Source organism: Lontra canadensis, unplaced genomic scaffold (genome assembly GCF_010015895.1).
Source record: "Lontra canadensis isolate GAN:19392208 unplaced genomic scaffold, GSC_riverotter_1.0 scaffold25, whole genome shotgun sequence".
Taxonomy (NCBI): domain Eukaryota; kingdom Metazoa; phylum Chordata; class Mammalia; order Carnivora; family Mustelidae; genus Lontra; species Lontra canadensis.
In genome coordinates this window covers 17,639,921-17,711,088 of record NW_022631019.1, presented here as the reverse complement: position 1 = coordinate 17,711,088, position 71,168 = coordinate 17,639,921, and the positions used below count along the sequence as shown (strand labels likewise).

Sequence of the window (71,168 nt, the reverse complement as noted above, 5' to 3'; positions counted from 1 at the left end):
CGAGTTCCCCTCTCTAAAGGAATATTAAATTGGGCGGGATTCCCGCGAACTCTGACCCCGCGCCTTCGCAGACTAGGACCAGGAGGGAGAACGGGGGAGGAGGAGTCGGCGCTGCTCTCTCAAGAAAAGCCGCTGAACGCCGTTTCCTGTCCTCCCTCATACGCTCTCCTGGGGCGGTACCCCAAAACCGTACTCTCCAGGATCCTCCCGCCGCCAGTCACCTCAGGGCTTCCCTCCGGCCTCCCCCCAGGGACTTCCTCCTCGCGGCCCAACTAGGCCCCAGGACCGGGCGGCGCGCGCAGCTCGGCCTGCAGGCCCCACAAGGCAGGCGGGCGGCGGGGTACCGCTCCGGCCCATTCCCGCCGCCATTTTCCGGCGACCGTCGCTGCCGCGTAGGGGGGACGATCCCGGAGGAGGAGACTGCGCAGGGGCGCACCGGTCTCCGCCGCAGGGCAGGGGGGAGCGTCCGCTGGCACGGAAGATCATCAGGATATTAGAAGCCTCCCCTCGCTGACCACACCGTCCCGAGTTTAAGCCCCCTGCTGGGCCTCATCGATGAACCCCTCACCTTACCCCAGATCCCCGCGCTTCTACTTACGCGGAAGAATCCCGCGTCCATCTTGCTGCCTCGCTCGGAGATCGCTCCCTATCCCAAGATACACCGCGCCGCCGCGACGGAGGGCGGGACCGGCAGGGAAAGCCGAGCGCCGGGACGCTACGCGCGCCGCTCCACCCGCCCCTTCAGCCGACACGAGGCCGCGCCTGCTCAGTGGGGTGAGCGCCCGCCACGCGTGCGCACGCTCGCCCAAGGGGGCGGGCTGCTGCCGTCTCCGAGGCTCCCAAGTAGCCAGTGCGGGAGGAGAGTCTCTCGATCGCAGCCAATGAAAACAAGAGAGAGTGTCGTCGGGTCGCCCCGCCCTGCGAATCCTTTTGTGGCGCTGGATCAGCCTTGTTCGCGCAGCGTGACTTGACCCATCCTTCGACCCGTAGTGGAGGAGGCCTCCCGCCCTGGGGGTTCCATGGAGCGATTGAAGAGAAAGGCTGTTACCTCAGAGTGACGCGGGCGAGGCGGCTCGCGCGCGGAAGGGAGCCTGCCGGCCTCTCGTGTCGTCGTAAAAGTTGTGGCTGTGTTGCTTTTACGAGTTATTAAGCTCGACTCTAAAGCAGTGGAGCTGTATAGTATGAATGAAGTCTGCCCCGTGGCCGTTTCCTGGGCATGCCCCCATCTTCACCGTGCTCATTCGTAGGGGGAGGAAGCTGAAAATGCCAGGGAGAGGAGCTTCAGCATCGGCCGCGGGGCAGGAAGCGGGCGAGAGAGCGGTGGCCCTGAGCCTGGGCGTGGGCCTGGTGGGCCGTCCTGCAGCCTCGGCGCCCTGCTCTGGCCCGTCGGGCCTCCAAATCGCATGCAGGGCGCCACATTGCCGCCCAGCGCCCGAAGGCTGGTGTCCCTCTGGCCATATTCCATAAAGTTACCCGCCCCCACCCCCCCGCACACGCAGGCACTCCCGCTCGCTCCTCCCTCCCTTCAGGCACCCCACTCCATCCTGTGTATTTGTTCATCCCCGCGGCTCTAAGTACCAGTTCTGTGCTGACAGCTTCATGGACCTCTAGCTCAGACTTCTCTCCCCACCTTTAAACTCGTACAGGCAGCGTCCTGCTGGACATTCTCACTTGGACTGACATCACGAATTTAACCAGTCCAGGGACTGAACTGATTTCCTACCCTTCTCTCCCTCCCTCCCGCACACCCCAGAATACCCATCTGCTCCTCCCAGTCTGCTGCCTAAGTTGATGGCTACTTCTTTTCCTTTGTTTAGGACACAAGCCTTGATGTCATTCTCATCTTTTCTTTCCCTTCCATCCCACTTCCAGACTACCAGGAAACCCACACAGCCGTCATCGTTTGCCTCAATTTCTGCACCGGCTTCCTAACTGGTCTCCCTGCTGCCGCCCTTGCTACTCAGTATCTGTTCTAAATGCAGCAGACTGACTCTATTAGAAAACCTTAGACATGTCACTCCTAAGCTCAAAACCCAAATCCCTCTTTTTTCCCCACAACAAAGGCTAAAATTCTACCTGATGCTCCTCTGCTTCTTTCATTTCCTTCTTAGCACCCTAACACTCCTCACTGCTTGGACTTCCTAAGCTTGCTCTTGCCTGAAGACCTTTGCCCTGGTTTTAACTTCTGCCTAGAATGCTCTACCCCCAGATACCTACCTGGCAAATTTCAAGGTTTTGCTTAAGTATCACCAAGTCAATGGGGTCTACTCTGCCTGTTCCACTGGAAATGCTTATATACCCTCTCTGTACTCCTGATGCCTCTTAATCTACTTTTTTGTTTCATACTATTTACCACTCTGTAATACTTACATATTTTTAATGTTTTTTTTTTAAAGATTTTATTTATTTGACAGAGAGAGATCACAAGTAGGCAGAGAGGCAGGCAGAGAGAGAGGGGGGGAAGCAAGCTCCCTGCTGAGCAGAGAGCCCCATGCGGGTCTCGATCCCAGGACCCTGACATTGTGACCCTAGCCAAAGGCAGAGGCTTAACCCACTGAGCCACCCAGGCGCCCCTTTAATGTTTGTTTCTTATATGTACCCCACACTACAATGTAAACTCCTTCAAGTCAGGGCATTTGTCTTTTTTGCTCACTGATATGTCTCTAGCAGCACAAACAGTGTCTGGCACATAGTAGAGGCTCAAGAAATTTGTTGAATGAACAGCTTTGTCAGGGGGTCAAAGATGGGGAAGTGACTGGCTTCCACAGAACACGCGAGTTGACCAGATGGAACTATGAAATCACAATGCCCCACATCTCACTGATGTTTCTCACTGGTTCTGATCAGTCATTGTGTTTTTTTATCTTTTCTTTGCTGTCTCTACCCTTTTGCTGCCAATCCCATAAATGTTGGCTTTCCTTGCAGTTCTGTCATTGACCCCTTTTACTTTTCACTCAAAAAAGATGACCTATCTGTCCTTTCTTGCTTTCAATGACCAGTTCATCTCCCAAAGCTATTTATCGCAGACACAGCTCTGCCCCAGAACTTTATGTGCAACTTCTTATTACAGTCACTTGGGATGTCCTGTAGACACCTCACACTCAACATGTCCCAAACTGAATTTATCTTCTTTCACTTGCCTCAACCCTCTATGGTTCCCATTCTCAATAAATGAGCCTACCTTTCTCCCTGTCATCATTCTTCTGTCTTCTTCATACTTTACAAAACCACCAGATCTCGCCTTTCATTTCTGTTGCCTGCCTTCTAGCCCCATTGTCTCTTTAATTTAATTTGGATTGCCATCTGGGTCATTGCAGCGACAACCTATTAACCATTTCCCCTTCCTTCAGGGTTGATGTCTCAACCCTATATCAAGAGTAATTTTCTTTTTTTAAAAAAAGGTTTTATTTATTTGAGAGAGGGAGAGCATGAGCACAAGCAGCAGGAGGGGCAGAGGGAAGGAGATAGCATACTCCCCACGGAGGGTAGAGCCGCGCTCTCACTCAGGGCTCCATCCCAGGACCCTGAGATCATGCCCTGAGCCAAACTCAGATGCTTAACTGACTGAGCCATCCAGGCGCCCCTCAAGAGTTATTTTCTAAGATAATAATCTTGATCCTTTTGATCCCCAACTTAAAACCTTTCTGTGGCTCCCCATTGTCCTCTAGATAAAGCCTAAGCTAGTTACTGTGGTTTAAAAATCCCTTATGATTTGTTTACCCCTCCCTCTTTCAGACTTTTCACAAGGACCAATCCTCTTTGTGCACACATCATCCACTTCTAAGCCGCAGCCACACTGAAGTACAGATGTGATCTAGTTAAGAACAGGTTAGGTTTCAAAGTCACTTTCTTGTCTGTATGTTGGTAAACCTAAAGTTACGGAGAGGTGACTCAAATATCAATTCCCGAAACAAGCCCTTTTCTGACCAGTCTTCTGAAAACAACAGGACACTCTCCCCACACTCTATCATACCTTGCTTTATTTTTTCTTCACAGCACTCGATCGTAGTTGACATTTTATCTAGTTTGCTTACATGCTTATTATTTTTGCCCCCATTAAAAATAACAATGAAACTTTATGAATTTCTTATTCACCATTAAAGTCTTAGTGTCTAGAACGGTATCTGGCACATTCTTGGAGCTCAATAAATATTTGTTGAATGAGTGTATGAGTAAAAGGATCAGTCACCAAAGGCATTTCTATTAATGAGTGAGTCTGTTCTTTGAAATAGTATAACCATTTATTCTATCAGGAAGTATCCACATTGAAAAATCTGCTGAGCAGATAAGCCTTCTCCCTATACGTGTAGGGGAGGATCCTTGGTAGTGAAGGTATTTGCTTCTCCTGCTCATTTTGACACTGTGTAGATCAAAATGGGTCTTAAAGCCAAGGAGCCATCCCCAGTGAGCCACTGGTGGCTCTTTGCTAGATCTGGTCTTTAAGTCCTCAAGTAAGTCCTGAGGCTCAAAAAGCTAACGGGCAGCCAACCTTGTTGCTGATCCTTTAGGCAGAGATTCTAAGATTTCTCCATGTGATCAACTGCTTTTCCTCATTGCTTGTTGATTACTGTTGATGGAGGACGTGTTCCACCTGCTGCAACTATCCTCTGTCCTTTAGAGTCACGGTGACTGAACACAACTATCCCTTAGGCACGTGCACTTTTTGTAATTCTCTCACTCCTTACAGCTTTTGTTCTCATCCCCACTTCCATCTCTGTCTTCTGCTTCTTTCCTTCAGCTCTGCTTTTGTGTTGCCTAGATAAAACAGAATAACAGTCTTCGTAAAATATCTCAAAAACCCAGCACAAATTTACCGAGCAAGCTACGGACTAAAATAATCCCGTAACGGAAATGAAAATGCCTGATGGACAAAAGCTGCTGCATTTTGCTCTGGAAAGGGTCTTTGAACACATCGGTGAGCGTGTTTGTTATCTGTTGCTGAATAACCCCCCCAAATTTCGCAACTGGAAACAATAAACATGAGTCATCACCCACTCTTTCTGTGCCTCAGCAATCTGGAATGGCTTCTTTGGATAGTTCTGGTTCAAGGTCTTTCAAGAGAATGTACTCAAGATACTGGCCTAGATTATAGTCACCTGGGCCTGGAAGGACCTTCCAAGAAGGTCCACTCACATGGCTGTTGGCATAAGGCCTCAGGTTCTTGCCACACTGGCCCCTCCGTAGGCTGCTTGGGAGTCTTCATGGCGTGGCAGGTGGCTTCCCCCAGAGCGAATGATCCAAAAGAGAGCAAGACAGAAGCCACGGTTTCTTTCAAGACCTAACTTAAGAAGTCATATACCATAGTCTCCACACTATCCTATTAGTTACACAGGTTACCCGTATTCAGTGTTGGAGGGGACTGCACGAGGGTGTGAATACTACTAGGTGAGAACCATTGGGGGCCACCTTGGAGGCTGGTTACCAGCATAAGTATTTGTAAGTTGAAAATATAAGGGTGCCTGGCTGGCTCAGTCAGGAGAGCATGTGACTCTTGATCTCCGGCCCGTATTGGGTGCAGAGATTACTTAAAATAAATAAATTAAATTAAAAAGAAAACAAAAGATGTAACTATAAGAGTTTGTATTTTTTCAGATTTAGAAGAGACCGTGTTCTTTCTCTCTCCTCAGAACCTTTGCACATATTCTGTCCACTTGATCTAGAACCTCTGTTCCTTTCCTTCCAGCCTTTGCTTTCCCTTCCCCATCTAGTCTTGCTACTTTTAATCCTTTTAACTAACCAGCTCTGATTCTTCCTTGAGGGTTTAGTTTACATGTTACCTCTTCTGGGAAGCATTTCTGGTTAGTGGGACTTAATACTTACCATCTGAGTATCTTTTAGGGGACTCCTGAGCCCCCCAAACCCCTAGGCCCTGATATTTGCAAACAGGTTCCTTGTATTCTACTTATTAGCATATGTCCACTATATTCTAATTATGTACATGCTCATCTCCCCTCCTGTGCCCCTTCCCCCACCCCAACACACACAACTTTTTGAAGGAGGAACTATGTCTCCTCTCTTTATCATCAGCACCCAAACCAGAGTTTGGCAAATGATAAGTTCCAAGTAAATGTGCAACATACACACACTTTGGCCAAGGGCACAGCAGCTGAGTGTTAACAATATTCTGCCAAAGCTGAAGATTTCCATCATAGAATAAACTTTTGGATACAAGAATAAACTTTTACCATGCTTTCTCTCTCTCTCTCTCTCTCTCTCGCTCTCTCCCTCTCAAATAAATAAATAAAATCTTTAAAAAAATTTTATAAGGGAGCCTATGGCTCAGTGGGTTAAGCCTCTGCCTTCGGCTCAGGTCATGATCTCAGGGTCCTGGGATCAAGCCCTGCATTGGGCTCTCTGCTCGGTCGGGAGCTGCTTCCCCCTCTCTCTCTACCTGCCTCTCTGCCTACTTGTGAGCTCACTCTCTCTCTCTCTCTCTCTGTCAAATAAATAAACAAAATCTTTAAAAAATTTAATAGTCAAATTGTTAGTAAATTAAGTCTGGTATTATAGTACAGGGATACCAGCTTCTTGGCAGTGCTGTGTTCCCGCATTCACCATACCGCACATTTTTATTTTACGGTAGCTAATATTTGCAATGCACTTTTATTTACTGCTTTTCCACTCTATAGAAATCAGATTCACTATGAGGTCAACAATAGGAAGGCCAGAAATCTCTTGGCAATAAAGGAAAATAAAAGCTTAGTTGAATTGATCACTAAAGAAAGAGCTGTCAAACTCAAAGAATTCTAGCTGTTTTTGCATATACAAATATCACATGTGTAAGACAGGGGAGCCGCAATCTGGGATTTCCTGACGCTCCCCTTCCCAGTCTTATAGCAAGATTCACTAGATGGCGATCAATCCTTTCAGAAGGAAGTAAAAAATGACAAAGACACTACAGTGGTTTGGTTGTTTTTTACTGAGCCCTGACTCTGTGCTCACTACAAGGGTTCCTAGATAGAGTAAGGGATACAGGGATGTTTAAGACAGTCCTCAGGGAGCTTATAATATGGTCAGAAAGATAATAGCCACAGGCAAATATAACAACAGAAAAATGTACCTGCCTGTTTTGCTTTTCATCCTGTAGAAAGTTCCCCCGCAGATGTAACATTCAGGCATTGTGTTGGCATATTTTTAGAGGAGCTGGAAGAACAACAGAGATACCCATCAAAGGGGGAATGAGGAAACATAATTGGCAGAACAATCTTTTTCTATTCCTATCTGCATTCCCTTGTACTTAAGTGACAGTATCTTATGTAGGACCTCATAATACTAGTATTTACCATATCAGAGAATATATTATGCCAACCTTTATATTAGTGCTTTAAACACATTAGATAATTCAGTCTTCACAAAAAAAACTAGTGTTACAGGATCTTTTGCTCTGTTGGTGCCTGCAGTTTTTGGTAATGCCACTTGGAAGAAAGAATGAAGAGGTAGACCAAACAGCCTGGTGGGCAGCAAAGCAAGGTTTAATGAACGTTAGCAAAGTAATGGTACAAAGCTGTGGGGGGGTAGGAGGGTACCTGGGAGATTTGGCACTGGAGTTTCTAAGTGTAGGGGTTTTTAATGGGCTCGTTGACAGAATGTTTTAATATGATTAACCCTCCCTGTCATCCAATCAGGTTTTTGTCACCTATCTACCTTATGGGAAAGGGTGGAGGGCTCCTTCCAGGGTGGCATAAAATCCTTTTAAGGGTGGTTCCTTCCTTCCTTCCTTCCTTCCTTCCTTCCTTCCTTCCTTCCTTCCTCTTTTCTTTCTTTCTTTTTTTTAAGATTTTATTTATTTTTTGTCAGAGAGAGAGAGAGAGAGAGAGCGTGAGAGTGAGCACAGGCAGATAGAGTTTCAGGCAGAGGCAGAGCGAGAAGCAGGCTCCCTGCTGAGCAAGGAGCCCGATGTGGGACTCGATCCCAGGACTCTGGGATCATGACCTGAGCCAGAGGCAGCCGCTTAACCAACTGAGCCACCCAGGCGTCCCCCTTTCTTTCTGAGCCACCCAGGCGTCCCCCTTCCTTCCTTCCTTCCTTCCTTTCTTTCTTTCTTTCTTTCTTTCTTTCTTTCTTTCTTTCTTTTCTTTCTTTCTTTTTTTAAGATTTTATTTATTTATTTGACAGAGAGACACAGTGAGAGAGGGAACACAAGCAGGGGCAGTAGGAGAGGGAGAAGCAGGCTTCCCGCTAAGCAGAGAGGCGGATGCGGGGCTCAGATGCAGGGCTTGAGCCCAGGATGCTGGGAACATGACCTGAGCCAAAGGCGCTTAACAACTGAGCCACCCAGGAGCCCCAAGTGTTGTTTCCTCTTAGGGTGGGGGCCTCTTGTCCCTGCCTGCCTGCCTTCCAGCTATCCTTCAGCACTAGTAGGTTCTTAGAGACTGAATTGCGTCCCCACAGGTTGAAGTCCTAACTAACCCCAGTACATTATAATGTGAGTGTATTTGGAGAGGGAGGCTTTAGAAAGGTAATTAAGTTAAAGCGAAGTCATTAAGTGGCCCTAAGTCCAGTATGACTGTGTCCTCATAAGAGGACATGAGGACCCAGACACACACCCAGAAGGCCACGTCAAGATGTGGGGAGAAGATGGCCATGTGCAAGTAAAGGAGAGAAGCTTCAGAATAAACCCTCCCTGCTCACACCTTGGTATTGTACTTCTAGCCTCATGAATGGTGGGGAAATAAATTTCTGTAGTTTGAATCACCCAGTCAGTGGTAGTCTGTTACAGCAGGTCTTGAAAATTAATACATCATTATTATCCCAATTTTTTAAATGAGCAAAATGAGGCCCAGGAAAGACAAGTTAGTTTCCTAAAATCATACAGCCAGCTACAACAGAACTCCCTTTCAGGCTTTGGTCTATCTGCTGAGGGTTGAGACCACAACATTATAAATGACTTGACATTTATGTAGGTGTTAAGCAAACAGCCAGAGGAGGGAATGTAGACAGATCTTATCCTATTGGTGAAAGAGCAAATAAGACTTCCTTATTCTGGGGCGCCTGGGTGGCTCAGTGGGTTAAAGCCTCTGCCTTTGGCTCAGGTCATGATCCCAGGGTCCTGGGATGGAGCCCCGCATTGGGCTCTCTGCTCAGCGGGGAGCCTGCTTCCCTCTCTGCCTTCCTCTCTGCCTACTTGTGATCTCTCTCTCTGTCAAAGAAATAAATAAAATCTTAAAAAAAAAAAAAAAAAAGGACTTCCTTATTCTGGTCAGCAAATGCCTTCCAGTCTGTGACCAAACACAGGTGAAACACAGGTGAAAGAAAGGGACAGCCAGAGGGGCTTGGGTGAGTTTTCTTTAACTGGGGCCCAGGACCATTTTGGCAACAGTAGCCATAAGTCATTCGTGATTCAAATCATTCTTGACTTCATTTAAAAATAAGCAACAATTTTTGTTATTCTAAATGATCTTTTTTGTCTATCTTCCACACCCAAATTCCCTAGCTGGGCAGGGTCCTTATGACCTTGTCTTGTAAAACTAGAGACATTGTCTACCTGGCTAGAGACCAGATGGGAACCAGTCAGCAAACATAAAATTTGGTTCACATACTTTCCTTTTGTGGCCCCGTGGAGTTACGGAGGGACTGTCGCTCAGTAGCCTGTGAGCACGAGAAAAAGATCCTTAGGTGAGTTGTAAAGTATGTGAATATATGAATTGTGACTTGTCACCAGCAGACCCTCACCCCAAGGAATTCTGAAGAGAGTTCTGTAGGCTGAAAGGAAATTATAACATTTAGATATTTGGATCTATAGGACAAAAGAAAGAACACTGGGAATGGTACATAAGTGATAAATATTTAAAAAGCCAACTTTTAGTTCTTTTCCTAAATCTTTAAATGTCAATTGACTTTTTTTTTTTTTTAAGATTTACTTATTTATTCTGGGTGGGGGGAGAGATCAGGGGGAGGGCACAGAGGGAGAAGGAGAGAGAGAATCTCAACCAGACTGCCCACTGAGCACAGAGCCCCATGTGGGGCTCATCTCATGACCCCAAGGTCATGACCTGAGCCAGACTCAATCAAGAGTAGGACACTCAACGCAGTGAGCCGCCCAGGCACCTCAATGTCAGTTGACTTTAGAGCAAAAATAATAACAATGTCATTTGGGGTCTTTTTAACATATGTAGATGTAATATATGTGCTAACTATATGGCACAAAGGACAGTAACAGTGTACATGGAATTGTGCCCTTGAGGATCAATGTCAATCTTCTCCAAATGGAAGTTATTTTAAATTCCAGTAGAGTTAACATACCGTGTTATATTAGCTTTAGGCATACAATATAGTCATTCAACCATTCTGTACATTTCTCAGTGCTCATCATGATAAGTGTTCTGGATCCCCTTCAAATATTTCACTCATCCCCCACCTGCCTCCCCTCTGGTAACTGCCAGTGTGCTCTTTATAGTTGAGAGTCTGTTTTTCAGGGGCACCTGGATGGCACAGTTGGTTAAACATCTGGGTCATGATCTTGGGGTCCTGGGATGGAGCCCTGCTTTGGCTCTGTGCTCAGCAGGGAGACTGCTTGAGATTCTCTCTCCCTCTACCCCTCTTCCACTTGCGCACGCACGTGTGCACGCGATCTCTCTCTCTCTTTCACCCACTCAAACAAATAAATAAAATCATTTAAAAAGAGTCTGTTTTTCAGATTGTTTCTCTTTTTCTTTGTTCATTTGTTATGTTTCTTATATCCCACATATAAGTGAAATCATACGGTGTCTATCTTTCTCTGACTCTTCACTTAAGCATTATACCCTCTAGTGCCCAATGATGGCATCGTGCTGCACTCTAGCCCTTTGCCCCAATTTAAGTTTAGAAATTACTAGCTTCAGTAATAACTGAATTGCTGGTTTTCTCAACAACTGTTCAAAATGTTAATAAAAGTTTTGTTGCGTGGTAAAAACAACCACCACCCACCCAAGCGGGAAGGTTGCCGTTTGTTGCAAATGGCAAGATGTATTTTTATCTACTTGAGATTTATTTTCATTTTCCATTAAATTCCAATAAAAATTCAAAAGGAATTTTTGAGGAACTTGCAGTCTGATGCCATAATTTTTATATAGACAAATATCCAAAAATAGCCAAGATACTCCTAAGGAGAAATTTAGGATAGGAGGCCTGGCCCCACTGCATTAATTAAGAAAATGTGGTATCTGTGCAGCAATTGATAAACTCATCAAAGAAGTACAACACCGTAGAAAAAGACCCACGTGTATCTGAAAACTTGGTATAAGATAGAGGTGGCATTGCAGATCCTGGGGAGTGGCGCTGAGACAATTCGTCATGCATCTGGGGGAAAAAGAAATTGGAGCCATACCTCACTCTACCCACAAGTCCATTTCCAATGATGAAACCCTTGCAAGTGAAAGGTGAAACTTGAAAGAAAGAGAGAGAAAGAAAGAAAGGGAAAGGGAAGGAAAGGAAAGGAAGAAGGAAGGAAAAGGAAGGAAAGAAAAGGAAAGAAAGGAAGAAAGAAAGAAAGATGAAAGAAAGCAAGCTTTAAGAGAGTATCTTCAAGGCCTAGGGATGAGGAAGACTTCCTTAGACAAGATATAAAGTGCTAACCATAAAAGAAAAAAAATTGTTAATTTGACTATGTTAAATTAAAAGTGTTTGCTCCTCAAAAGATACCACAGAGAGAGTAAAAAAGACAACTTGCAAACTGGGAGAAGATAATCTGTGACAATGTTACTATAACTGAGAAAAGATTAGTATCTAGAACATACTCTTTCAAAACGATCACATACAGGTAAGAATAAAATTGACAACCCAATGGACAGATGGGCAAAGTCTTGAACCAGCATTCTACACAAGAACCTATCAATCTCCTTATTAGCGATCTGGGAAATGCAAATTAAGATCATAAGATACCAATTTATATCTATTAGACTATTCCAAAGTAGGAAGTCTGGTAATTCAGAGTGTTACTGAAGATGTAGATTAACCAGAACGCTAATATTTTACTGGCGAGAGAGTTAATTGGTGCCAACACCTTGGAAAAACAACTTGTCGTTATTAAATAAAATGTAAAATGTGAAAACCTTACGACCCAGCATTTCCACTCCAAACAATGCATATGTGTGCCAAGAGCCGTGTATAAAATATTCATCGCAGAATTCTTCTTACTGGGAAAAACTGGACATAACCTAAATGTCTATCATCTGAATCATGAATAGATTGCACTATGTTTTAGGGGCCCCTGGGTGGCTCAGTCAGTTGAGCATCTGATTCTTGATTTCAGATTGGGTCATGATCCCTGGGATCTGGGATCAGCCCTGAATGGGACCCCATGCTCAACATGGAGTCTGCTTGTCTCTCTCCCTCTGCTCCTCCCCCGCTCACTCTCTCTCTAATAAATAAGTAAAATCTTAAGACATAAATAAGTAAATAATTTTAAAAATGGAATTTTAAAGGACACAATCGAGTATAGCTGAATGCCAGAAAATACATAAAACTTTAAAATTGAGTGAAAAAAACAAGTTGCAGAAGGCGGTGCACAGAATGAGCTCGTTTATAAAAAGCTGGAAAAAAAAACTTAGCAAAATTCAACAATGTATTGTTTTAGGGAAGTACGCACTAATGACAAAATTATTTTTACAGTGAGGGACGTTCAGAAAAGTGGTTCCCCCTGGGGATAGGAAGGGGGTTGAGCTAGGGAAAGAGCACAGAGGTAAATTATTAAACAGGATTGGTAATGCTCCAACTCTTGAGTTCAGTGGAGTATGTGCTGAGCCATTTTTTAAAATGTGACATATTTTATTTGGTATTTTACAAATATAACACAGTATGAGGGGAAAGAAAAACTCCTGGCAATATAGTTAGATTGTAGACAAAAGAACTTCTTAATGGCCAGTACACAGAAAGACACTCCAAAGTGTTGAGGAGGAAAAGAACTTTGAAACCAGAATTTTATCTCTAGTTACACTGTCATTTAAATGCTAGAGTAAAGTAAGTATTTATTCAAAGCCTCAGAAGTACTGCCACATAAAGACCTTCTTTGAAATCACTCCTAAAGAAGGGAACTGAACCCAGAAGAAAGCAATGAAATATGAAGGTAAAGGTCAATAAATGACTTAATAAATTTTATTGATGTCTAAAAAATTGTGATTTACCCTCCCCCCCAAGACCCCTGAAATATTACAGATTCTAGTACTAAAACTCTTAAGTGTTCCTTCTTGGCAATCAGAGAAATCCAAACTCGAGCCACAGTTAGATAATATTTTATATCCATAATATTGCCAAAAATTAGAAACTCAAGGGAACTCAAAGGGCCGGTAAGGATATGGAGGAAACAGGATTTTCTACTAATTGCTGGTAGAGGTATAAATTATGTGTGTTTTTTCCCTGGAAGGGCTTTCGGCTGTACTTAGTCAAATTAGCTGTTATCTATGTCCTCTGACTGAGCTCTTCTACTCCAGGGCATATAAACCTTCCTCCTCACCCCCACCCAAAATACCACAAAGACCTCACACACATATAAGCAAGGGTATATATTTGAGAGTTTCTTTCTTTCTTTAAAAGATCTTATTTATTTATTTTGAGAGAAGGGGAGAGAGTGAGCACAAACAAGGGGGAGCAGGAGACTCCCTGCCAAACAGGGAGCCAAATGTAGGGCTTGATTCCAGGACCCTGAGATTAGGACCTGAGTGGAAGGCAGATGCTTAACCCACTGAGCCACCCAGCAGCCCCCCTTTCTTTCTACCTTTCTTCTTCCTCTTCTTTTTTTTTAATCAGAGAGAAAGAGAGTGAGCACAAGCAGGGTTCTTGGCAGGCAGAGAGAGAAACAGTCTCCCCACTGAGCAAGGAGCCTGATGGGACTCTATCCCAGGAAGTTAGGATCATGACCTGAGCCAAAGGCAGCCGTTTAACTGGGTGAGCCACCCAGCAACCCTTGAGAGTTGCTTTCATTTTTGTGTATGTAGTTGGAGCTGGAGGCAAACTGTAATCTGCCATTAAGGAGATGGGCGAGAAGAATATGGCAGGTGATGAACACTATGTGGTCTGCAGAAATAATAAACTGGATTTATATTCAGCAATATGGCTAGATCTTAAACAAAATACACCTAATGATAAAAGAAACAATATCTATATCACATTTACATAAAACTTACATAAATTCAAAACATTTATCCTTAAAGAAGATTGTGTGTTTTTCAACACATTCATTCATTCAATCATGTATCCATTGAGTATTTTTTCATTATTTATTATGCGAGGCACCACTCTTAACATCAGGAATACAGCAGCAAACAAAGGACAATTCTGATTTTTGTGGAACTTACATTCTGTTAAAAGAAGACAGATAACGAAACACAAAATGAGCACCACAAAATGGAGATTGTTGATAAGCCAGATGTGCTGTTTTACAAAGGGTGGCCAAGGAAGTCCTAGCTGATAAGGTGACCTTTGAACCTACTTTTATAAAGAGGAGGAGCAAGACTGTGGCTATGTGGAGAAGAATTCCAGGCAAAGAGACCAGTAGGTGCAAAGGTCCTGAGGTGGGCGTGTGTTTGGCGTACTTTAGAAACATTAAGGAGATCAATATGGGGCTAGAGTGGAGTGAGAGAGGGAGCTGCAGGAAGTGAGAGAGGCTCTGATGGCTGAGATTCTGCTTGAAATGAAATGAGAATCCATTAGAGGCCTTTTAGCAGGGGAGTGAAATGATCTGGCTTCTTTTTAAAGGATTGCCCTGGTTACTGTGCAGAGCCAAGACTAGAAGCTGGGAGAGCAGGTGATGGTGCTATAGAATATTGTGGAAAAGATGTCAAAGGCTAAAAGAGAAAAACAAAACAAAACAAAACACAAGCTTCAGGAGAATATCTTTAAGGACTAGGGATAGGGAATACTTCTTTAGACAAGATATTTTTTTAAAGCACTAACCATAAAAAAAAAAGAAGTTGATAAATTTGACTGCACTTTGTTCATCAAAAGATAACCGCAAAGAGAGGAAAAAGACAAGTTGCAAAGTGAGAAAAGATACACAATTTAAAAATAGAGCAGACTGGGGCACCTGGGTGCTCAGCCAGTCAAGTGTCTGCCTTTGGCTCAGGTCATGATTGTAGGGTCCTGGGATGAAGCCCCGCATCGGGCTCTCTGCTCGGTGGGGAGTCTGCTTTTCCCTCTCCCCCTGCCTGCTGCTCCCCCTGCTTGTGCTCTCTCTCTCTAATAAATAAATAAAATCTTTAAAAAAAATAGTGCAGACAATTTACTCATGGGTGGGTGTGAGAGAAATAAAAGAATCAAGGATGGCTGAGGGTTTGAGCCTGAACAACTGGGAAACAGAGGTGCTTGTCACTGGGTGGGAAAGACTGGGGAGGAGTAACTTCAGATGGAAAAAGCAAGAGTGTGCTCTGGGCTGTTTGAGATGCAGATTACACACCCAAGCGGAGCTATAGGTGGTCTGTTGGCTATCTAGGTCTACAAGTTGGGGAGAATTCCGATGATACTCATTTAGGAGTTGTAGCATATGGATAGTACTTAAATCATGGAATTAGATAAAGTCACCAGGAGAATGAGCACCGATGGCCAAGAAGTCTGAGACCAAACCTTGAGATGTTCGTTATTTAGAAGTAGGGAAGGTGATGAGGAGCCAGCAAAGGGGGCCCAGAAGGAATGGTCACTGAAGTCAGAAGAGAACCAGGAAAGGCTGGGGTCCTGGGGGCCGGCAGGAAGGAGTGGTAGGCCATGCCCTGTCTTGCTGTACGTGGATGAGATGTGCAAGGAGGACGGAACCGATCCGGAAAGGATAATTTCATGCAGTGATGGGGTTGAAGACGTCTCTGGAGAAGTTTCCAGAGAGACCAGGAAGAGAAGTGAGAGAGCAAGCAGAGACAGCACTTTTTTGTTTTGTTTAAATGTTTTGTGGGCAGAAGATCTGTGGATTTGATTTCTACTTGCCACTCTCTTGATTCAACTAGAGATCTGAAACACAGAAACTGTACGACAAAATCAGGCTGTGAGATTAGCAATTAACTCCCCTCCTCCCAATGGCTCCCAAATCAGGACCATGGTTGATGTTTAACTGATGTTTATCCTTCCTCCTCCTGCTCCCCGCTCTGGCCCGGGCCCTGGTCTTCCTGGAAGCCACCACCAACCAGTGGGACAGGGGAAGTCTGTGAGTGGCAGTTTGGTCCTCTGAGAGCAGGGGGGTGGGGACACGGGGTTCACCTCTAGCACCCCTCTCTCTACCACCTCTTCATGGTCCCTTGCCCCCCAAACACAACATGGTCCTTCTGACCCCTCATTCTCACCCGTACAGTCCCTGGAAGACTGCCCAACGTGGATGGTCCCCGTGCCAAAGTCACCCCTTCCCTGGTATACAACTCCTTCTTTTGGCAGATGTCCCTCCACAGCCTCGACACACCTCTGACCTGGAGGTCAGAGGCTGGAGGTTTGGGGCACCATTATGACAACTTGCCCCAGTAGCCCCAGCACCTCCAGAAGTGACCGCAGTGGTGATGTCCCCTCCCCACTCCCCCTCTCTTGTATCCCACTTCCTATTTTCTTGTTCCTCCCAGCTTTGCTTCTCCTTTTAAGGATGCTCCTGCCTTCCAACCCACAACTTCTACCTGTAACCCTGAATGTGTGCATATCTTCCTGTTACGTATCTCACGAATTTCTCTACCACAAGAGAGGTGACGATTCCTCCAACTGCCCACAGTCCCACAGACAAACGGGGCCCTCTCATGGTGCTCCAGAGAGAATAAGGAGGGACAAGGAGCAAGAAGGCATCTGCCAGGAATTCACCCTAGGCAAAACGGAACTAGATCTGGAGGGGAGTGTGGCTCCAGGGACATGGACTCCTCTGGGACAAGAAGGAGGAGTTGTGGACATGGGCACTGTGGCCCCACAGGTCCAGACAGCCACAGTGTCCAGATCCTGCTTGATGCCTGGAGCTGTAACTCCCTATGGCTTCTATGGCTGTGCTCAGGGCCATGTTCATGTCCTCCGTGGTAGGGCTACGATAGGAGTGGCCATGGCTGTGGCCATGGTGCAAATCCTCATGTGAATGTCCATGGTTGCAGCTATGGGTATGTCATGAATATGGTCATGGCCATGGGTATGGCAGTATTGGTAGAAATCCATCATAAGTGCCCATGACAATGGCCATGGAAGTGCTCGTGCAGGTCACTATGACCCCTGTGTCTGGTCACCATCACTCCCGAGGCCACCCAGGTCAGCAGTCCTGGGTGGGGGGTCTCCAGACCTCTGTCCATTCAGCTGATCAGAGGGATGGAAACAATGACTTCATTTGACACTTAGTTCTATCCCTCTGTGGGATCTGCTTCTCTCCACTCATGCCCTCTGTCCACAAGTATGGGCTGCTCCTCCACTCCGTCCTGTCACCAACCACATTGTTCCCAATGCCATTCCCGAGACAGCACTCTGGAAGAGTTTTGCTCTCCAGGAAAACAGAGAGGTGGCACAGTACAGTACCTGAAGGCCCTATGTGGTCAATGGAAAGCTTACCTTTGTTTGACTTTAATATGAGACAAATTAGATAAATTAAGAGAAGTGTCTACGGCAAGAAGAAAAGTGGCAGTGGGGATTCAGGGTAAAGCGGGAAAGACGAAATAAGAGTGTGGTCTCTGAGCTCAAAGATGACAGCGTGCTATGAATTGAAGAGAATGGTAGAATGATTTCTGCAGGGGCCAGCCAGAGGGGAGAAGCAAACAGAACAAACATTACCCTCTTCTCTCCTCTGATCTTTACTATGCAGAGCAAACTGCTCCATTCAAAGTCAAGAATACTTGGGGCGCCTGGCTGGCTCTGTCTTGGAGTATACGGCTCTTGATCTTGGGGTTGTGAGTTCAAGCCCCATGCTGGGTATAGAGATTCCTTAAAAATAAAACCTTTAAAAAAACAACCAAAAAAACCCAAACCTACACAAAGTTGTGAATGCTCGCACATTTACATTTTTTCCATCTCTTTTACTCCCATGTGCCTCCCAAGGCAAGAACTGGAAAGGGGGAAAGAATGAATAAATTGGCTGTTACATGTCTTTGAGATTGATTAAGGCATCACAGCATTTTTAAGAGCCCGAGGGGCCACGGTAAAATTCATTCAAGGGTTTTGAGCGGGGAAGGCACCCTCTCTGCTCACACCTGGGCTGTCATCAGACAGAGGGCTCCACTTCACTAGAGACCTGAAGGTCAGTCTTTTTTCTACCTGCTTCTCCCAAGCATGGGCTGACGGTCAGAGTCTGGGACAGCGGCCTGTGTTGAACTGCGGCCGTTTGCTTCTTTGCCAGGAAATTTTCTGGGCAGGGAATGGGTGTTGAGGGGACAAAAGGCTACAGAGTTGATACAATGCCCCTGCTGTGTGCTCCCATCCAGTGGGCCTGAGGCAATTCCTGGAGACATTTTTGTTGGGTTACTACACACCCACAATTAGCTACTTAAAAAAGGGGAAAGAACAAAACTTTGCAATTAGAGGGCTATTTAGAAAAGGCATTTAAAAACTAACAGATAACAGATGCGCATGCTACTTCTTGCAATGGACTCTAAATTGTTCTCCCAGCCTCCAGTCTCTCCCACGCCAGTCCATTCTGCACACTGCCGCAGGATTAATCTGAAAGCACAGATCTGAACTTGTCACTTCGATGCTCAAGCACCTTCAATGGCTCCCCACTGCCTTTAAAATAAACAAGCAGGGGCGCCTGGGTGGCTCAGTTGGTTGGGTGACTGCCTTTGGCTCAGGTCATGATCTCGGAGTCCCAGGATCGAGTCCCGAATCGGGCTCCCAGCTCCATGGGGAGTCTGCTTCTCCCTCTGACCTTCTTAGCTCTCATGTTCTCTCTCACTCTCTCTCTCAAATAAATAAATTAAAAATAAAATAAAATAAAATAAAATAAAATAAAATAACCAAGCATTGAAGATCCTTGATACCGGAGTCTTTCTTTTCTTCCCTCCTTCCGCCCCTCCCATCTCCCACCGCTCCCCTGGATATGTGCTAAACTAAAGCTTCTCTCACCAGCGGGATTCTCTTCTTGATTTCTTGTTCTGTCCTCTTACTCTTCTCCGGATTCACTCCAATTCAATCTTTCACTCTCAGTTTATTATTATTTCTTCTGGGGAGCTCTTTTCCTACCTACCAAGCTCTGGGCGAACTAGGCACTCCAGCAAGAGGCTTATAAAAAAACCCTGATGTTCCTTTTATCACAAACATAATTGCTGTGAATTGTAGTTGTTGGTTTGACTGTCTTTCAAGCTACACAGTAAGTTCTCTGAGGTCAGGGATTATAGCCATCTCACTCAGTACTGTCTCTCCAGGGCCTGGGATGCACTCGTGAATGTAGGCAAGCAAGAAAGAGCAAGTGAACTGAGCAGTTGGCCTTAACTCTCAACTTTTATTCTTGCTTTTCTTTTCCCCCATCTGACCTGTCTTTGCCACCATTCTTGGTCTACAGAATTTCTACCCAAACCGCACATACTCAGTCACTGGATTCATAAGAAAGCTGACACTGCAGGAGAGAATGGCCTTTTCAAAAAATGGTTCTGGGGGCGCCTGGGTGGCTCAGTGGGTTAAGCCCTCTGCCTTCGGCTCAGGTCATGATCTCAGGGTCCTAGGATCGAGCCCCGAATCGGGCTCTCTGCTCAGCGGGGAGCCTGTTTCCTCCTCTCTCTCTGCCTGCCTCTCTGCCTACTTGTGATCTGTCTGTTAAATAAATAAATAAAATCTTTTTTAAAAAAATGGTTCTGGGTCAATAGGACGTCTATATGGAAGAAAGGAACCTTGATCCTACCTTGCACATATACCAAAATCAATTTCAGATGGATTGTATATTTATTTATTTAGATTTTATTTATTTATTTGACAGAGAGAGATCACAAGTAGGCAGAGACACAGGCAGAGAGAGAGAGAGAGGAGGAAGCAGGCTCCCTGCTGATCAGAAAGCCCTATGTCGGACTTGATCCCAGGACCCCGAGATCATGACCTGAGCCGAAGGCAGAGGCTTAACCCACTGAGCCACCCAGGTGCCCTGGATTGTATATTTAAATCTGAAAAGTAAAATAAGACTTTTGGAAAAAATTTTATGGGAAAAATCTTCAAAACATTGAGGTAGACAAAGATTTCTTAAACAGGATACAAAAAGCACTAATTATAAAGGAGAACATTGGTAAATTACCATTAGTTTAAAAAGTTCTTTTCATTAAAGCACACCATTAAGAGACTTAGAAAGGCAGACACAATAGAGAAATAATAGAGAAAATTAATGAAACCAAAGCTGGTTCTTTATAATAATTAATAAAATTAACAAACCTTGGGGCGCCTGGGTGGCTCAGCGGGTTAAGCCTCTGCCTTCGGCTTAGGTCATGATCTCAGGGTCCTGGGATTGAGCCCTGCACTGGGTTCTCTGCTCAGCAGGGAGCCTGCTTCCCCCTCCTCTCTTTCTCTGCTTCTCTGCCTACTTGTGATCTCTCTCTCTCTGTCAAATCCATAAATAAAATCTTTAAAAAAATTAAAAAATATTAACAAAACTTTAACTGATCAAGAAAAAAGAGAGAAATATTCAAATTACTAAATCGGAAATGAAGGCAGTAACATCATTATTGATCTTTCAGAAATAAAAAGAATTATAATACCACAAAAAATTGTATGCCAACAAACTAGCTAACCTACACAGAATGGGCAAATTCTTAAAAAGCCCATTACCAAAACTAACTGAAGAAGAAATAGAAAAGCTGAATAGACCTACAACAAGCAAAGTGACTGAATTAGTAATAGTAATTAAATAGTAATTAAAAAAAATCTTTCAACAAAGAAAATCCCAGACCCAGTGGTTTCACTGGTAAATTCTACCAAATGTTTAAAGAATTAATACCAACCCTTTCAAAATATAGAAGAGGAAACACTTGCCAACTCATAATATGAGGCTAGTATTACTCTGATACCAAAACAAAGGCATCACAAGAAAATTATAGACCAATATCTTTTGAGAGTATAGTTGCAAAAATTCTCAATAAAATACTGCAAAAAAAAAAAAATCTAGCAACATATAAAAAGGATCTTATGCTAGGACTGAAATTTATTCTAGCAGTGGGAGGGGAGGTTGGTTTAACACATGAAAATCTAAAAAAATTTTTTTTTAATTAAAAAAACACATGAAAATCTATCAATGTAGTATGTATACCATATTAATAAAGTACAAAAACAATATGATCATCTTATAGATGCAAAAAATCTTTTGACAAAATTCAACTCCCTTTCTTGATAAAAACACTTAAAGTAGGAATATAGCTAGTTTCCTCAACCTAACAAAGGCCATATATCAACACAGCTAACATCATACTTAATGGGGAAAGCTGGTTATTTTTCCCCTGATATCAGGAAGAAGACAAAGATGTCTGCTCCTAACACTTATATTCAAAATAGTACTGAAAGTTCTAACCAGAGCAGTTAGGCAAGAATAAGAAATAAAAAGCATCCAAATTGTAAAAGAAAATGTGAAATGGTCTCTAGTCACATGACATGATTTTATATGTAGAAACCCTAAAAATCTTACACAACAAACTATCAGAGCTAATAACAAAATTAAGCAAAGTTGCAAAATATGAAATCAACACACAAAAATCACATTAGGAATTTATAACCTAAAAAGGAAATTAAGAAAACAATTTCAGGGCGCCTGGGTGGCTCAGTGGGTTAAGCCTCTGCCTTCAGCTCAGGTCATGGTCTCAGGGTCCTGGGATCGAGGCCCGCATTGGGCTCTCTGCTCAGCAGGGAGCTTGCTTCCTCCTCTCTCTCTGCCTGCTTCTCTGCCTACTTCTGATCTCTCTCTCTCTCTCTCTCTCTCTCTCGGTCAAATAAATAAACAAAATCTTAAAAAAAAAAGAAAACAATTTCATTTATAATAGCATCAAAAAGAATAAAATACTTGGGAATAATTTTTTTTAAAGTACAAGACTTAAACAATAAACACTACAGAATTTCACTGAAAAAAATTAAAGAAGACCAAAATAAATGGGAAGGCATCCATGTTCATGGATCAGAAGACTTAATATTATTAAGATGGCAATACTCCCCAAAATGATCTATAAGTACAATGCAGTCCCTATCAAAATCTCAGCTGCCATTTTTTAAAAAAGATTTTATTTATTTATTCGACAGACAGAGATCACAGAATTCAGAGTCTGGAAATAAACCCTTGTATTTATGGTCAATTAATTTTTGATAAAGATACCAAGACAATTCAATGGGGTCAAATAGTCTTCCAACAAATGATGCTGGAACAATAGGCTATCTAACAGATGAAAATTGGGACGCCTGGGTGGCTCAGTTGGTTGAGCCGCTGCCTTCGGCTCAGGTCATGATCCCAGCGTCCTAGGATCGAGTCCCACATCGGGCTCCTTGCTCGGCGGGAGCCTGCTTCTCCATCTGCCTCTGCCTGCCACTCTGTCTGCCTGTGCTCACTCTGACAAATAAATAAATAAAATCTTTAAAAAAAAAGGATGAAAATTGATCCTTATCTCATACCATATATAAAAATTAATTCAAACTGGGTCATATATGTAAATATAAGAGCTAAAACTATAAAACTCTTACAAGAAAACATATGAGTAAATATTCATGATCTTGGATTAGGAAATGGTTTCTTAAATATAATACCAAAAGCACAACTGGCAAAAGAAAAAAAAATAGATAAACAGAATTTCATCAAAATGAAAAACTTTTATGCCGCAAAAGTGAAAATGCATGAGAGTAAAAAGGCAACCCATGAATGGGAGAAAATGTTTGTAGATCATATATCTGATAAGGGACTTGTAACCAGAATACATAAAGAATTCTTACAAGTCAACAACAATAATAATTTTTTTAAAAAGATTTTATTTATTTATTTGACAGAGATCACAAGTAGGCAGAGAGGCAGGCAGAGAGAGAGAGAGAGAGAGAGAGAGAGAGAGAGGAGGAACAATAATAATTTAAAAGAACCCACATAACCGAATTTAAAAATGGGCAAAGGATTTGAATTGGCATCCCTTGAAAAGTGATATAAAATGGCCAATATGCATATGCAAAGATACTCAACATCATTACTCGCCAGGCAAATTCAAACTGAAATCATAATGATACTATTCTATAACCACAGCATGGCTGTGATAAAAAAAAGATGGTCAATGAAAGGTTAGCAAGGATGTGGAGCCGTTGGAACCCTCACAGGTCACTGGTGGAAACGTACAATGGTGCAGCCACTTCAGAAAACAGTTTCACTTCTTTTTCTCAAAAGATTACAGAGTTATCATATAATGTAGAGATTTCACTGCTAAGGTACACGCCCAAGAGAATTGAAATGTATGTCTACACCAAACCTGTACATAGATACTCACTGCAGCATTATCCATTATAGCAAAAAAAGTGGAAACAATATGAACGTCCATAGCTAGAGACTAGAGAAATGAACTGCGGTATAGCCATATAATGGGCACAGTCATATAATGGCATAATATTCAACCATAAGAAGGGAGTACTATTTCACAGTACAACATAGATGAACCTTGAAAACATTATGCTAAGTGAAGGGCCGCCAGTCATAAAAGGCCACATATTGTTGACTCCATGGATAAGAAATGTTCAGAATAGGAAAATCCACACATAAAATGTAAATTGGCAGTTGTCAGGGTCTGGGGAGGGGGAACTATGGGAAGCATCTGCTAATGGGTATGGAGTTTCTTTTTGGGGTGATGAAAATGTTCTGGAATTTGATCAGTGTTGATGGATACACAGCTCTGTGCACATACTAACAACCCCTGACTTATATATTTTTAAAGGGTAAGCCTGATGGCATGGAAATTATATCTCAGTAAAGCTGCTATGAAAATAAAGGTAAGCCGGGGACACTTGGGTGGCTCAGTGGGTTAAGCCTCTGCCTTCAGCTCAGGTCATGATCCCAGGGTCCTGGATTGAGCTCCGCATCGGGCTCTCTGCTCAGCAGGGAGCCTGCTTCCCCCCCCCCCCTCTCTCTGCCTGCCTCTCTGCCTCCTTGTGATCTCTGTCAAATAAATAAATAAAATCTTTAAAAATAAATGAATAAAAATAAAGGTAAGCCACAGGGTAACAAAGACGAAAGCTATCCATAATGTACGTAAAATTCCTGCAAGTCAATAATGAAAAATGAAGACAACCAAAACCAAAAAAAGGGACAAATGGAAAAGTAATTTCACGAACGATGAGGTCTAAAGGGCCAATAAACATACAAAAATGCTGGGGGGTGCGCCCCCGGGTGGCTCAGTGGGTTCAGCGTCTGCCTTTAGTTCAGGTCGTGATCTCAGGGTCCTGGGATTGAGCCCTGTGTAGTGTTCCCTGCTCTGCGGGGAGTCTGCTTCTCTCTTTTTGCCCTCCCACCCCCTGGGTAGTGCTCTTTCTCTCTCTCTCTCTCTCTCAAATAAATAAATAAAATATTTTGTAAAAAACAAAAACAAAACAAAACAAAAAAACAAGAAGAGATCCAGTTCCACCAATCATCAGGGAATTCAATTAAAACCATCATGAGACACCACTGTGGGCACATAGGAATGACTGAAATTCAGGATTCTGAAAATATCCTAGTGTTAGCAAGGGATGTGGAGGAAGAGGAACTCCCCTACGCTACTGGGAGAGGGAACGTAAGTTGGTGCAACTCTGTTTGGCACTGCTGACAAAGGCTCAATATGTCTCTACCCTGTATCATACTCAACTGGAAATATTCCCCACAGAAATACGTACATGACCAAAACTGTTTTTAGCAGCCCTCCTCGTTACAGACCCAAACTGGGAACAACTTTTCTGTGCACTGAACAATAGAGTGGATAAACCAAATGCATCCCGTAATGAAGGTGACCACAGTGAGCGCCAACGACCTTCAGCTCCATGTGACACTATGAACAAATGTTACAAATGCCCTGTTGTGCGAATGAAGCCAGAAACAAAAGTTTACGCTGTGATTCTACGTTCGGACAAAATTGTTCTAGGAGGGCAGCAGTCAGGATGCTGGTTAACTTTTGTGGGACATGAGGCAGGTAGGCAGAAGATGGGAGCTTCCTGGATGCTGGTTACACAAGTGAGCTCGGTTTGTGAACATCTTGCGAGCTGCACACATACGTGTGTGTATGTGTGTATGTGTGTGTGTGTTGTATTTCAATAATAAAAAAAAAAAATCTTTACTTAAAAAAAGAAATCCTCTCCATTCTTCCAGGTCCTTTTTTGAAATACTTCCTTCTAGGGGTGCCTGGGTGGCTCAGTGGGTTAAGCTTCTGGCTTTGGCTTGGGTCATGGTCTTAGGGTCCTGGGCTCAAGCCCTGCATCGGGCTCTCTGCTGAGCGGGGAGTCTGCTTCCCCCTCTCTCTCTCCCTGCTTCTGCCTACTTGTGATCTCTGTCAAATAAATAAACAAAATCTTTCAAAAAAAAACCCCAACACTTCCTCCTTAACAAAGTCTCTGAGATACATGTCATTAGAGGCAACTCTACCTTCTCCACAACTCCATAGCACATCGTGGATCCCTTGATCACTTAGCGCCCACTGGAAGCACGGGTAAGAGCAAGAGCTTCAGAGACTTGGGTTCTGGTGTAGCCACTTCCAAGGGGGGTGGCCGTGAGCCAGGCTGTCCCCTGCCCCCACACTAGCAGCCACACTAGCAGCAGGAAGTGACTGCTGGTTGAAGCAGAAAATGGAACAAGGTAGTTGCTGGAATTTCCAGAAGGCTAAAACTGGTCTCAGTGGTATGCTGTCAGGTATGGGGCCTAAAATCACACTAAAGAGCCCATTTGGTAGACACCACGGCTGTTCCTGTCAAACTAAGCTCACATAGCCAACTCCGCGGCTACAGGGCTGGACTCAAGAATGGGCCCGTCATGCTGTTCAAGCCGCTGCTGTTGCTAACTTTTGAAAGGCAGCAAGCCAACCTACCTGCCACCAGAGCGTATTTTGCATGGTCCCTGTCCCTTGATGTTACCAACTTCTGGCTTCAAAGTCCACTGTGGGGGCACCTGATCAGCAGGGCCTCTGTCCCTGGCCCTCACCCTAGCAGCAAGGGACTCCAGGAAGATGACGGTCCTTTTCAGCATTGACAGCAGGAGGTGGTCTTGCTTCTTAAAGTAGCAGACTCCCCAAACACAAGAAATGGTCACCACAAGAATGCCACCTGTCCATTGCATCACCTAAGGACATGTGACCTTCCCGTTCCTGTGTCCCCAGAGTAAAAATAGCAATGGTTCCTACACATGGGGGTTGTAACGGTTAGAGGAGCTGGTAGGTATCCAAGACCCATCATGTACCTAGAACACACCAGAAGCTCGGTTAACTGTAAACTCCTTCATTGATGACTTGGGTTGCATTCTAAGGTCTACTTCACTCCCAGGGGTCCCTAAACCTCAACGTATCAGCGCATCTGGTGTTTAACAGCAGGCTCTAAATGGGATTCCTTTTGTAACAATCAAGCTATTATTAACTAACTAATAATTAATTAATTAATCAAGCTAACAAGTTTTCTCACTCATGGAAAGGCCGGTTGCTGGCAGCCCAGCTTCCCCATCACCTGTTAGCAGGAAGAGTACAATTTGCAACCGCTCAGGCTTTCCCACAGGACCCTATTTACATGGTTAGAGAAAGGAAATTCTTAGAAGAGGTATTCATTAACTCTAACATAGACTGACGTCAACTCAACAAATGTTTGATTTAAGTCTCTTTATTTTTAGACATTTTTCTTTAGATGTTTAATATCTTTTATTGATTCAGCGGCCAAATAAGGTGGCATCAGTTAGGAAAGGCACCTGACAGAAATGAAACACTCCACTGTGTTGCAAGCTCCCTGTCCCAGGAGACCGGAGGCAGACTCCTTGAGAGTGGGGACTGGAACAATGTGTTTAGTAGCACCTCAACTTGCACATAGGAACCCTTAAAGGATGCTTATTGAGTTATCTTCATTAGTTAAAAGCAAAATATTAAAACCCCTTTCTTGGCCTCCCCTTACCTTTCAGCCTCTCCCCCCTCCACCACTTCCAAGCTTTCATTTAGCAAAAGAACATATAACAAGGGATGATTCCTCTAGTAATTCCAGGAAGAGTCCAGTATGGGCAGAAGAGTTTGCTTTTAGGTCTGGAACATTCCAAACAAACAAACAAACAAACAAATTTTTTTTTAAAGCAGAACACTTTTGGGGGAAAGTATCTATTTGCGGTTTGAGTCCTTTAGGAAATGCCTTTCCCTGGTTGGATGGCATTCCATCCCTTGCTCCTTGAGTATAAGGGTTATGGGATATGAAACAGGAATCCTAAGAGCTTTGATGGGCTCAGAAAGGGGTCCTTTGGCTCCAATCCTGGGAGCCCAAAGGAGGCTACCAAAGTGGCTTTGCTCCTAGTGTCAGTTTGGAGGCCAGACTCCTGACCTCTGCTCAGACACATGGACAAGCCTGTCCTCCTCCTGTTCGGCCCATAAAAGAATTCATGTTCTTTGAGCCAGGATGTAGGGAAGAAAGTGGTGCAACAGAGAGAGACTTTGGAATCAAAGAGGTAGGTCTGCGTCTTATCTTTGCAACTTAACTAGTTGTCTGACTGGGGACAAGTACCTTTTTCTCTTGGAGTCTGCAATTCTCACCTGCAAACAGAACAAATAATTCCTCCCAGGGTTATTGGGAGAAAATAAATCCAATGGGATAATTTATGGGAAAGCATCTTGCCAAGTATCTGGTACTTGGTGGATATTTAAACACAGTCGGGAGGAAAAATGTTTGGGGAGGAAGAATTTGCCAGACACATCCGGACACATCCAAGCGAGCATTTTTATAGTGGGATGACGTGACTCCGTGACCCTGGGTCAGCCTTCATACATTCCTGACCCTCAGTTTCCCCTCAGGAGAGATATTTGACTCTAAGAGGAAGAGACCCCCAGAATTTAAGGTTAAAGGTCAGATGGTGTCACTTTCTGCAACAGATTCAATATTTATTACCTCGCTTCCAAGATGCCTTCAATTGTATGGTGCACAACTGAATAAAAAAACAGCTTTTGGAGAGAGAAAAATATACTACATTAATGGACCCAATTTAAAGACATATTCTGATTTCAGAATCATTAGCGTGTGAACAAATATGTCTTACAATTGAAGAAATACTGTAACAATAATGCCGGCTCTCATTTATTAAGTGTCTGCTGAGTGCCAGGGACCACCTGAGTGGCTCTACCAAGTCCTTGACTAATTAAAGTCAGTCTGTGAGTCTTATGGTTAGCAAACCCAATATGGAGCGCTCATGTCACTCTTTCAAGGCCACACAACCAGGAAGTAGAGTTTGGAAGGCAAGCCTTAATTTCAAAATGCTTTTCCCTCTCAATAGATTGTTCTCTGGGCTAAGAGTCAAAGAGATCAGCTCTGTACAGAGAAACACTTTTCGAATTTAGGGCTTTGAAGGTGACTGGGACGGACATAGGGGTCACATAGACAGGGTTGTAATCTTATCAGTCTTTAATACTGGTTGTTGGAGGAAAGGTATGACCGGAGAGAGAGAGGATTGCTCAGAATCCAAACAGAGGGAAGCCAAGAAATGAGACTGAGTCAGGCTTAATCCAGCCCCAAAGGGAGAGGAGAGGCTCTGACCTGCTTCTGGCTCATTCAGGCCCACAGACACTATACTAAGCTTTTGGCCTAGAGGCCATCTTTCCTCAAGGTCACCCTATTCCTTCTCTGAGTCTCTACGATTAAGTAGAAAACTTTCAAGAAGAACTGTCTTTCCCATAACTTTTCTTAAAGATGGAGAATTCGGCTAACTGGTTGTCATGAGCTAGCTAGCAGGCATCTAGTACTAGAGCAAGTTATAGATTAACAAGTTAGTTTTTTGGTTAGTTAGCCCAAGTTAGTTCCCCTGTGCCTGATGAACGGCATGGAATATTTTGCTCTGCAAAGCTGTGGCTACAGCACTTATTATGACTGGACCCCAAGAGCAGACCCTTTGGTAATATACTAGGGAGCATGCTTGGACCCCTGACTCTAGACCAGAAGACCCCCTGGGTGGGCTGTCTAGCAACGGTGGGGAAGACAGCTACACCCACTGCAGTGGATTCCCAGCATAGCCATTCCTCATCAGAGCACAAAAGGATGTTCCACAGCTTTCTGAAAGGGTGGCAGCAGGGAGGTGGAGCAGCTAGGGTGGGGCAGGGAGGGGTTTGGGGCTGCTTGAGCGTTTGGACTTGCGTGAGATGCCCCTTGTCGACCCAACCGGAACGGGAAGGAACTCAGTGAAGCTGCCGGAGGAGAAATGTGCTTCTGGGTCTTGAATGGAGAAGGCTCTTTGGACGGTGGCCAAGATAGCACCAAGGTGGTGGTGGTGGGGTCATCGAGTCTCCACGTGGACGTCAACGGGACTGAAGGTCACAGTAGGAGGGTGTTGGCTGCTGTTGTTGTTTGAGCCCAAGGCAGATGGGGAGGCTGGCTTGGGCCCCTTGGGCTCCAGCTCCCGCCTGGTCCTCATCTTCCTGGAAGGAGATACGTATGCATGCTTGAGTCTTTCACCTCCCATACCCTGTGATTTTGATTCTGGCAAGGACCTTAACGTAGATCATCATTAAATCACATTGCTTGATTGCCAACCACAGAATTGTACAACTAACCGGAAGGGACCTTAGACATCAGCTAGCCTGATCCTTCCATTTTTGTGCGTAACTTAGATTAGATATTGAAAATGCTTTTTCTCCTGTTAAAGAATGAGTAAAGTGTCCTATATTAAGACTATTATTAAAGACAAAATGAAAATACTATGATTTTTTTTTCTACTCCAAGTTGTGGTGTGAGTTAAATTTTGCAGTTTCATTACATTTGCCAAGTCGATTGCTAGAAATATTTAAGAACTTTTTGCATAATTGAGAAGAGAATGGACTTAAAATGTATATCCAATCTTTCATTTCGTATGTCAGAAAATTCAATGACTACAGCAATCATTAATTCAAACGTCTACATGAAATTTCATCTTGTTGACCTAATAAGATGACCTAACAACCTAACTTTTTTTTTTTTTTTTAATTTCAAATGCTCAGGAAAGTTGCACAAATAGTATAATTCATACCTGAGTACCCTTCATGGAACAATTCACTGATTACCAGCAGTTTGCCACATTTGCCTCTTTGTCTCTCTCGGTTCATTTACGCATGTGGACACACATATATACACAAGAGAGTTTTTAAAAATCCTGAACTATTTGAGTCCGTTGCAGATGTCATGCCACATCGCCCCTAAATACGTCTCAAAACAAAGGCATGCTCCACGTAACCGATACTCAGCTCTCCCACTTGGGAAGGCTTCCATTTTAAAGATGACACGATCAAGGCTCAGGGAGGTTAAATGACTTGCCTGCCTTTGAGAGACCAAAGACTGAGCCCCAGTCTCTGAGTTGCAGCCCCAGCATCATTGTAAACAGGGTGGGGTGGGTAGATCTCTCCCCAAATTACAACCAGGAAAGGGGCTCAGAGCTCCAGCAGTGATGGCCAGGAATGAAAGGCAGACACTGTGGTTGGATGCCACTTCCTGGTCTGCGATGGATCCAAACTGTAATACCCTCAAAATTTTTTAAAAATAACTTATTAAGTATTGTTATTACTATTATTACATATAGCGGTGGGAGTATTTTCTTTGAAACCACATGTACTGGGTTTAAAATCCCAACTCTGGGGCATCTGGGGGGCTCAGTTGGCTAAGCAGCTGCCTTTGGCTCAGATCATGATCCTGGAGTCCTGGGATCGAGTCCCACATCTGGCACCCAGGTCAGCAGGGAGTCTGCTTCTCCCTCTGACTCTTCCCCCTCTCATGCTCTCTCATTCTCTCTCTCTCTCTCAAATAAATAAATAAATAAATAAAATCTTAGAAAACAAAATCCCAGGGGCACCTGGGTGGCTCAGTGAGTTAAGGCCTCTGCCTTCAGCTCAGGTCATGATCCCAGGGTCCTGGGATCAAGCCCCGCATCGGGCTCTCTCCTTGGCGGGGAGCCTGCTTCCTCCTCTCTCTCTCTGCCTGCCTCTCTGCCTACTTGTGATCTCTCTCTGTCGAATAAATAAATAAAATCTTTAAAAAAAAATCCCAACTCTGCCAGTGAGGCTGAGTAAACTTCGGCTTGTTAGCTCATTTCCCAGTGCGTGTTTCACATTTACAAAATTGGGGGACATAGAATTACTCACCTGGTAGGGTTGCAGTGAGGATCCAATGAGTTAATACATACAGGGAGCTTAGAATCATGCCTCGCACATCGTAAGAGATCAATACATGTATACCATATATGCATACATAATATATACATTTTATACACATATAATATATAATATAAAACATATATTTTATAAATAACATTATACAATGCATGTTGGCACCTCCTCAAAATAAAGATGTGTACCCCCTCCCCTGCAAAAACCAGCCAACCAACAATCCCATCATGAGGACACACTGGATATTAACACCTGGCCCTGCAGATTTTGAAATCTCCTTGGTTTTGTGTGTGTAACCCACATGTATAACTATAACGTACATATTATCTTTGTAAACTTTGCCAATATATTTTAAACAGCTTTCCTCATCAATAAACACACTCTACAGTATCTTTTTTTTTTTTTAATGGCTTCCAAGTCTTCTATGATGTGGTTGTGTTTATAGTCTATTTTGATTTCTTGCCTGGGAAAAATAACCTTCTAGCCAAACTGGGACTTAAAGGTGATTACACAACATTTAGTCGTTGGGCAATCACGTGATGTTCTTTCCTCCTATTGGGTCCCAGAAAGTGGAGCTGGGGGTACAGGCATTCCAGTATTTGTCACCTTAAATACGTGGTCTGCTCAACACAACCTAGCAGAGGGCTCTCTGAGAGAAAAAGACTGAATCATATTATTCTATTACTGTAAGTTACCTTACTGCAGTGCTCAAGGCCATTAGCATTGTCACGATGACTATTATATTTAACAAATATTTCTGCAGGTACCAAAATATTTGGTTACCATGAAGTTCCTACAGGACAACAGATGTCAAAAAAGGGCCCACAAAGGGTTAGAGCATTTGACGAAGGACTCATGGGTACTGCGTGGCACACAGCTGGCACCCACAAGCGTTAGCTCACATTCACTCTGACATCACGGAAGGGACAAGACCATCAGAGCCCAGGGCATCGCATACCTGTTGTACATCTTCAGCAGGATCAGAACCACAGTGAAGATGATGATGACAACTACCACAATGGCAGCAACAATGGCTCCAGAACCTAAGAGGAGAAACGTGGAAATGGCAAATGTGCAACCTGAAAAAAGGGAAGCATGCAGAGACTAAGAGTGGGACCTCCACCCGGCACCTCACATCCTCACTGGATCAGGCAGAGAGAGAATGTGCTGTCCTGGCACCCGACTACTGACCCCAGGGCAGAGACATACCCAGAGCAGCAGTGCACCCCTCCCCCCAGGGAGCTTCCTCTGCCAAAATCCCATCTCAGGCCATCCTGTTGTCGTCAGTCCTAACATAGCATCCAACTTCCTTTGTGAAACAGGCAAGCAAAACACCCTTCCCTCTTTTTGATAATACAAAAGCATTATTTCTGTAGTTAATTTTGAAACTAAAAATACAAGCCAAAAAGGGAACTCATTGCCCCAGGAACCACTGATCACCTACACATGCATACACGCACCAATGCCATCACGTATATGCAGGTACACATATTAAATACCTATCCAACATTTTTTGAGTAATTGATTAATCCTCTCTGAAAACCCACCTCAAGGAAATAAAAGTGGAAAAATAGCACTTGATAAAAATGGAACCATGTTCCGTACACAGTTTTACAATCATATCCTAATCATCTTTCATGTAATTATATTGTTTTTCATGATTTTGATGGCTGTGTAGACCTCCATTGTTTGGATGTGCCATAATTTGTTTACCAATGCCATACTGAGGATAATTATGTTGTTTTCAATTTTATACCACGAAAAACAAGGCTCTAATGAATGTCCTTGTGGCTTAATAGCATCTAATTTCAGTATCAGCAACCAGTTCCCATGGCCACCTCTCATTTCACGTTCAGAATCAACATCCCTGTGTGAACTGAAACTGAAAATACAAAAAAAAAACCAAAAAAAACCCACCCATGGCGGGGCACATTTTAAGCCAATCTATTTGATTCTGGGGAGTTTATCTTAGGGAAGAATCCTATATACAGAAAAAGCTGCATGAATCAGTATGCTAATTACATCATTTATATTCTAAATATGGGAATGATTCAATAAGGTATGGCATGCCTAGCTCATGATATATTATACTATAATCTGAATGACATGTGGAGAAGAGTATATGGTATTTTGTACACACCCACATATACACATTATGTTGCAACCACTAAAATATGTGCATAAAAACACAATGACGAGTAAAAGAAGCCAGAAATAAAAGGGTGTGTACGGTATACTTCCATTTCCATAAAGCTCGAAACCAGGTAGAACTAATGGCCAGTGGGCGAAGTCAGAATAGTGGGTTCCCTTCACCAGGTGGGGACAGGGTGGCAAGGGGCGCTGGGATGCCTGGGATCCTGGTGATGGATGGTCCTCTTCTTGATCTGCAGGCTGGTGACCCAACTGTGTTCATTTTGTGAAAATTCACCCAGCTGTGCACTTAGGATTTGTGCTTTTTTGTTTTTTATTAAAGGTATGTAATGCTCTTACGAAAAGGTTTACTAAATAAAAACAAAAAACAATACTATGTCCAAATATTCACAGGAAGAAAGACTGGAAAGAAAGAAAAGGAGTGGGGTGGGGATTCCGTTATGGAGTAATTTTTTGTCTCTTTTCTGGTGAGTTCTGTGATGATACTTTAATCCATGGTTTTTCAACGTCGCCTGCATAACCCCTTGCTGAGGGGATCCTCCCGTGCCCTGTACAATATTCTCTCCGGCCTCCACTCACTAATGTCATTAATACTTCTTCTTCCTCCCCCACCAGCTGTGACGAGCAAAAGTGTCCAAACGTTGTCAAATGTCCCCTGATAGTAAAGTGGCCAGATAAAGTACCAGATACTTATTTAAATTAGAATTTCTGATAAATAATGAGTAATTTTTGTGATGTCTCACCTATTGCATGGCATGTCCTTATAGTGCACAAATACTGTTACTCTCCAATTCAAATGTAACCGGGTGTTCTGTATCTTATTTTTGAACTCTGGCCATCTCATCTAGGGGGCAGAATCATCTAGTTGAGAACCACTGCTTTTCGTTAAGAGCAGAATCATTCCCATCTTACTGCTGGAGATTCGATCTACCCTGCATTTCCTTTCAGAACTGTTTCGAGCTACGTCGACAGGCCTCTCTCTGTAGGTGTCCCCACCTGGCAAGGAGCAGGCAGACACGCGGGACCCTGTTCCAAGACTGACCCTTTCTGGGTCTCCGTGGAAGACCCCCATCCTGCCAGGAATCAGTTTCCTGCCAGGACCACGGTCGGGAGCTGTCATCACTGGGGAGACACTCCACGTGTGTTGGGAAGCCTGTTCCACGTGCGGGGGGTACGTGCCAGACCAACAGAAAAGACGGAAATAGTCCCAACTTCCCCTCCTATGATTAACTGGTATTGTGGAGAGTGGTTGTTAAGTTTTTCCTTCTGGGCATCCCTTGTTCCTGCCAAATGTCTCCCCGGGACTACTCCTGCCTCCACTCATTTACTCCTTTGTCAATCGATGGGTTTTGCCTTGTAAAAACAGTATGAAGAGTATGAAAGTAGTTACATTTTAAGGTGACTCATTGAGGGACCTCTTATAGGAGAGTCAATGTCTGTTGCCCTCCAGACCCCCAAACTCCCTGATGACAGTAGCAGTCACAGCAGTAATGGTCACAATACTATTCATTAGGTAGTTTGTGTGACTCGAGGCTATTCTAAGCTCCTTACATGGATCATCTGGTTTAGTCTTCACACTGTTCATGTGTGTGATGCTAAGAGTAGCTTCATTCATATCCCCATCTTACAGACGAGGAAACAGACACAAAGCTATGAGGTCACATGCTCACGGTCATGGTGGGCATACGGCAGAAGTGCCACTGGGACCCAGGCAGTCTATCTCCAGAACCCACACTCTTGACCTCAACACCAGGAGCTGACCACAGTCCTCATCCCACCATCCCTCCCCTGGCTGCCAAGCCAAGTTGACCTTACTCTTGTACAGAAAGTCTTCTTCTCTGGTGGTCACGTTCAAGGAGAAGAAGGTAGTACCCCCCAAAGGGGTGGCTGTGGTCATCTCGATCCTGGGAAGAACAAAGATAAAATTTCATTTAACACTAGGGTGAGCTTTACAATGCTTGTGTGATGCCTCCTTTGGTCCTCACCTGGATGACCAGAGAAGAGTCAAGCAGGCGGTTTTTCTTAGCAGCAAGTAAATACAAGGCCTTTCACTGTCTACTGTGGAGAATTAAAAATAATGTCTGACATTTGTAAAGAACTTAATCGTTCATGGCAGTTCAAATTAATTCAACAATATTTATTAAATTTTTCCTAATGAGGTTGTACCCAGAATGTCTAAAGAGTTATCTTCTAGAAACTGTGTGAGGGAGGCTATGATTGTCATTTTCCTGATGAAAGTGAAGTCCCCAAGGCTTCTTGGAGCCCCAAGTTTGCATTTAACCCAGGACACGGGGTGAAGTGGTCAGCATCTCATAACGATGCCTGAAACGATGCTCCTGCTTTCAGAAGCTTTGCAATCTAGGGAGGCCAACATAAATAAACCAATAAGCAAGCAGATGGAAAATTTAACTATGCTACCAAGCAGTCAGGGACATGAGCCATCCCTGGCTATGAAGAATGGTTTCAAGGAAAAGCTAAATTTGCATGGGCCTTGAGGGACAGACCTGGCTTGGGATGGCAGGACAACAAAGGCCAGGTTGCACACAGCCCTCAGTGGGAAGACAGGCCATGTATGCTGAGCGCCCGCCAGGTACCGGGCCCTGTCACAGGCTTCACACCTGTATCAGCTCTCTCGTTAATCATCTTCTCAATCGTCACCTTTTGCTGCTGAGCAAACTGAGGCTCAGAGTGGTTGAGTGAAGGGACAAAAGTCACACAGCAAGGAAGACACAGAGCTTGGACCCAAACAGACTCTCTGAGGGCACAGTATAGCTTCTTTCCCTGATGGCGGCAGGAATCCAAATTCACAAGCCGGAGATCTTACACTTAAGGAGTGAGCCAGGAGAGACGCCATTCATGCAACGTCACGCCCCCAGGAACGAGTATCGAGATCCTCCCGAGAAGTGTATTCTGAGCCTATGGTAGTATCCACACGTGCTCTCAATGACAGGCATCGAGAAGAGGAGGGACACGAACGAGGGTTTCCTACTTCACTGTAGCTGCTGATAGTCTGGAGACCTGTGAAGGATCGCCACCAAGGAAAGAATTATCCAGGCCTATTTGTCACGCTAAGAAGCCATGGGCTTCATGGCGGTCACTCCATCTTCTGGAGAAGAGATATTCTTTACACCTAACACAATATTTGTTCACCAATTTGCTTTTTTTCATTTTTTGAAAAAGATTTTATATATTTATTTGAGAGAGAGAGCGTGCACAAGCAGGGGGAGGGGTAGAGAGAGAGAGAGGGAAAGCAGACTCCCCCCTCCCCACCCCCGCCCCGAGCAGGGAGCCCGACATGGGGCTCGATCCTAGGACCCTGGGATCATGGCCTGATGTGAAGGCAGATGCTCACCCGACTGAGCCACCCAGTCGCCCAATTCATTTTCTTCTTAAATATTTTAAAATTATAAATAATAATGTCATAGGGGCGCAAGTACCCAGCACTCAGACTGAACAAATGTTCACGATCATACTCTCTTCAGTTCTTCTTTATTAAGGAAGAAAAGCGAGACTCCGCTGAAATCCTTTTTCTACTCCTACCTCATTTCCTTCCTCCCGAGTAACCACGACCTGACCATTAGTGTGTATTCTTCTTATCCAAGTTTTAAAATGTTTACCACATCCGCATATACAGATTGTGGTTCTACATATTTACTAAAGAAATACTAACTGAGCACCTACTAAGTGACGCCCACTGTGCTAGGAGCTGGGAACACACTGGTGAAAGGCCTCCAGATGCTCACATTTTAGTGAGAGAGAGACAGGGCGTTCTCAGGCTCAAAAAAAATAACAATCGTCTCCCAGTGCCCACACTTGAACAGCTGGCAGCGAAAACCCTTCACTGGCTGCTTCCAGCCTCTCTAGTCTCTCTGCTCCTCACACCAACCTCTGCCAAACTGCCCTGACAAGGGACCACTCCATCCTCCCCCGGCATTCCTGGGCCTTGCTGCCCAGGCTCCGTCCCTGCCCAACCACCTCCCTTCCCACAGTGGACATCTCCTGAGAGTTCTCACCTCCCGGCCACAGCTCCCCACTTCCCCAGCTCCTGATGGAAATGGGTCAGCGCATCTGAACTGGAGGCAGGTCATCAGGCTGGGGCCTCTGGTGGCTGTGGCCTGTCCCACCCCATGGGGGCCTCAGCCTCAGAATGGCCCTCTCTGCCTTCACTTTCTCTGCCCTCCTTTAAGCCACGGGGCACTACTTAAAAACCCAAAGTTCTTGTCTGTCCCTTCCTCCCAAAGACCAGATCCTCAGGACTCCCACGACCTGGGCTCTCCCAAGGAGCCATGTGTAGCTTTGCCTGACTCTTTGTACTGGTCAACCTTTCCTCCTCGCTGGGCTTCCTGTCTCCTGACCTCCTTCAACAGGCCCACTGGCCATGTTCCCCTGGTGGCTGCGTCTCCAAAATGAACACATCCTTCAGGACTGAGCCCAGCCACGCCTGGGAAGGCTCCCCCATCCCCTAGCCAGAATCAGCCTTCTGTCCTCTGCTCCCACAGCAGAGCTCCACAAAGAAGCATGACCACAGCATGTGTCTCGGTTGCTCTGTCTGGCAGTTAACCTCCCATGTTCACTGTTGGGTCCTTGAGGGTAGAGGCTGTTTGGGGTCTTTTTCGTATCCTCCTCCTACTTCTCCTAGATAAACTGTCCGGTTCCTCTCACCTTTGCCAGGAGAAGTACTGAAGCAAGTGGATGAACTTCTCCTAGCTTGGTTTGCTCATTTGTAAAATGAGGTGGCTTTTCCCAAGGGAGCTGAGGGTTCAAGGTTAAGTATGACAAGTGCTTTCAGTGCTCGATAAATGGCAGCTCTGAGTATTTTGGTGGGGTGGGGTGGGGATAATAGCAAATATTTGCTGAACTCAGAGCCAGGTGGCTCTCTGGAGCTCAAAACAAGGAAAAAATCATTCTATAAAAATAAATTAGGACCCATATGAGAATATGGAATGAAAGTCTCCCCCAACCCCTGCCCCCACTGCTACTCCCAAGAAGGAGAGGCACCTGCCCTCCACTGCCCACCATTCCCCCATCCGATCGTAAAGAGTTTTATGATGCATTTGCCTAAACCGTCTGCTTCTACCCACACCATTATCAATCTGAGAAGACCCACCAATACTGCTTTCTTATAATTCCTTTTAAAAACAGAAAAAGAGAGACAAATAGCCACTGATCACTTAGTGAGAGGGTCACTTAGTGAGAGAGGCATGGCATCGTCCCTGATAAGGCTAAACCCTGCCTGGGGACACATCTCCTTTGGACATGCGTCCTTTTGACACACAAAAATGACAGACGCCATCACCCAAGTGCCCACTACGTGCCAAGACCTTGGGCCAGGCATTTTCTTTTTTAATCCACGCTTTAATTAGCAAAGGCCATGTAAAATAGGGTTTCCCCTCCCCTGGATCAGAGGAGGACCCCACGGTTTGGGGCTCTAAAGCTCTCTCTCCCCGCTTACACAGTCTGGAAGATGCAGAGCTGGCCTATGTACCTGGGCCTGCAAACTTCAAAGCCTGTAGGATCCCCACCTCACCAATCTGCTGCTCGTACCTGTGTGTCTAGAGGGGCTCCTGACAGGTTACTATGGAAACATGCACGTGTGCGCGCGCACACACACACACACACACACACACACTGACCAGTAACGCAGCTGCCCAAGGCCACCGGGACACAGATTCCTCCGCGGACCCTTCAAGGTGACCTCGAGGGGGCCTAGTTCTGGGTGCAGACCTCCTTTCAGACGGGCGGGCTATTCTTTCTGAGGGAACAGTGAGTCATCTCAGAGTATATCTTGCCTTATGTCAGGCCCCACGGCTCTCAATTACATCTCTGTTCCTGCCCCATCAGGGAAGGTGGGAGGGAGGGCGGTGGGACATTGATGGCCAAGGCTGTGGGTGTTTTCATGTGTGGGACCCAGCCATTCCTGTTAACCAAGTGAGGCCCAGCAAGGGCTTTTCAGCATCCAATGTGTCTGTGACCAGATCCATGGCCACAGAAAAGCAAGGAGGGGGCAGGGAGAGTGGGAATGGTTTTCACTAACAGAGGTTAATTTAATAATAAAAAATAATAATGATAATAAATTATGCGCCAACATGGTGCTCAGTGCTCTATGAAGTAGGTCTCGTTAAATCCTCATACCTCTCGGGTAAGGAAGGTGGAATCACTGCTCCTTTTACAGATGAAAAAGTTGAGGCTCACAGTACAGAAGTAATCAACCTAGACTCACAAGGCTAACGGGGTGTCATGCTAGGATTTGTGCCAGGGTCTGTCCTACCCTTTGGCCCCTTCTCTGCATATCCTCACTGGACCGCCTCCCGGGGAATGTGCAAGACACAAATGGCCTGGCACCCAGGCCCTGAATCCGCAAAGCTTTGATGAGAAAACCCACACAGGCTGGGGCTCAGCTTTGCCCCAGACCCCTGACCGGTCCTGTCTGACTGGTCCCTGCTCTCAGCCACACTCTGAACCTCTGTCTTCAGCACAGCCTTAATTGCATTTACAGAATCTACAAGGAACTGTTGTTCCCCTGGGTTGTTTACAAATGGTCCTGTGTAGGAGGTCAGACTGGGAAGTGATGGAAGGTCAGGACCATTTACCCTCTGAGTCACTCCTCTCTGCCTATCCCTTGGTCAAATGTTCAAGCCGTATCTGGAAGATAAAGATTCCCAGATCTCACCCTTTCCAAGTATCTGCCCCTTGGAACCCTAAAAGTTCCTCCCTGGATAAGACAACAAAGATGCTACCAACACTGGCAGACCCCCGCTCAAACGGCCAACTGTAACTCAGAGTAGGTAACCCATAAAGACCCCAGACCCACCAAAACACTAGGATTGATTTCTCCCCATTGCCAAAACCTTGGGAGATTCAGCATGAATTGGTTTCTCCCACAGACATGAACCTCACTACTCCCAATCAGCCCCTAGAGTTTTGGAGATGTTTTTTTCAGAAAACTAAACTTCACGTCAAAACCAAAATATCCTTCCTTATAATTTTCACCCATTGGTCCTAATTCTCTTGCCATAAAGGTACATGTGCTGCCTCTTATGCACAACCCGCCAGATGTGAGCACTTCTGTGTAAGAAAGGTGAAACCAAACTTCACGGATGAACAGCGACGGTGGACCCAATCAGCCCATCAATTTTACCTCCCACCAGTAGGTGGCGCCAGCAGCCGGCTACAGTTTATCCCGTTTACACTAACCCACAAACGGTTGGTACACGTCCTGGGAACCCAACCTATTTCTAAAGAAAGGAGCTTTACGCCCATGAAAACAGCAATGATATGTTCTCTGATCATTTTTCCCCCAGGACAAATATACTAAGTAAGCTCCTTCAAACAATCTTTACAATGATCGTGTCTTTCATGAGATCATTACTCTGTGTGTTAACGTCCCCCTTAAATACAGCACCCCAAATGGGACTCCTATGCCCGGGGTAGGGGGGCGGCGGGTGAAATGTCCAGAAGGACGTTTGTCTTGATACTTCTCAGACCTAAACCTGAATTCTAGCTCTGTGACCTTTGTCGGACTTTCTTCTCCTCTTGGTTTCTGATCTGTGCAACATGGGTTGTTGTGAGAATTAACAGAGATCAAACGTGTAATACATTTAGCACAGTGGCTGAGCCCAAAGTCTACTGATATTACACTGGATTAATGCAAACAAACAGCTCTTTACCCTTACAGGCTGTTGCAGCATACACACCCTATTGGTATACTCCCAAACCTTTTCCAGACTTACTCTCATGCTTGTTTATGGTCCATCAAAGCTCTGAGTTCGGTAAGTGGAAGGGCTTTCTAAACCTTAAAGTGCTTTGGAAATACAAGGCAACAGCAGCCGTGTTATGATGGGACAATATTACGATCAGCTGCCGCCCAGTAACCAGGTCTCCATTACACTCCTGTGCAAATGTCATTTTGAACTTAAGTGTAAGACTTTGCACTGGCCCCTGTTAGCCTTGACTTCATTGGTATGGGCCCTCAGGAGAGAAAGTCCAGCTCCTCCTGGGTGGATCTCGAGACCTCCTGGCAGTGTTGTGACAGAGCACGCCATCTAGGAGGTCATGACCCAGCGAGGGCTCTGGGGTCAGGGAGACCTGGGTTTTGATCTTGACCTCATCTCTGACCAGCTAGCTCTATGAGCTGAGGCACTTTTTAGGCTTCAGTGTTTTCATTTGTAAGGATAACGCGCTATCTTGTAAGGTTGTGACAATCAGGGAGCTATAATTGCCCAGCATGGTGCCTGGTGGATGGTGGATGGTGGGTGAATGGTCAAGGTCAGTTCCTAGCCCCTCTTCTCCTTTCTTCTCTGTCCTCAGTCTGTGCTCTCCCTGCTCTCCTTGGACCTTGAGTTCCCAGTTCTCTACCTGGTCAAGTGTTTGCTGATATGGTCAAATTCTGTATGAACAGGGAGGTCAGAGAATCAGACCATGAAGCTACGTCCCAAGGAGGGGATTTGAAGAGGGATTCACTAGAATTTCTGGAGGGTTCAACCTTCTCTTCCATTTCCACTGAGGAATAGTAAAACCTCTGCCAGGAAGGCAAAAATCCTCATGGGACTGGTAGAACATGGGGCTCGCGGGGCTCGCTGGGCTTGCTGGATGGAGAGGGCAAGAGCATGCCATAGATATATAATTGGAATGGAATTGTTTTCTTTTTTAAAAAAGATTTAATTTGAGAGAGACAGAGGGAGAGAGCAAGTGAGTGTTGTGGGGGGGGGGGGGGGGAGGTCAGGGGCAGAGGCAGAGGGAGAAGCAGGCTTCTCACAGGGAGCCCAACGTGGGGCTCGATTCCAGGACCCCAGATTATGACCTGAACCGAAGGCGGATGCTTAATTGACTGAGCCACCCAGGCACCCCTGGAATTGTTTCCTTTAAGATTCTTTCCTCCAGGGGCGCCTGGGTGGCTCAGTGGGTTAAAGCCTCTGCCTTCAGCTCAGGTCATGATCCCAGGGTCCTGGGATTGAGCCCCGCATCCACCACTCTGCTCAGTTGGAAGCCACTTCCCTTCCTCTCTCTGTCTGCTTGTGATCTCTGTCTGTCAAATAAATAAATAAAAATCTTTAAAAAAAAAAAAAAGAGTCTTTCCTCCAGTCAATACTGAGTGGGGGATCACTGCCCCCCAAGCCCTGCCTAGCCCAGCACTGATGACTGAGGGGCCTGATCAATGTCATAGTGAAGTCCTTTGGAAAAAGCAGGGGCCTTTGCATCCGGAAGCCCAGGTTTCAGGTCCACCACATCTATCAAGTCTTAATGACCTGCCCTGTCAAATTCTGGCTTGAACATCCTTTATTTCTGATTTTTGGGCCCACATTCTAACGAGAGGTGCCCCCAAAGAGCTTCCAGCCAAGACGCAAACCTGATAAGTTCCCTGTACCAAGAGATATAAATAGAAATCCCAGATGAAAGCAGTCACAAGGCAGATTTGTGCCTGGTGCCAAAAGGGCAGCACAGGCCGTGCCAGGAGTCGGCAGGAAGACGACCTGTGGGCGTTGTGGCAGAGACTGACCGAGAGCTGGAATGTGACCTGCGGCTTCCATTCGCCCCTGGGTCTCGCCCTTGCGAGCCAACGGCCAGCTCCCAAGAGTCCTCAAATGTAAGCCTCCATGTGTCCCACTGACCCCAAGGGGGAGAAAGGTTAAAAGCTTAAAAAGTTGATGCCCCTAAGGGAATAGGTTGGAGGGAAAGAATTCTCCCTTGACACGCTAGTCAGGATGGGGAGTGAACGACAGTTTAAGGAGATGCCGACACAGCGCTAGGCACTGGGCTTCCACACGGTTGCTCTTAACACAAGGCAGGTTGTTTTATGGCCACTTTGCTGACAGACAACAGGCTCAGAGAGGTTAAGTGACTTGCCCAAAGTCTCACAGCAAGAGAGGGCAGGAGCTGAGGCTCAAACTCGGACCTTCCACTTTGAGACTGCTCATGGCAGCCAAACCTCCCAGGAGGTAAGGAATATTCCTGGAGATGCTCTGGGGGTCCACAGCCCTGCTGGGCCAGGACTGTGTTCACCCCTCTTTCTCCTTGTTGACGTTGTGAGCCCAAGAGGTACGACAAACCTCCAGAGGGTGGCAGAGTTCCTGGGCCACGGCCCCGTACACATTTCGTAATTTTTTTTTTTTTTTTAAGAAGCCTGTATGGAATTCTTTTTTTTTTTTTTTTAAGATTTTATTTATTTATTTGACAGACAGAGATCACAAGTAGGCAGAGAGAGAGGAGAGAGGAGGAAGCAGGCTCCCTGCTGAGCAGAGAGCCCGATGTGGGGCTCGATCCCAGGACCCTGGGATCATGACCTGAGCTGAAGGCAGAGGCTTTAACCCACTGAGCCACTCAGGCTCCCCATCATTTCGTAATTCTGTGCTGTGGGGACTACCCTGGGAAAGGCAGGATCCCCCACCTCTGCCCACGAGCTGCCAGAGCACCCCCAGGTCTCTAGGCGTGCCGAGTGTCCTCAGGGAGGCAAATTGCCCCAGGCTGGAGCAGAGCTGGAGGCCTGTCAACAGTTCCCTATCTTTTCTACCCAAAAAATGTCTAGACAACAAAGAAAATGTCCAGACTGTACTTACATCTGTGGATAGAAGGTCAGCAGAGACAGGGACGGTGATGGTGACTGCAAACAGGACCACAGCCCGTCCATCCAGGGCCTGCTGAGTACCTGCTACCATGCTGAGTTCTTCGCATGCTACCTCTATTTTCCCGAGGAGAGAAGTGAGGCTCAGAGAGGGCAGGTGACTGGCCCGGGGTCTCTGGGCTAATACATGGCAGAGCTAGGAGACATTTGTTTCCTAGTACTGCGTAACAAATCACCACACACGAAGTGACTAAAAACAACAAAAAATTGCTTTTCTTAGAGTTTCAGAGGTCAGAAGTCTAAAATCAGCATCACTGGGCTAAAATCAAGGCACTGGCAGGGCCGTGTTCCTTTTGGAGCCTCTAGAAGAGAATCTGTTTCCTTGTCTGTTTCGGCTCAGGCAGGTCACGGGCATTCCTTGGCCCAAGGCCCCATCGTCCACCCTGACCTTCAAGCTCACGGTATAGCATCTTCCTGTGTCTGTGTCTCTGACCTCTGCTTCCATCATGACCCCTCCTTCTCTCTGGTTCTCTGGCCTCCCTAAGGATTTTCGTGATTACATTGGCCGTACCTGGGTAACCCAGGATCACCTCCCCATCTCATAACCCTTAACTTAATCACACTTGCAAACTCCTCTTTGTCATTAAAGGGACCGGGTCCCAGGTTTGGGGGATTAGGATGTGGATACTGCTGGGGGCCATCACTCAGCCTCACACATGGTAGATTTTGACTCTCATCTCACTGACCCCAAGGTTTGTACTCAATCCACTCCTGCCTCCTCTACCGAGTCTGAAGAGGCAGATCCTGCTGTCGTGGGGGATTCGAAGGTAGATCACATACCCAGGGAGCCGTGGATACCAGCACCCATCGGGAGGGAGTATGGGAGAAATGCTGTGAGAGGAGCAGAGAAAGGGTCGCGGAGACCCTGGGCCAGCTAGCTGGGGCACAGCTGTGCGTGTGAGCTCGGGGGGCTGGGGTGGGGGTGGGGCAAGGGGACAACGGGGCAAGGGGACAACTGGGCAGGCTTGACTCTCCCCCACCCCCATTGCCACGCAAGCTATTTCCCATAAGCCTTAGCACCTACCTCCAACCTAAGCTTCAAGTACCTCCGTCTGTAGTTCTCTGACCTGAAGGGCCAGCCCAGCCCAGCCCCCACCCATCTGTGTGATTTATTAGTTAACTGATAACCATTCTCAATTTCCCCTTTCCAAATCTCCTCCCTGCCGAAGGCTTAGAAAGTCTTCAGTCTTAGGGGTGCCTGGGTGGCTCAGTGGGTTAAAGCCTCTGCCTTCGGCTCAGGTCATGATCCCAGGGTCCTGGGATCGAGCCCCACATTGCACTCTCTGCTCAGCGGGGAGCCTGCTTCCCGCCTCTCTCTCTACCTGCCTCTCTGCCTACTTGTGATTTCTGTCTGTCAAATAAATAAATAAAATCTTTAAAGAAAGTCTTCAGTCTTATAAATGCTCTCCCTGCTCTGCTCTGCTGGGGGAGGAGGCGGTCAGTGGTCTGGCCCCGCCCGAGCCCCCCAGCCCCTTCACAGAATCAAGAAACCACATTGAGTGGGTTAGCCAGGTTTTTCTCCCCAGACATGCAGAGACTTTGACTTGTGAGCTCGACAGTGAGCTAGGGATGGTTTCTCCAGGCTCCTGGGCATGACAAATATCCCAGCCCATAGGAAAATGACAGGTGAAAGGACAAATTCAGTGTTGCATCATCCCGGGAGAAACAAAGTTTGGGAACTATTTTTCTTTAATTAACTTATTTATTTGAGAGAGAGAAAAAGAGATTATGGGCATGAAGAGGGGGAGAGGCAAAGGAGCGGGAGAGAATCTCAAGCTGATTCCATGCCTAGCAGATGTGGGGCTCAATCTCCTGACCCTGAGATCATGACCTGAGCTGAAATCAAGAGTTAGATGTTCAACCAACCAAGCCACCCAGGTGCCCCAGAACCATTTTTATCTTTTTAAAAACTGCAAAGCGGGGAGGCACCTGGCTGGCTTCATCAGTGGACCCTGTGACTCTTGATCTTGGGGTCGTGAGTTCGAGCCCTACTTGGGTGTAGTGATTACTTAAAACAATAAAATCTTTAAAAACAAAATTGCAGAGGGTTACGCATAGTAGATGGAGGGACAACAAGCATTCATTTCTGCATCCTCCCCAGACCCATGCAGAAGACAGTAAAGGAATCAAGGTGTATACATCCTCATGGCCAAAGGGAAAGGAGAGAAGAAACCACACTGGAGAGAGGCCATTCCAGGTTTGAAAGCTGGACACGCTGATGCTTTTGTGTTGATTCTGCAGCCTGGAAAAGGCAGAGACCTAACTAAACCTGCAGGGTGCAGGGGAGGAACCCGTAAAAGTGGATCATGATGAAGCAGCTCACGAAAGCTCATGAACGGGGGGCAACAGGTGCCCCCAAAAGTCAGGTGCCATGTGGGCCTGAAAAAAGGAAGACACAAGTCTTTAAGAGGAGCAGCTCAGCTCCAGCCCAAACGACCTCATCCTCTTGGCCACAGGCCTCCTCGTCCTGCACGATCGATCGGGTAAATCCTTCTCTACAGAGAGTGAATCAGGAGTTAGACTTGCACTGCCCAACATCACAGACACACATGGCCGCCTACATTTAAGGGAAAAGTAAGTTAAATAAAACAATACATTTTAGTAGTGCCTTACTCCCACCAGCCACATTTCAAGCGCTTATTTCCCATGCCTTGTGGCCCCGTATTGGTCAGCACAGTTCTAGAATGCGTCCAGCACTGCTCTAGACCCTGGCTGTCCAAAATGTGGCCCTTTGGTCAGCAGCATCAGCAGCTCTGAGCATCTTGTTAGCAGTGCAGACTCTCAGGCCACGTCAGGAACACTAGACAAGAATCTGGACCTGAATCAGCCTCGTATAAGATCCCCAGGTGATTCAGGGCACAGCTGACTTCGGGACTCAGCTCTCTGAGAGAAACCTAGCACTGGTGGGGGTTCATTCCTGGTTGGGAATGAGGCTGAGGGAAAGTCTAAATCATGCAGTGAGGGGCTCACCCTGTCCCCTGAGCCCCTTGAGCCTGAACTGAGGGAGCCAGGCTTAACCTCTAAGCAGGAAATTAGAGAGGGGCTGGGGAGACTGACCAGCCAAAGAGAACAGACTACAGATACTGACAGAAGTTACAGGAGCCTCCGCGAAAGGACCAGGTTCTCCCCAATCAGCCAATGAGGTTACTAGTTGACAAGCCCCCCACCCCCTAACCAGAGCACGTCAGGAAAAATTTTTTTTTAAATAAGCTTTTTAGGGGCAACTGGATGGCTCAGTCGGTTAGGTGTCTGCCTTTGGCTCAGGTCATGATCTTGGGGTCCTGGGATTGAGCCCCGCATCCAGCTCCCTGCTCAGCAGGGAGCCTGCATCTCCCTCTCTCTGCCCACCGCGCTCCCCCCACCCCAACTCATGCACAGGCTCTCACTCTCTCTTTCAAGTAAATAAAATCTTAAAAAAATAAATAAATGAGCTTTGTAGTGCCTTACTCTTTTTTTTTTTAATAATTTAAAAATTTTATTTATTTATTTGACAGACAGAGATCACCAGTAAGCAGAGAGGCAGGCAGAGAGAGAGAGAGGGAGGCAGGTTCCCCACTGAGCAGGAAGCCAGGATTCGGGGTTCCATCCCAGGACCCTCCCAGGTCCCTGGGATCATGACCCAAGCTGGAGGCAGAGGCTTTAACCCACTGAGCCACCCAGGCACCCCTGTAGTGCCTTACTCTTAAACAAAAAGATAACCAAGGGCCAACAGACCAAGAGCCTCGAACAAATGAACAGACAGCAAACAAAACAAATGAACAGCTGGAGGCATTTAAAACAAACAGACGAAACAAAAGGCAGAAGAAAATGTCCTTGTTCTCAGAGAGGTAAGACCCCGCATCTATAAAGCAAATCAGGGTGCTGTAAGAAAAGAATATTTTGAAAACAAGAAAGGGTGCCAAGAAATAAATAAGAAAAGCCTCACCAAACAGAAACTTTAATAGAAGGGTTGGAAGATGAGAAAATCTCTCAGAAAATGAAACAAAAAAGATAAAAGTAGGTCAGAACAGATTGCGACTGGAGGTCCCACATCCTCTTAATAAGAATTCCAGAAATGATTAAAAAAGAGAAAATCGAAGAGAGGAAATTATTAAAGAATCCCAGAAAATTTCCCAGAAATGTAGACCAGGAGCTTCCAGAATGAAAGGACCCTCTGAGTTCCCAGAACAATAAGGATGACCCACAGTAGGGCTCATCATTATGTCTTTTCAGAACATTGAGCATAAAGAAAATACCTCATACACCTCCCTAGGTTTTTTTTTTTTTTTTTTTTTTTTAAGTAGGGTCAAATGCAAATAAAAGGACCCACAATCAGATGAGAGGAGAATTTGTCAGCAGCAGCATTAGGAGCTCTGAGACAACTCTCCAAAGTTCTGAGGGAAAATAATTTCCAGCCAGAAGTGTACAGTAAGCCAAACTAAACGTTGAGTGGAAAGGTAGAAGGACGTTTTCTGGCATGCGAAGCTCCAAAAGAAAAAAAAAAAAATCCCCCCACCCAGGAACCTTTCCCCAGGAAGCTCCTGGAGGACAGGCCCCACTAAAGCAGAGGAATGAACTAGGCGTGGAAGGACAGGGATCCAGGGACTCGGGGGGAGCCCGGGCGGGGGGGTCATAGTCTGACTCAGGGGACAACAGAAGCCAGAAAAAGGGAAACTGGCAGATATTCTGATCTGTTGGTCCAAACTGAAAGGAGATCTACTCTTCTCTGGAAAAGTCTGGGGAATGAATTTATGATAGAAAAGGAAACTTCCCCAAAGCCTTATGGAACCAAATACCTCCCTTTGAACCACCCCCCACCCACTTTCTCATTCACCCCAATTTTCTCATTCACCACCCCCTGTGGTGGTCCTGGGAGGCAACTCCTTGCGATCACAGGACTCCGTGGGAGCCAGTCTGAAAACTACAGAATCCACAGCCCTCTCTCCTTACACAGAGGAAAACTGAGGGCCAGTGAGGCACCCGGGGAGTATGGAGAGACGTTGTTTCATTGATAGTTAATTTGGTACGGTTTCGAGAACTCCTTGTTGATTGATCTGAAACAAGATCAATGACAACAAAAGAAAGAACCAAACCAACCCTAGAGGAAGCGAGCTGGTGGGCCATCGGGGAGACCCCACCTGGCTCTCACACTGCCCTCAGCTCAGGTGCCACCTGCTGCGTGGCATGACGTTTCTAGAAGGCACAAACTGGGGTTTCTGAGCTGCTCCTGTCGCCCATCAGAGCATGAACATATAGATGAAACTGAGTTTGGTACCCCATGGACCTGGCAACTGTAAACTTCTAGGGGAGGAAAATGGGGGTGGGAGTGCAGGGCAAAAAACAAACCCAAATGGGAACCAGCAACCTGCGGGAACCAAGTACCCCACCCCCCACTCCTTTGGGGGGGCTCATCATTGCCTTTAAGAATCAAGACCACTGTCCTCTTAGAGACTCCCGTAAACTGCATTCGTCCCTAAAACCAACCTTCTAATGGTCTCGCTTTTGATTCTGTCTCTCCCTCTGCCTTTTCCAAGCACTTGGCTGACCTCAAAGTATTTGTAATGAACGTGTTTAGGATGTAGATGCTCTCTGGGGTATCTGCACTTGTACATGGAATTCTAAGAAACCTAGTCCTTACTCTGTAATTTTAACATGTGACCTTCTTGCCTGATCTGCGGAGCTCGCCGTCTTAGCTATTCAACACAGACAGGGAAGGCTGTGCAGGAAGTAAGAACCCTAGGCTGGAAGTACCTCTGCTACATCCTTGCTGTGTGACCTTGGGCAAGTCCTTTGTTCTGTCTGGACTTTGGTTTGTTGTCCTGCAAAACACACAGCGGGGACCCAGTGACCTCCGTCTCATGCGCCTTCCATCTTGTGACATGCCCAGCCGCCCAGTTTGGTTCAGGACATGGCCCCTCGCCCTTCCCAACTCTTGCTGGCCTCCCACACTCTCCATTCCAGAGGGAACACCCCTGCCCTTTCCTGCCCAAGCCCGGGCCTGGCAGGCACTGGCCTGCCGAGAGGACAGGAGGTGGGGAAACCACCCCAGCCGTTCAAGCTGCCGCGGTGAGAGCTGGCCCCTGGCCAGTCACAACAGGCCTAGAGCTACAGAGGGGCATTTGTCTGGGGGACCCATGGTTTCTTTTAAACCTTCCCTCTGGTCTTTGGCCCGCTGCCTCTCTTTGCTCCTCACCCTCTAAGGTGGCAGGGCCAGGCCCCACCTTGTCAGGAGGTGGACCTGAGCATACCCTCTGTGGGCTGGGAAAATGGGCAGAAGAAAGGAGGTGGGAGGAGGGGCAGGGGAGCCACACATGTCGGGGTGGGCAGGTGAGGGTGCTTGCAGGGGGCCATAGGGAGCATTTAGGAGGAGAGGGCTAGGCCCTGACACCCTTACTGACTAGGCAAGCCACCGAGAGCAAGAGACTTCCTCCTCTAATCCAGGCCTCAGTTCCCTCAGCTTTAAAATGGGAGTGACTGTGCCACCCTCACTGCCGTGAGGACCAGATTAAATAAAATGAGGAATTTGCAAATAGTGTGTTGTGATAAAGGAAGGCATTTGGACTCAGAGGGACCCCAGCTCAAATCCCACCTCGGTCACCTCTCAACTCACTGTCGCGGGCCACTGATTTACCTCCCGTGAGTCTCATTTTCCCCATCAGAGGGAGCCAAGATATGTGTGCCGTGGATCAGACTGTAAGGCTTGAACAAGAACTGACAGAAAGGGGCACCAGGGTGGCTCAGTGGGTTAAGCCTCTGCCTTCAGCTCAGGTCATGGTCCCGGGGTCCTGGGATCGAGTCCTGAATCAGGTTCTCTGCTCAGTGGGGAACCTGCTTCCCCCTCCCCCTTTGCCTCCCTCTCTGGCTACTTGTGATCTCTCTCTCTGTATCAAATAAATAAAGTCTTAAAAAAAAAAAAAAAACAACTGACAGAAAGTGCTCTGGCCAAGAAAAGCATCTGAATGAATGAAGAACTGGTCAGGGCTGCATCGCGACTTCTGTGCTCCCCCCATAATAAATTCTCATGGGCTTTAAATATTTTATTTTTCTTCCCGATGTGAAAAAAGTTGTGAGGAAAAAATGTGAAGAAATATGAGGTGATGTGAGGAAAAAATGGAAAACATTTTCTTCCTCTCTAAAAGTTGGGTTTTCTTCTCCCCTGATTTCCAAAGAAGTTAAAATACTGTGGGGGGCCCTTAAGAGTTTTGTGTCTGCTGGGCCTAGTGGGGAAGCCGGCCCTGGTCCTGCTTCCGGGTTCTCTCAGGGCTGATCTGGCCTGGGTGCCAGCTCAACGTCCTGGGGGCCCCCAGTGTCATCTCTGAAGAATCAGCCATGCAGCTGAAGAGTCCTAGAACCCTGACCCCTGACATCTGCAGAGCTGAGCTCAGGGGGCCCTGTCTCTGCCGGACCCCCCAGCTTCAGTGCTGGGTGAGCCCTGTCCTGAGGCTGACAGCCTGGGAGAATCCAGGGCCCCGGGTGTTGTGAGTTGGGCCTGGCTCCCAGGGAGCTGGGCTGGGGGACCATGTACACTTAGCAGGCAGTCATGATGCCTTTGTTGGGCTCCTCCCCTGTGCCCAGCCCCGTGCTTCAGCTTTGTGTGCACAACCTCAATTAATCCTCATTACACACTTTTTGCTTTACACCCAAGGAAACTGAGGCTCAGAGAGGCCCCGTAACCCACCCAAAGTCACAGAGCTACCAAAGCAGGGGTGGGACCTCCCAGCACCCAGGAGCCTCCCAGCATCCAGGAGCCTCCCAGCATCCAGCACTCCCGCCCCCAGAGTCAGAGGGAACGTGGAAGAGACATGTAGGGTGTGCGGAAAGTGCAAGGCAGTGTGAGTCTGAAGTCCAAGGAAGTAGGAAAATGAGTAGGAAGCGGGGAAGGGTGAGCTGGGAGCCCCCCGCATACTCCTGGGGGCGCTGAGCAGCACAGGGCAGGCAGCACGTGTGAGCATGGGCCTCCGTGGGCCCGTGTGTCCCCAGGTGGCCCCGAGGGAGCGGGGCCAGGTGGGGCTGTTGCTAAACACTCGGAGGTGCTTCATTTCCTTGCCCAGCTGCCCAGAGCCTCGTCTGTTTACCCACAAATTACAGCAGATGCCGCGCTCAGCCAAAGCCCGCCCGGTTCAGGGGTCATGGACGGCCTCGGGAAAGAGGGGTGCAGGGCAGGGGTCTCAGGCTCTAAAGTTCACCAAGGGGGTGACTCATAGTTGGGGAGAGCATCCCATCTCCACCCCAGTCACCCCACAGCCAGGTGGAGTGAGACCCTCCCCTCCTTCACCCCCAATGTGACTCTCCACCCGCAGTGCAGCGGATGGAAGGGCCCTCTCCGCTCTCACAAGCCATCAGGGGCACAGTCACCTGAGAGACCTCGGGAGTGACAAACCTGCCCTTGCTCTCCTCTGCCTGGCCCCCCAGTGGCCTCTCATCAGCCTGGAGGAATCAAGTCCTGACTCCCTAGCAGGTTTCTCACCTCCCAACACCATTCAGACGTGTGCTTTCCAATGTGGGAGCCACAGGTCCCTGCGCCTGCGGAGTCCGGGAATGTGGTGGCTGTGCCCTGAGATGTGTTGTGCCTGTTTTAAAACACGCATGGGATCTCGAAGACTGAGCACAAAATAACAGAATGGAAAATATCTTGTTAGTAATGTCGCAACACTGATTACCTCCTTGAGAATATTTGGGTTATACTGGGTTCAATAGAATGTATTCTCAAAGTTTATTTACCTTGTTTCTTTTTACTTTTAAAAAAATTTTCTTTTAGAGAGGACGAGAGAGAGAGAGAATCTTAAGCAGGCTCCATGCCCAGCGCAGAGCCTGATGCAGGGTTCGATCCCAGGACACTGAGGTCATGACCTGAGCTGAAGGCAGAGGCTTAACCCACTGAGCCACCCAGACGCCCCTCTTTTTACTTTTAAAATGTAGCTCCTAGAACATTTAAAATGACACGAGTGGCACACCTAACATTACATTGGCCAACACTGATTCACACTCTGTCCTCCTCTCTTTGCTGCCTCTCCTACCACCGCTAACTCAATCACGTGTTCACTCATTCATTCATCTGGTAAATATTCAGTCATCCTGTGCTGTTTGTCCGAGATGGTGCTGGGTGGTGGAGACAAAAAGGAAACAATACAGGCCCAGCATCTGAGCCCACATGGAGCTTATGGACTACACTTCCATGATGACAATAGTTAACTGAGTCCCTTGACAATGATGGTATTAGCTAATCAAGTACTGGGATTTGAACCCTGGTCGTCCCACATGGAGCTTACGGACTTCCGAAATGCTAAGCCCCAGGTGTTGCACACACACACACCCCCTATAATATTACTTGCCTCTGCTCCTACCTGTGCTTCTCTCTGGGGTGACTTCCAGATCCTGTCTACCTGGTGAACTGCTACTTATACTTCAAAACCAAACCTTCTAATACATCAGAATGTATGTCAAATGTTTCCCCCCAAAAAACCCCAAACTGCTACTTCATGAAGCTTGTCACTCCTGCTCCTATGACCCACAGGAGTTCTAAACTATGATGTGATTAGGCAATTATGTTCTTGTGTCGGTTTAAACGTCATCAGTCTGTCCAAGACTTTTCCCTTTCCCCCCACCCTCAGGAATTGTCTCACTTACCCTCTTTAATGCTCTTTGCCAGCTCAGACTGTCTTGTTTGTGACCCACCCACCTCCCCAGACCCAAAGCTCTGTGAGAACAGGGCACTTGTCTTTTTCATGCAGAGCTGACAGCCCAGGGCCCGGCTGGCACCGTTCTTGGCACCTGGGAGGCACTGAGAGGCGAAGATAATGGCATGTGCGCGGTGGTGCCACAGAGGCTCTGGCACTGGATGACCAGGGTTCAAATCCCATGCTCAATTAGTGGCTTACAGTCACCGTCAAGTGACTCAACTAGCTATTGTCGTCATCGTTGTGATGACTTGGCAGCTTTTCCTGGCGAGGCAACCGGCTTTGCGAGGGCCCAGGTAGTCTCTCGGTCACAGAAGCTGGTCTCTTCTAGGGTTCCCTATCACAGGGAATGATACCAGCAACCCCTGAAGCTTCCAAAGCCAGAAACCTAAACTTGTCACCCATCCAACACCTTCATCGCTCAAGCCTTTCAGATTTATCTTCATTTCTTACAAATTTTCTTTCTTGTCTCCCTCCTCATCCCCCTCCCTGCTCAGGCCCAGGCTTGTGTTTTCTTCTGTGGATGCTGCCATAACTTCCCAACAGGCCCAGCCTCCCTCTGCCCTGGGCCCCCACAATCCTTCGTGATGCAGCCACAGCAATTGCTAAAAATTTCAAGTCTACTCCAAACTAGAACTTACAACAGTCAACAAGTCTTCCATGCAGTATCTGATCCTGTAGACCACTCCAGTCTCCTTTCGGTCTGAGCTCAGCCCTGTTAGTCCTTCCCATCCCTGCCACAGGGTCTTTGCATGCGCTGAGCCCTACTGACATGTCTGATACTTTACCCCAATTATCGCTTCAAAAAGAAAAAAAGAAAGAATCACTTCAAATCCCTGTGCTGTGCACTCTCACATCTCTGTGTCCCTGTCTCCCCATAGGTCAGTCAGCATCTTCCCTTGGACGGATGGTCGTGTCCCATACCAAACTGAGGTCTACAAGTTCAGGGGCTGTGTCCATTTTTATTTACCTTTTGAATCTCCAGGGCCTTGAAAACCATTTGGCACACTGCAGGAATGAACACCTAGTTGCTGAATGAAATAAACTGGCTAAATGAATGAGCCCTGGGGGGTTCAGTAACTGCGGCTGAAAGGCTGCATCCTGAGCCAGGGTCACATGCACATCATGTGGCTCATGCTTTCCCGCCACATGTGGCTGCCACAGTGATGCAGATGAGACACAAAGACACAAGATGGGGAGTGAGTGCCGTGTAGCTCAGAGAGAGGGTGAGAGGTGGGTGCTGGGGGTGGGGAGGGCAGGCTATGGGGGGGCTGGTGTGAGGAGGGCAGGCTGTGGGGGGTGGAGTCTGAGTGGCATCATGGGGTCACTAAATTCTTGGGGGGGGGGGGGGGCGGAGTGACCTGGGTCTGAATCCCAGGAATACAGTAATAGCTGATGTTGGTTCTAAGTGCCAGGTTCTCTACTAAGTACTTCATGTTTACTGGACTATCTCATTTACCTGAAGTGAAAAGCATATTAGCCTTTAAATTTGTTAGATATAGAAACAGAGGCCTATGGAGGGTAAATAAATTGGCCAAGGTGACTGACTGAGATGGGAGGTGAACCCAGGCAATCTGACTTAAAGTCTGCCCCACATTTTGAGGGTTTGATGTTAAGAATAAGCATATAATGAGTACTTCTTATGAGCCAAGCATTTTTCTAAAAACTTTGCAAGTTTTTATTTGTATACTTTTTAATTTTAATTTTCTTAAAGATTTTATTTATTTATTTGAAAGAGAGAGAGAAAGAGGGTGTCGGGGGAGGGGCAGAAGCAGCAGCAGATTTCCCTGGCTAAGCAGAGAGCCTGATATGGGGCTCGATCCCAGGACACTGGGATCAGGACTGGAGCTGAAGGCAGATGCTTAACCGACTGAAGCCACCCAGGCGCCCCGTGTAGTTTTTATTTTTGTAACTCCTTTCATCCTATAACCCTACTGAGGTGGGTATCGTCATCTCTGTCTTACCCATGAAGAAACTGAGGTCCAGAGGGGTTAAGTAACTTGCCTGAGATCACACAGCCAACAAAAGTGGTGGGACTGGGTGGAGCCCAGGCAAAACACCCCAAGTTCCTGCTGTCAACCACTACACTTCTCTGTTCCTGCTCAATGAATGAGCTTCATTATTATTGTTGTTATTGTATTTTACTGGGATTTTGTAAGGTGAAGAAGGGAGGAGTGACATTCTAGCTGGGAAGAAAAGCAAGAGGGAAGATGGGGGGTGGGCAGGGGTGGGGATGAGCACATTCAGGAAGGGAAGTGTACGATTTGGTGAGGGGATGGGACGCTGAGGGTCCCGGTACAGTGGAGCTGAGTCTAGGGAAGGCCAGAGCGGAGATGAGATGTGAGGGAACGGCTGGGACTTAGCGGCAGAGGAACTTGCTCCACAGGGAGAAGCCAGCACGCCTGCTCTCTCAAGATTCCCTGTTATAGATCAGAGTGAGGCATCTGAAAACCAGAAGCACCAAAGCTAGACTGAACTGGCTCTGCTGGGTGCCCTTGGGAAAGTTACTTAACCTCTCTGTACCTCCATTCCTTTCTGTAAAATCAAGGTAATAAATGGAACCTCCCTCTAGGGTTGCTGTTTGGGTAGAGAGCCCAGATGTCCATCGACTTATGAATGGATAAAGAGGATATGGTGTGTGTGTGTGTGTGTGTGTGTGTGTGTGTGATGGAATATTACTCAGCCAACAGAAAAAATGAAATCTTGCCATTCGCAATGATGTGGATGAGGCTAGAGGGTATTATGCTAAGTGAAATAAGTCAGAGAAAGACAATTACCCTATGATCTCACTCATATGGGGAAATTAAGAAAGAAGACAAATGAACATATGGGGAAGGGAGAAAAGGAAAAAAAAGGAGACAGGGAAACAGGCTGTAAGAGACTCTTAACAGAGACAGAACAAACTGAGGGTTGATGGAGGGAGGTGGCTGGGGGAATGGCTCGATGCGGGATGGGTATTAAAGAAAGCATTTGTGATGAGCATTGGGTATTGGATGTTAAGCGATGAATCCCTGAATTCTACTCCAGAAATCAATATTCCACTGGATATTAACTAAAATTTAAATTAAAAAGAGAGAGATCGATCATGACTATAAAGCCTCTGGTGTAGTGTGTGGCAGGAAGCAGCCCTTGAATATATTCCCTTCTCTCCCCACCCCCCCCCCCACCTTCCAGAAGATCCCCTCAAACCTCCAGTCTCACCAGAGCAGAGGCCAAAACCAACGAATGATCTAGAAACACCAAGATCCCTGGAGATCCCAGGTCAGTAAGATGAGGAAGGAAGAAGCAGAGAGGAAAAGGTCAAGCTATCCAGCTTCAGAATGTGTCCAGTGCTGAGAAAAAAAGGAATAATTATAATGTAGTTCCTTCTCCTTCCTGCTGTGTCAACTGGGGATTATATAACTGAAACTCTCTGTGAGCTACCCATTAGGGGCCTCCAGGAGGCAGGGTTGGCCGTGACATAAATAAATATTTCTGTGCTCTCTGCCCTCGGGCTCAGGTTCTGAGCAAACACCACAGCCTGCCCCCACAGCCACGGAGGAGCTGGGTGAGGAGCGAGCTCTGGGCTGGGAATCAGGAGACCGTTGTTCCCGGCCCAGCTCTGCCTCAGAGGACATGGATGTTAGGGGATGAGAACTGGTTCTAGTAAATGCCAATCACTTAGCCTCGCTGATTAAACCAGGCCTGTGGAAGGGTTCTGCCTATAAAAGTCACTTAGCAATGCACAAACCTTAGCAGAGAGCCTGAAGAGTGGACACCAGAGATACTGGCTTCCTTGTCCTCCGAGACCTGCCCAAAGCCTCCCCATCGATCTCAAGCAGGTTGGTCTCTTCTGAGAATCTTCGAGGCCTCTCACAGACACCTGGGTTAGAGCACTCAGCACACCGAAGTGTAAATGGTAGACAGATCTCTGTTCCCTTCTATTCTAGGTGCTCCCTGGGGGACAAAGCCTGCCTTGGAGCCATACTGCCAGCACTCAGCACTTGGGGAGGGGGCCCGTTATGGAAGAAGACTCCTGAATGAATCAATGAATGAGTGCACGCGCACAGGGAGGCTTCATGGAAGAGAGGCGCTTAAGCAAATGCCAAGGATGGGTCAGCTCTGAATGTGCACTGAACTCTCCAGACTCTGGCTCCCTGAGCCCCAGAGATGGTGATCAGAGCCCCTGCTCAGTTCCACGCTCTTCCTCTGCTGCTTTCACTTGGACCCGATTTCACTAGTAAAAAACCCAGGATGCTTGGCCTCACAAAGGATTTGGGGGCCATGAAGAGTCCAAGAGGGGATCTGGAAGCTATGGCACAGAGATGGGGAAACTGAGGGACTCCCTAAAAATCTGCTTTCACTCTTTTTCCTGCTTCTTTTCTTGCTAGGACCGGCATCCCACCTCCCTTTACACATTTTGTAATGCAAAGCGTATTTTCTCCTTGTAAGGGGACAAGGAGTTAAGGATTATTCTAGAAGAGACAACACCTAAGGAAGGACCAAGTGAGAATGACAGGGACAAAAACTATTGTCTGTATCCCAGACCACTGGTGCTGGAAGACATCTGGATGTCAAGACCCCCAGGCTCCAAGGAGTTAACCCCTGGGCCCTTGTCTTTGTTCTAATAGGTTCCCAGATGCCTGACAGGACACATACACCAGACCACTGTCCTCAATAAAAACCCCCAGACCCCGAACAAAGACGAGACCCCCTCCTTTCTTTTCTGAGTCTCCTAGACAGTCCGTCTATAACTGCTCTCTCTACATCTTCCAGAAACTCTGTTTTCACCTCCTACTGGCTCGTGTTTAATTTCTAACCTATGTGAAGCCAAGGACCCTCTCCCTTGGCTGGTCCTGTGCGACCTCCTCCTGTGCTGACCTGGCCTGTCAGCGTCAGAAGGAAGGAAGAAATTCTGGAATTTCTAGGGTATTCCAGGGGCTTCTGAATTGTAGACTTACTTGCATGGTACCTGGCCTGGCCACATGCCCAGCGTACAGTAACTGTCCAACTGCTCAGTGGATTGGGGGCAGTGGGGTAGGGATATGCTACAGTGAAGGGACAGAAGCCACCAGCCTTTTCCTTGGGGACTCACTTGTTGCAAAAGGAATTCTAAGTATGGAGATGCCAAGACCTAGTTTTTCTGCCAGGTATCTCTCCCTGACTTGGTCTTGGCAACCAGTATCTTCCATGAGATTTTCTCAGTCTTCTCCACCAACACCTGTCTCCTCCCTTCCTTCCATCCCAGGCAAAGGGAGCTAATTTCTTTCTCCCAAACTCACTAGTGCTTCCCTTCCTGGGGTACTTCCTGGGAAGCTGGCTGCACAGAATCTTCCATCCATGTGATTCTCAGCGGTGTGTCCCTGTCACTCTGCCCACCACGAGGCAGTGTCTACTTTTTCACTGCCTTGAATCCAGGTGAGCCCTGGACTGCTAGGTTCACCAGAATATGGGGGACAGCCCTTAAGTGGCAGCTTCTGCTTCCTGGGTGCTTGCTCCTGGAGACTTCCCTCTTGGAACCCAGCTGCCATGCCCCGAGAAGCCCCAGGCCTGTGGGGAGGCCACAGGGAGATGCTCTAGTGGACAGCCCCAGCTGTCAGCCGGTGTCAATGGGCGGCCATGGGAGGGAGCCACCTTGGACACCCAAGGACAGATGCCAGCTGCACCTTCAGATGTCTGAGTATCTCACTGAAACTAGGTGAGACCCCAAGTGAGAACCTCCCAGCTGAACCTGGTCCACCTAAAGAGCCATGAACAAAAAATAATAAATGGTTATTAGAAGTGCCTAAGGATCGGAGTGGTCAGGTCCCCAGCAACACAGAACCAGCCCATGACTCCAAGACTGTGTTCCCACCTCTACCAAGCTAAACCTGCCTTGATCGTGAGGCCTAACTGTCCCCTCCTCCCCAGGTAACCTCGGCCACCTCGGATCACTTTTTTTTTTTAAGATTGTATTTATTTATTTGACAGAGACACAGGGAGAGGGGGAACACAAGCAGGGGGAGTGGGAAAGGGAGAAGCAGGCTTCCTGCTGAGCAGGGAGCCCAATGCGGAGTTTGATCCCAGAACTCTGGGATCATGACCTGAACTGAAGGCAGACGCATAAGGACTGGGCCACTCAGGCGCCCCTCTGATCACTTTTAATAACTGTTTGCACCAATCATGATGACTTTGTACTGAGATTCCTGGACCCACTTTTCCTTTAAAATATTTATCAGTTTAGGCACCTCGGTTGCCCATTTGGGTAGAGCCCAACTCTTGGTTTCAGCTCAGGTCGTGATCTCTGAGTCTTGATATCCAGCCCTGCATCAGGCTCCACGCTCAGCACAGAGTCTGCTCAAGACTATCTCCCATTCTCCCTTCTTTCTCTCTCTCAAATAAATAAATCTTTTAAAAAATGAAGTACCTAAAAAAATAGGGCACCTGGGTGGCTCAGTCAGTTAAGCATCTGCCTTTGGCTCAGGTCATGATCCCGGGGGCCCTAGGATTGAGCCTTGCATTGGGCTCTCTGCTCAGCAGGGAGTCTGCTTTTCCCTCTCCCTCTGCCCCTCCCCCTGCTCCTTTTCTCTCTCTCCCACTCACTCTCTCAAATAAATAAATAAATAAAATCTTAAAAAAAAAAAAAGAAATGCAGCTACTATAAAAGAAAGACAATAAACCAAGCTACATATTCTATCTGAGGTGAAATTACTAAAACAGGGGGACCAAGAGTTTAAAGTAAAATATGATAATCATACTAAGGAGATAAGAGCAAACAAGTGCAAAACAATGCAGGAAGAAGAAGTCATAGGTGAGAACAAAATCAAAACACGAGCTATGAAAAATAGAACATTTAAAATAAAGGGCACAACAGATGTGTAAATATCAAGATGCATACACTTGAAGAATTCACTAGTTTAGTGCAAAGTCAGATTAAGACTGTCCCCCCAAAGCAGGAAAGATAAAGAGGTAACAAAGGAAAAAGAAAAGCTAAGAGGCGGGGTGCCTGCATGGCTCAGTGGGTTAAAGCCTCTGCCTTGGGCTCAGGTTATGATCCCAGGGTCCTGGGATCAAGTCCCGCATCTGGCTCTCTGCTCAGTGGGGAACCTCCCCCCTTCCCTCCATCCCGACCTTTGCCTGCCTCTCTGCCTACTTTGTGATCTCTCTCTGTCAAATAAATAAATAAAGTCTTAAAAAAAAAAAAAAGAAAGAGAAAAGCTAAGAGGGATGGAAAGTAGGGATCCCAAAAGGAAAGGAAAATAAAACTGGAGAGCTGGAGAGAGGAAATGAGGAATGAATCATTGGAGATTAAATGTTCCAGAATTAAACAAACACGGATGGACTCAGATCGAAGGGGCTCCTAGACTAGCCAACAGTAGAAATAAGGAAAAAATCCACACCGATATGGGCTGACATTGAGACAATGAAAGACAGAGAGGAAGAGCAGGGAGAAAGAGAAGTAACATAGTAATATCCCTTACAAAGGAACAAGTAGCAGACTGCCATTCTACCCCTTGGTAACAAAAGAAGTCATAATGTAAGTAAGAATTGAAAAGTAAACCCTTTCAATCCAGCATCTTAAAGCCAGCCAAGGTGTCATTCCAACATGAGGCCCCATAATAAAAATATTCTGAGGCAAATAAAGCTGCAGAAGGTCGAAGACACAGGCCCACACTGAAGATCCTCTTGGAGGAAATACTTAGACAATAAAAGCAATCCAGGAGATTGCAAGAACTAAGGGAAGTGGGCATTTCAGGCAGGGCTCAACGCAAGCCATGGAAACAGTATTTGGCAGTTGAGGTATGAAGGGGTTTATACACCTGGTTTATACATCGTACTAGAAAGGTTGGAGAATTCCACAACACTGAAGAACTGGCCAGACTGGGGAGCTATGGATGGCACCTGCCATAATCAGGAAAGCGGGAGAATCCCAAAGCTGCCCCAAATTGTCAAAGTTAAGAACACAGTGGCCAGGACTGTGCGATCAGGATCTGGAAGCTGACTGGCTGTCCCTGCGCGATCTTGGAACTTGGAATCTGGCTCCACCGTTAGCGGCACCCTTGCTCATCTCTTCAACCAAGAGAGGGCCAGCCTTGGGCTCAGACGCGGGGTAACTGTCTAGCTAGAATTTCATGACACCGATCTGCTTCTTTGGTTATCTTCTGTCGATGGCAATTGACATTGTTGTTTTTTTCTATATTCAGAAGTGATGGAAAATTTCTGTTTCAAATAAACTGATAAATATTCTGCTAAAGATTTATTCACTCACTTGAGTGAGAGAGAGAGCGAGAACATGCATGATCTTGGAGAAGGGGAGGGAGAGGGAGAAGTAGATTCTCAGCTGAGCAGGAAGCTGGACTTGGGGCTCTACCCCAGGACCCTGGGATCATGACCTGAGCCGAAGGGAGATGCCCAACCGGCTGAACTACCCAGGTGCCCCAGTAGCTATATTTCTTAGGTGTCTAATTACAGTGTCAGGTGAGTTCAAGTTCCTCTGGCGATACCAGCTATCTCTCTGGTACTGTACCCCGGGGAGGTGCCAAAGGCATAACCAGAGAGGAAAAAGATGGAGAGCCACAAAGACACCCTTGGCCACCCCCTTCTGGCTGGCACTCTGCCTGTGACTGTCAGGCTGCACCTTCGAGTTTCTAGATGGGCAGCAGCCTGGGCAGGGGGTGGGCTCTCCAAGTGGGACTCCACAGGCTGGGGGTGGGGGTGGTAGGTGGGGTGTGGATGGGACAGGGAATGCCTGGGCCTCCACCTGTCCAATTCCTCACAACAGCTCTGAGCTGTCCCAGACTACCCCTGGGGTGTAGCAGCCAATTTTTGTGACTGGGGCAGGACTGGAAGCCAGTAAGCTTCCTTAAAGAGCAGGACAGAGGAGATTTTTTAAGAGGTCAGGTTCTGGGGTCAGCCAAACATTCATTCATTCTGCTTTGAAGGCTCATACCTACCAAACCATTGTGTCAGGTGATGGGGGGATGGTGGGAAACGGTCCCTGCCTTCATGGAGGTTATGCTCTGACAATCAGCTAGCCGACCCCAGTCCCAATCCTGCCACTGCCGCTTGGGTGACTCTCACCGTCTTCCTAAGCCTCAGTGTCTTCATCTGCAAAATGGAAATGATCACAGTATCTATTCATACTGACAGTGTATGCCAAAGGAGTAGCACAGTGTCTAACCCCAAACCCTCAGAGGATGAAAACGTGTTAACAACAACAACAACAACAACAACAATTTATTATTTAATTGATAATAATAATAATCATTATTATTATTGCCAAGGATACTGATACAGGGGACCAGGTAGGATCCCGAAGCTATTTCTAAAAAAAATAAATGGATCCTCTTTGTCTTCTGGGCAAACAAGTTCTCCTTAGGGTCTGTGATTAGAGAGATGGCCCATGTGGAGCATCTAGAGCTTTGAAGAAAGAGGATCCAGTGATCTTGACCCTTAAAATGTTTAGATCAAAAAACAGCAAGGCAGAGAGTGGGAAGATAAACAAATCAAGTTCCCTTTTCCACAGAGAACTATTAATGCCGCTCTAGGTGCTAAGATTTCAGACAACCTTTTTTCTTTCTTTCTTTGTTTTTAAGCTGCTAATAGCAGTGCAGTGAGGAGACTAGGACTCCCACAGCAGTGGGCTTCTGCTGGAATCCCAGCCCTGCCAGCTCCCGGGCCCATGCTGCCATTGGGCACAAGGGACAAAATGTCCAGAGCGTACGAAAATGTTTTCATTTTTTTCCAAATCAGAAAAGAAACTTTCAGGTTGAAGAAAATCATTTAAAAAAAAAAAAAAAGGAATTATTTATTCGAGAGAGAGAGAGAGAGCGAGCAAGCACAAGCGAGGAAGGGGCAGAGGGAGAGGGAGAATGTTAAGCAGGTGCCCGCGCTGAGCGTGGCTCCCCACAAAGGGCTCAGTCTGGTGACCCTGAGATCATGACCTGATCGTGAACGTGAGTCAGGTGCTCAAACGACTGAGCCAGCCAGGCTCCCCAAAGAAAATCTTTTAATATAGCAATGCAGCCAGAAATATAACTTTTTAATATTTTTTATGGAGTAAGGGGCCCTTGAAGGCAAAGTTGCCTCAGGCCCAGGAAAGTCTGAATGCATCCCTGGTTGTGTCTGTGACAACCAGTGAGTGACTTCTGTCTCTGAGCCTTGGCACAGAACTAGGGGACACCACTGCTGGCTTCCTGGGATCCTGTGGGTGTTACAGGCCGCGAGGCCTGTGGAGCGTTTAGCAGCGTGTGTACACACCAGCAAGCACTTGGCAAAGAGGAGTGAACTTTTGTCTCCCTCCATGCCAACTCCAGGGGCCGTCATAGGTGGAATCTTTGAAGCCAGCCTACGGTACCGTGCTGGGGGGCTGCAAACTCTCTTTGCACCCAGCAGCAAAGAGAGCGAAGTCTGAATCCCCAGCGCAGGCCAGGGGCAGGTGTTAGCCCCGAGCGGAATGAGAGAATAAAGTGTGATTTGCGGAGGAATTTAAAAATTCTGACGCTGTTTGCCCGAGAGGTTGGCTCAACAGTTCCCAAGACACAAGCTTCTCTCAAGGGGAAGGGGAACTAATACCCATTAAATGATTGCTGTGGCTTCTGTAGCTAGTATCCTCTCTAATATATTACGAGACGGGAGGCCCAGAGAGGTGTCGTGGCTTGAACAAGATCCCACAAGTCCAAAGCAGAGGCCCAAGTCCCTGCTCCTGGCCTAGGCTTGCTGCTGACTTCTGCCTGAGGCCACGTTGGGGCAGGGCACGCTGGTCCTCCGGTGTCAGCACTGACCTTGAGATGCCAGGTCTCTACCACCACCTGCTCCACCTCCTCGAGGCCCCCAGCGGCTACCACAGGACCCAGCAGCCCCGCCGAGGGCCCCCGAAGTTCAGGAGCGGCCAGCCCAGGCAGGAGGCCCCGCAGCCAGCCTTCACGCTGGCGGAAGAACAGACTACTCTGTCTTAGAGACTGGCGCACCCTCTTTTCCTTCCTTAGGCCAAACTGCAGCCACCACCCCTGGGGAGGTTCAAACCATACAAGTTCCAGCCCCAGGGCCACACCCCCCCCCCCCCCGCTTTACCTACACCCCAGCCCTGCTCAGGAATCCACAGCTGATCGCTTTCTCCCCTTCCTTTCTTCCTGCCTCCTCCTGGCTGCCTAGGATCTAGAATTCTGATAAGGCATTTATTTGTTCAAGAGAAAACAAAGAGGGATCCTTCCTGCCAGATCCCGAAGCAAAGAGCTGGATCCCAGAAGCCAAGACGCCCACGACTGACAACCGCCATCAGCTGGCTGGATGCAGGTGGGGAAGGTGATGGGCGCAGGCTGCGTGGGGCCTGCTGGCTGTCCAGGACAACTAAACATGCCACTGCCTCCAGGCGGCCTCCGGGGGCCTTTCTGGGGAGGCCTGCAGAGTATGCATCTGGACACAGGCGCTTCTGACAGCAAGAGTTCAGCCTAGGTTAGAGAGGTCCCTATTCTGATGACTTCCCTTTAAGATCAATATGTATCTTTAAAAAGACAAAGTGAACGTATGTGGCTTTCCGTCTTTTTTAACTAAAAGGTTTCACTGATCCACTTAAAGTCCACTTTACCTTTCTTTTTTTCTAACTTTTCATCCCATTTTATTGGAAGATCTGAAAACGAAGGCAAGTGTGGCAGCATCGTCACTTCCCAGAGAGTTTCAGGGCCCTCTGTAGCGAGACAGCACATGCAACAGGAGACTTGGGGTCGTCCCCCGCCACGCAATGCTCCACGGCTGAGCACATCTCACCCCTGATTCCGCACCTTTCAACGGTGAGTGCCCTCTCTTACTGCCCAGGGTCCCTGTAGCCCTTACACACTATGACCCTGTGCACCAGGAGCAGTAGGACGGGGATCAGTGTGGACGCTCTTCAGAGCCGCGAGGGTCTCTAGGGCACTGACGGACCCAGGGCAAATGGCAAATTAAACCAACGATTATGAGCAACTATGGGAAGTGCTATGAGGAGACAGTTTGAGCCTGACTTTTTTGAGGGATAGGCCTCCTGTCTTCTGTGGATATGTTCCCCCAACCCCTCACCTTCACCTTACATCTTTGCTTCTCACACCTTCTTGGTCACCCCGGGGACAGAGAAACCCAACAAGCGCTGCCTTTCTGGGACTTCAGAAAAGAGAAAGGTCCCTCACTTTGCTTAGAGGCTGGTTCTACCCCCAAACACACAACTCGCTCGTGGCCTGAGGCTGGAGTGGCCACAGTCCGTAGTGTGATAGGGAGTGCGGGAGCCCCCCATGAGGATTTGCTGGTGATATAAAACTATTACAGCAGATTCCTCAAAATGTGGAGCACCTTCCTCTAACCTGGTTCATTCTGTGCCTGGCTCATCACACACACCCAGGGGCTGGCTCCCTTGGCTGCACCACGCTGCCCCTTTCGGCCACTTCACCATGACCCTGCATGGAGACCTGGGGGGACAAGGTGAGGAATGCCTCACCCCCGCAAAGAGGGCCCGGGGCTCTCTTCTCTGGTCATATTCCGCTCCCGTCAGGTACCCAGCACCCCGTCCTCCCCTTAGCCATGTAACTTTGAGATGGACACTTACAGGATGTGCAAAGGCTATCTGACCTTCCTATACTTCCAGCTCCTTCCCCTACTCCTGTATGGCTGCTGGGCTTCAGGATCCCAGGAGTCTGAATGCCCTTCCTTACCTCTATGCTCTGAATATGCTCCTGTTAGCCTTCTGCCCCATACGACAGAGGTACCCCGATCTGTTACTTTGGGCTTATATTGACACTGTCTCATCCACCTGGACCACCATCAGCTACATCCATCTGTTAGCATCTAGCCATCTCTAAATTCACTTATTCATTGAGTACTTGTTCATTCATTCAACAAATATGTAGTGAGACCTACTATATGCCAGGCACCATACTGGTGCTGGGAATGTAATGGCGAACCAAACAGACATTGTCCCCGCCCCCCAAGGAGCTACAGTCTAGTGGAAATTAATAGTTTATGTTTGTTGAGCACCTACTACATACAGACTCTGTACTAATTACTTTATATGGATTATCTGACTTAACCTTTCAGAGAAACTGCTTCTTTTAGGGAGTACATCAAACGGGGCCATAGAGGAATGAAGGTTAAGTTAGCCACAGGCTAAGGGGCAAGACAAGATTCCAATGCCTAGGTTGATGAATGCCAAACCACCCTTCCTTAAGCACAGCGCTTTTTTTTCCCAGCTCCACTCAATTCCATCTCCTCCAAGAAGCTTTTCCAGATCCTCCTCCCAGACTAGAGGACTTCCTTGGTCCCTCTAAAGGAGACCTAGTATTTAACTCACCCACCTCCTTGTCCCATCAGGGGACCCAGACCACAGAATAGTAGCTGTCCTTACGTCTTTCCTCTGGAGCAGCTGCTCCAACGTGTCTACTCAATTTGCTGATCTGACCCAGCCCTTGGTTCCTCCCCCTGGTGTGGCTTTTGATCTCACAGAATCACTGATCTTCCTCCCGAAGAGGTCTCCGCATAAGGCCCACCCATCAAGACGCCCATTTCACAGATGAAGCAAACACGGGTCCTGAATGGTTGCAAGTCCCTTCTACCTCCTTGCTGACCAGGTCAGCTCCCCTTTCTTCCTGGGAGTCTCAGGCTCTCAGGCCGAGGCTTGGTGGGGGAGGAGGGCGGGACAAGGGTATGACCTGCCTACTGGATGCCCCTAATATCAACCCGCCAAAGACAGGTTGTTCTCGGGGCGCTTCTCCGCGCTTGGCTGAGCGTGGTCGGCACTCTGGGCACCTTTACGCGTGCCCCATCCCATCTCCAAAACCCACGCGAGATGATCAACTTTCCTCCCACCGGCTCCGATGGCTGCCCTCGCGTGCTCCCTCAGGCCTTTCCTCCCACGAAAGTGGAGCACCTCGGGGAGCCCTCATACCCCACGCCCGGGCTCTCCTGCACCTAGCGCGGCCGGCAGGTGGACCTGGAGCAGCAGCGCCCAAGCCGAGCCGCCCGCGCTCCCTGCAGCCCCGGGCGTCCCGGAGTCCCGCGACCTCTTACCTGCCCGGGCGAGCCGCCCGCCCTGCGCTGCCGACCGCTCGCCCTCCCGCCGGCGCCACCGCGGCAGCCCAGGCTAGACCCGCCGGGGATCCCGCCCCCGGCCCCGCCCTACTCGGCGCAGGTGATCCTGGGGAGAGGCAGAGCTCGCCCCTCGGTCCCGGGGCCTTGAGGACCGCCCCGGGGGCGCCAGGGTCGGGACACTGGAGTGGCGGCGCCTCCCCGTGGTGTCCTCGCGCCTCTCCCGGACCTGGGTCCTTTTTGGGATTCCAGGTGGGGCACCACGGGGACGCTCCATCCCGCAGGCCACCTATGTCAGGTCAGACTTCTCCAAGGGCCAAAAGGGAGAAAGGACCTTGGAGATACCCCAGGGCAGATGGAGGTAGGTGTCTTTAAAGTGGGACTGCGTTAATCCAATTGAAAGATTTGGGGACAGGTTGGGGTTTAGACCTGTCGCAAGGTGTTACACCAGGTTTGATAGCTCGCTAGGGTCAAAAACTCTGCCCTGTGGAATCAAGGCCCATCTCCTCTATAGGACTGTGTGGTTCATTGCGGTATATCTCCTTCTGAAACCCCAATCCCCCATTCCTCCCTCATCCCCACCCGTACACTAAGCCAGCACGCCATAGGCCTTCAACCAATATGTACAGAAAGAGGGAATGGGGTCTTAGAAGAATCCCAAGCCCTCTCCTTATATAAACAGGGAAATTGAGGCCTGGGAAGCAGAGGTGAGTTGCCCAAAGTCACACAGAAGGTCAGTAACAGAACCAGGAACACAGTCAGATTTCCTCATTCTGTTTTCAAGTGATTTCCTGAAAGTGTAAGGTTCTGGGCCACTGTGTTGCCATGGGCCCCCTGTGAGATGCTGTCCACACCTTGACAGTGTCCTCCCAAGTTGCCTGAGAATGAAGAGTGTACTGTGTTTTCACGGGAAACTCCATGGTAGTATTTATTTTTTTTTTAAAGATTTTATTTATTTATTTGACAGGCAGAGATCACAAGTAGGCAGAGAGGCAGGCAGAGAGAGGAAGGGAAGCAGGCTCCCCGCTGTGCAGAGAGCCCGATGCGGGGCTCAATTCCAGGACCCTGGGATCATGACCTGAGCCGAAGGCAGCGGCTTAACCCACTGAGCCACCCAGGCGCCCCCATGGTAGTATTTATTAACAAAGATTAAGAAGTGTAATTCTGGGATTCTACTTCCTCACCAAAGACATAAGACAATCCTTGGCTTCGAATAGCTTTCCATGTGATGGGAGAGGCGGACCGGTCCATGAAGCAGGGGCCATGAAGAAAGGAGGGGAGCCCAGGGAGAGACCGCTCAGGCTCTGAGATCTGAAATCTCTGGGGCTACTTCCAGATGCTACTAGAAGCTCTTGCTGGAATCTGCTTGGGGTCAAGGGCTCAGCAGTCGGTGGTCTCAGGTTCCTATCCTAACTCCATTGCAAGACAGAATCGGTTTTTTAAACCTCTCTGAGACTCCGTTTCCTTTGGTTGGATGAAGATAATATACTCACTTTAGCACAGTTGTGATGGGACTTAAAAAAGATAATGTTTGTAAAATACTGAATAAATGGGAAACTTCATATGCTAAGTGATAGGGGTTAGGGAGGGGGGTGTGCTGACACAAAGAGGACTTTGGCATCCCTGGGTTGGTCCACCTGTATGTGATTTGACCGCCTTCAGCCTTCTGCCATCCATGACTTGACCCCACCTTCTGCTTTCTCTGTTAACCCAGGCTAAACCAGCCACAAGACACCCACCACATCAGAAAGCCTTGCACACACCTACAGTGAGGGATTTAGGAACAGAACCCCTCCCATCCTCAGCCTCCCCGCTCCCCCATAAAGAGTTGACTAGGGTCAGACACCTGAGCCAAGCCCAGTGAAGCAGAAATATGAAAGAGAATCTTCATTTTTCAGGGTATGGAATCATTAAGTCCTCCCGAATGTTCACCTCCGGCTGGGCACTCAGCAAGGCAGGCCAGAGTCAGTGGAGGTCTTGCCCCACCCTGTAGACCTCACTTTCCAGGGGAGGTGGGAGAAAAAGCTGATACTCTAGCACAAAAGATGGCAACACAAGAGAAAGACAATCCGTGAAAAGTCCCTTGAAGCAAACAATAACATGCTGTCACTGGTCACTGTAAGTGGGAGACAGGGTTCCTCTAGAAAGGGAGGGAGGGTAAGGACCATCTGCCAGGAGAAGACAGGTGAGATGTGCCTGAAAGATGTTAAGAAGAAAACCACAGGCCCAAGATGGAGTCACTTATGCTAGGCCTTGTCACCATACTCGGGCTTAAACCTAACCTAACTGCAGTTTCAACCTCCCCCAGAAATGAAGTCTTCACTGGTCTGTCAGGAATTTTCTGGTTGGCACCAGAAAAAGTGAGGAAATCTGTCACATGGGCCTTCTCTATCCCCCAAAGGAAGATGAGGTAATGTGAATGATAAAACCCCCTGTTCTTCCCCAACACCACAAGGAAAATGACCTTGCCTGGAACAATACTTTTTTTCTTTTGCTAATAATGTCCTTTCCCTACCCTCCTTCCTATAGAAAACTTCTGTTTTGTATGACTCCTCAGAGCTCCCCTCTACTTGCTAGATGAGATGCTGCCTGACTCATGAATCACTTAAGAAGCCAATTACAGGGGCACCTGGGTGGCTCAGTAGGTTAAAGCCTCTGCCTTTGGCTCAGGTTATGATCCCAGGGTCCTGGGATCGAGCCCCGCATCGGGCTCCCTGCTGAGCAGGGAGCCTGCTTCTCCCTCTCTCTCTCTGCCTGCCTCTCTGCCTACTTGTGATCTGTCAAATAAATAAATAAAATCTTAAAAAAAAAGCCAATTACATCTTTAAATTTACTCTGTTATATTTTTATTAAAAAAATTTTTTTTAAAAGCAGGACAAGTAAGGAGGTATAGGGAGCACTGGAGCTGGAGCATTCCTGGAGGAGGGAAAGTCCATAAGGCTGATGTGGTTGACCAGAGTGGGGGCTGAAGGCAGAGTGGACAGGATGAGGTCAGAGGCAGGCAGAGGTCAGATGTTGTGAGGTCTCACAGGTCACTGTGAGGAGTATATTTCATTTCATGGACTTGGAAGGCCAGGCAATGACCTGATCTGACCTATGTTTGTAATAGACCTCTCTGGCTGAGAAGAACAGATCAAGGAAGCCCAGGTGGGAGGGTGGTGTGGAATAATGGAGTGGCAGTGGAAGTGGTGGTCAGATTTGGGATATATTCTGGAAGACGGGCACACAGGAATTGCTGAGGGGGAGGAAGATTCGAAGAAGGCCATGGGGTGACTGCTGATGAATCACGATGCCCTGAGCAATGGAGGCTTCCACGACCAGGATCATGGACCCCTCTTTTGGTTGAGCTGGACACAACTTGGAGACCTTCTCATCTCTCTGGGATAGAGAGCCCATAGAGCCCCAGCCCAGAGAGTTGAGGAAGCATGCCTACATCCTGGGTAAAAACAGAGGTCTCCTAGCTCCCAGTCCAGAACTGGTCTGACCATGAGCTTTCATTTATTTCTTGGACAAAATCAGTGCGAACCTCAATAAAGGAAACCTCATTTGACGTGGAGTCAGGAGGCCAGAAGAGGAAGTTCTCACCCTTTACCA

General features: G+C 47.1%; 2 protein-coding genes across 25 annotated transcripts in view; both read right to left on the bottom strand.

Moving 5' to 3' along the window:
- Positions 1-732, bottom strand: part of SRRM1 (serine and arginine repetitive matrix 1) — a 31,714-nt gene extending 30,982 nt beyond the window's left edge. For 12 of the 22 annotated variants that reach the window (XM_032863771.1, XM_032863772.1, XM_032863773.1 and 9 more), the window contains exon 1: positions 599-729. In XM_032863771.1, coding sequence (XP_032719662.1) covers positions 599-619 — 21 coding nt within the window. In that variant the 5' untranslated portion in view covers positions 620-729. Of the gene's footprint in view, positions 1-598 lie in introns of all 22 variants that reach the window. The other 10 variants (XM_032863768.1, XM_032863769.1, XM_032863770.1 and 7 more) reach the window with 3 other exon arrangements.
- A 28,380-nt stretch (positions 733-29,112) lies between these two features.
- NCMAP (non-compact myelin associated protein) lies at positions 29,113-67,572 on the bottom strand. 3 transcript variants are annotated; one of them, XM_032863766.1, is made up of 4 exons: positions 67,557-67,572; positions 35,109-35,197; positions 32,101-32,185; positions 29,113-29,426 (listed from the first exon to the last, which is right to left on the bottom strand). In XM_032863766.1, the coding sequence occupies exons 2-4, from the start codon at positions 35,188-35,190 to the stop codon at positions 29,285-29,287; spliced, it is 309 nt and encodes a 102-aa protein (XP_032719657.1). In that variant the 5' UTR covers positions 35,191-35,197; positions 67,557-67,572; the 3' UTR covers positions 29,113-29,284. The 3 variants fall into 3 exon arrangements, with proteins under 3 accessions (XP_032719657.1, XP_032719656.1, XP_032719655.1); XM_032863765.1 differs by lacking the exon at positions 67,557-67,572 and adding an exon at positions 52,271-52,292; XM_032863764.1 differs by lacking the exon at positions 67,557-67,572 and adding an exon at positions 38,927-39,105.
- Positions 67,573-71,168: the final 3,596 nt, after the last annotated feature.

Excerpts from the sequence above, each read along its gene's own strand:
- NCMAP (XM_032863766.1), bottom strand. The coding sequence starts at position 35,190 with ATGACCACAGCCACCCCTTTGGGGGGTACTACCTTCTTCTCCTTGAAC. Across the intron at positions 32,186-35,108 it reads AGAAGACTTTCTGTACAAGA|GTTCTGGAGCCATTGTTGCT; the intron begins GTAAGGTCAACT and ends TTCTCCTCTTAG. Across the intron at positions 29,427-32,100 it reads CTGCTGAAGATGTACAACAG|GAAGATGAGGACCAGGCGGG; the intron begins GTATGCGATGCC and ends ATCTCCTTCCAG.